Below are 72,089 nucleotides of genomic sequence, written 5' to 3' on the forward strand. Positions count from 1 at the left end.
GAAAAGCATAGCCAACAACTCCCGGGCATCTTCTTTCTTTGGAAACAATAGGAAATAAATATATCCCCCTATGCATCATGTGTTTCCCTATGGACAGTGGGAAAACTTTATTTTCAGGAAAGAAGCCCTAGAACCTGTTGTTAAAAAGTTGATGTGGACCTTAAGCAGTGAATTTCCTCCATTATGTCAAGAAATTTGATTCACTGTGACCAGGGGAAGCCAGAGGCTCTGTATGCAGTCCTTATGGCTGAAAAGGAAAGAAAATTAGTGTGGACTAGGAACCACTGCCAAACCCGGCAGATATCATGGAGAAGGCCCCTGCAACTCTACAGCAGGGTGGATACACTGTGCATGACTGATGTTTTCCCTTCACTGTTGGAGGCAGTATGACTCTGAATGGCAGTAGCTGGGAATCATGAGTGGGAGCTGGAGAATGGAAGGGGAGAGTTGGGGGAGAGTGGAGGCCTGGCAGTGGGGTTGGCAAGCAGAACCTAGGAATCACAAATGGGAAGAGTGCTGTTCTTATGGGCTTCCCATCGGCATCTGGTTGGCCACTGTGACAACAGAATACTAGCCTGATCCAGCAGGCTCTTCATGTGTTCTTATTTGGATTTCCTACCTGCCTTTCACCAACCCATGGTGTGTTGTTGTTGTTTAGTCGTTTAGTCGTGTCCGACTCTTTGTGACCCCATGGACCAGAGCACGCCAGGCACTTCTGTCTTCCACTGCCTCCCTCAGTTTGGTCAAAATGGTGTGTTACAACAATATAAAAATGGATAATTAAAATCTATTAAAATATAGGTTCTGTTCACACTGGACCTTTGAACTCATGAGGGTGGGCTTGGGGTCAGTGAACATGATTACTCTTCTTCATGCATTTATTGGGCACTTGAACAGCACTTCAGACTCAAAGAGATGCACTTTAGCCTCCTGTTGTAATATTGGAGGAGATCTTGGTGTAATCTACTTTAGGAGGGATGCTACCTTTTGGAATGGATGTCACCTTTTTAATATATTCTTTTAAATATTTTTTTCATATTCTGCAATGCAGACTGATTTGATTTTGTGGAGAGAAACGGGCCAATTCCACAAACCATAATCCACTAGAAAGAGAAAATTGAGTAACTAGCGACATTTACTGTAGAGCCATAAATATCACATAGAAAAAAAAGCCTAGCCAGCTGGCATCAGTGACTCTACTTTCTTTGGAAGCAAAAGCTTGAATATTTCCCCTTCTCTTTATGCCATGGGGATGGAATTTAAAGGAGAATGACTGTATGATACATACCAGTGGTTTTGTTATGAATTTTCTTTGTTATGAGTTTGCTCAATTGACTAAAGAAAGGGGGAACCCAAATGCTTTGTATCCGACCAGTATCAGCCTCTTCCTGCATTTTGAGGGTTCCCTAAATTGTAACTACCGGTAATCTTCAGCCATAGAGAGAACCTTAACCCAGCAAGGACAATCCATTAAGGGAAACATATTATTTCATTAACTGCACACTTTTGCTCTACCAGCCCTAATGGAAACCAATAACCACTGGACTGTATATTTAACATCACCTATTCTGATTCTCTTTTGATACAACGAATTATAAGTATTTCATAAACTGTTTATATATCTACAGTGCCACTGAAAAAACTGTTTCTTCTGGTCACTCAAGCAGTATATAGATTAGAATATTTTATTATGACAAATCCCTGGCAACTCTTACTGTTTGGCTGACAAGGTCACCTTGTTCTGCAAACAACTGTAAGTTCAGAAAAGTGCCACCATCTTACATACTTCTTAACCTTCTTTTGAGAACTTGCAAGCAGTGCCAGATTTATGCATAGGCTAAGTAGGCTGAAACCTAGGACGTCTAAATCTAGGGGGCCTCGCCAGCCCATTCGCTCCCCATCGGGCAGTCTCCCCTCTCCCAAAATTGCAAACCTAAGACTTTATGCAAGGGCAGGGCAACTTGGGCCCAGCAACTATGAGACTCAGGGCTAGCCGGTGGGGCCCAGTTTGAAACAGTTGATTTTTTTTTGTAGGGCCCCAGTTCACAACCAAAGTCTGCAAAATCTTATAGATATAAATAAAATCCATCTAGATTGCCCTGGTGCATGGGCCCCCTTAGGAGCGGCCCGCTGGGCCCAATTTGGCCCAGTTGCTCCAATTGCCTTAAGGTCAGCCCTGAGGAGACTGTGCAGGGGCTGGACTGACAAGCCCTGCACCTTCTAGGTCCCTGGTATCACTATTCAGAGTACAGACTCAAGGACTTGTTATGGAAATAAAGGGGGGCACTTATTGGAAGTCAGTTTGTCACCTCCTGCCCCCGCCAAACCCTGGGACAATGAGCCCAGCCAGCTTTTATTCACAGTCTCATAAGCACTACACTACAGCATGGCCATAAACCTGTATGTTCAACCACTGAAATATGTACCAATGGAGATTTATGTTACTGCTTTATGAATGAACACTGTGTTTTATGAATGGACTCTGTATTTTGATAATTACAAAGAGCCACCAATAGGGAGCTCTAGAATCTGACAGCTAAACAACTGGGTACCACCAAACAGCGACCCCTATTGCAGAAAGCAGGTAACCAGCTCAGCCTTTGCTTTTTTTAAAAAAATGATATTTTATTAGATTTTTAACAAGAAAAAAGAGTTACAAAACGATAAACACAAAAAGCACAAGAAAAATACAAAAACCAAAATTTAACATAACAAGAAAAGGAAAAAATAAAAATAAAAATCCCTCTCTTTAATTTCTTATCGTTCATTTACTTATTTTCCTGACTTCCTCACACCTCCCTTTTTTGTATTCCATTTAAAAATTGGTTCAGCAAATTCATACGTATTATATCCTCAAATTTTCGTCTAATATCAATCCATTCTTGCAAATTCTTATTTTACCTTGTTACTAAAACCACTTCATTTCATTTCAACATCATTAACATTCAGAAATTTTACATTTAAACCATATTTAAACTTAACTCCTTCAAACCTTTCTGCTAAAGCCAATTAGTTGCTTTCCAGCACATTCTAGTATTTCATTAGTGTTACACTAATTCCAAAAATAAAAAAATATATATAAGAAGAAATTCTCATTCTAATTTTATCCAACGTCCCTTCTTCCTGGTTTCGGGTAATGTCAGTTCTTTCACCATTATATCCTGTCCATCAATCTGGTGTTCTAATATCTGAGGCGCTCAAGTCCCTTCTATGCCCCCTCTGTGGGTTTTCTTGTTCCTGTTTGTACTTGCACACATCCTTGTCCCTTGTTGGGTTCTTACGTAGTTTCTTCCCTTTCTCCTTGGGGAAACCAGCTCAGCCTTTGCACTGTTGACTGAACAACCCCTGCTGTGCAGATAATAGAGAAAGCTCGTAAATTGTATCCCTTCTGGCATCCAGGCCAGGATGCACAAAGTGGCACTAATAAAGAAAAGTTCTAGGGTGGCAACAGAGAGCAAACTAAAAATGCTTTTGCAGTTAATCAGAACTATCCAGCAATCTCAAGTTATAGGAAAACTGGTGCTATTAACAGTAACCCTTCTAGTTGCCTAATTGATTTGGACATGTGATGCAAATCCCCCCCCCCAAGAGTTAAATGACAACTCATCGGAGGCAGCTACAGTGGCAAATGGCAACAAAATATCTGTGAAAGGAGGAGGAGGTTTGCTCAAGTGTGTTGCAGGTAGAAACACTGTTTGTAATGAAGTGAGAGCAGTAGTTTACTTGCTTGAATTAACAAATAAGACAGTTCTGAGAATTTACATGCTAGATTAAAATTGATTAATTCCTTGAGAAGGGGATTGTAAGAAAAACACTAGGGCCTAATATGAATAGTAGAGTCTCTGGTGGGCAATCTCATCCTGCAGACCAAATCACTCGTCAGGAGAGCTATGAGATTCAGGTGAGGGTCAGATGCCTTGTCAATCCCAGCAGGTATATAAGAGGACGACCCGGCCTGCAGAAGCCAAAATAGGTCTATTTGCGTAAGGCAAGCATGCTTGGGCTAAGTTAGAAAGGCAGGAGCCCTTTCCACTCAGTTTCCTCACTTCCTGAGTGCTCTCTTCAGTGGATAATTTTTCTAAAAGTAACACTCTGTACTCAAGGCAACTCTGGTTGCTTAATGACTATGAATCAATTCTCTTTTTTAAAAAACAAAACAAAACAACCCAAACACTTCAGATAATTGATTTAGTACATCTTCCAATACTTGATCAAGAAACAGCTCTTCACACCTCTTAAGTGTATTGGAGTGATGCTTATCTCATTTTAATAGTGTAGAACTGAAGTAATTGATGATAGACTTTTGTATCGATGTCTGCTGCTAAGTAAGGCAAAGAGTACAGGTCTTGCATTATGCTATTCTTTTATTAGCTCAAGACAGAAAGATGCTAAGTTTCTTATATAACAGAAGCCAAATATAGGTGAAAACATTTGAGTAGCTGAACAAAGATGTGGGAGGTTTATGTTAAAGGTACTGTTAGATGTGCCATTAATGAGTGATTTGCAACTTTGTTTATTTAAATCCCATTTGTAAATGGAAGAACCAGCACTATTGACTGCTATCCTCTTAGAGGGATGAAATATCACAGACAATTCTGTAACCATCATCATCTGCAACGGGAATAGCAAATGAGACTTTGACAGATGTCTTTCCTTTTGCACCTCAGTTTGCACTCCTCAGGCATGAGCTAGGGGCCAAATTAGACCTAATGATAATCTTGTTAACAAAAATGTGCATTATGTAAATAGCCACAAGGAAGCCTGAGCAAGATTTGGAATAATGGGAGGTAAGGAGTGGGGCTGATCTATTTTTTCCTCTATGCTGGGGTTCTGACAAAGGACAATAGTTCAGTAGAAGCAGAAGACTCCACAAGATCTCATGGGAAACCGCCATCATCGTGTGACCCAGGTAAGGCAGGCTTTGGCATGATTGCAATGGTGGATTGATTGTTTTGATACAGGTGGTGAAATGGGTCGGGTCGCTGCTGCACTTAGTATAGTCAGTATTAAGGCAGAAGAACTAATGATGTGAATTGATATGTTCCACATTTTGGAAAGTGCTGTTTGCATACCAAGGAAAGTTCCCATTCTGTTATATTGCTGTTATCATTGCTGTTATATTGCTGTTATCATTCTGTTATATTGCTGTTATATAACAGCAAAAAACTTGAGTCTATTTAAGGACAACTATGAGAAATGTTGGTCAGAAATTAAGAGAGATTTAGAAAGTTGGACAAGATTGAAACTTTCCTTGTTAGGCCGAATTGCTGCTATTAAGATGAATGTATTGCCAAAAATGCTGTTTTTGTTTCAAACATTACAGATTGTGGACAAAAGAGAGTGCTTTCGGAAGTGGCAGAGAGATATTTCCAAATTTGTCTGGCAGGGCAAAAAGCCCAGAATTAAGTTTAAGATATTAACTGATGCGAAAGAAAGAGGGGGCTTTGCCCTGCCAGACTTAAGGTTGTATTATGAATCAGCAGCTTTCTGCTGGTTAAAAGACTGGCTACTTCTTGAAGACACTGATGTATTGGATTTGGAAGGTTTTAACAATGCTTTTGGTTGGCATGCATATTTATGGTATGACAAGGTTAAGATTAACAAGGTTTTCAAGAACCATATTGTCAGAAAAGCAGTGTTTAACGTCTGGACAAAATATAAAGACTTACTGGAAAATAAAACTCCAAGGTGGCTTTCACCATTGGAAGCTAAGGCCCGAAAAAGACTCAATATGGAGGCCAATTGGCCAAAGTATTGGGAAATACTAGAAAAAGATGGAGATAATTGGAAATTGCAGAGTTTGGAGAAAATGAAAGATAAAGTGCGAGACTGGTTACATTACGCTCAGATTAAGGAAGTTTTTAAACTTGACAAAAAGTTAGGATTCCAGGTGGAAAAATCGAAGCTGGAAACGGAATTGTTAGTGCCTAAGACTAAGGTACTTTCAAGAATGTATAACTTGCTGTTAAAATGGAACACACAAGATGAAACTGTAAAATCGGCTATGATAAAGTGGGCACAGGACATTGGGTATAATATCATGTTTGAGGACTAGGAAATGTTGTGGACCACTGGGCTGAACTTCACTGCATGTAATGCTTTGAAAGAAAATGTTATGAAAATGATATATAGATGGTACATGACCCCAGTCAAACTTGCAAAAATATACCATCTGTATATAACAAATGTTGGAAATGTAAAGTAAGCGAAGGAACGTTCTTTCACCTCTGGTGGACCTGCCCTAGAGTGAAGGCTTTCTGGGAGATGATATACAATGAGCTGAAAAAGGTATTTAAGTATACCTTCCCTAAGAAACCAGAGGCCTTCCTCCTGGGTATTGTCGGCCAGAGGGTGTTAAAGAAGGACCGAACATTTTTAATGTATGCAACAAGGGCAGCAAGGATACTCATCGCCAAGCACTGGAAAACCCAAGATTTACCCACACTGGAAGAATGGCAGATGCAACTGATAGACTATATGGAACTGGCCGAGATGACCGGCAGAATCCGAGACCTGGGAGAGGAGTCGGTTGAAGAAGACTGGAAGAAATTCAAGATTTATCTATAAAAATATTGTAAATTGTATGAATGTTAAGAAGGATGTTAGATCATAAATAATTTGGCACCACTAAGTTAGATGGAGTTATGAAGATAAGTGAGCTCTAAGAAAAGATAAAATTTTTTTTGGATAATTACTAGGTTACAATTAAATTTTTAGGATTTGAACAAAGGATATCTAAAATTAGAGAAATAACATGGGAAAACTAGATAATAAGAATCGAAACAAGGTGATAAATTGCTGGCAAAATTTTATTGTGAGGAACGCAGGAGCGGGAGACGTGAGGGAGTCCAAAGAAGTTAAGAAATTATGTTAAGATACATGTTATATTGTTTCTTTTTTGTGTATTGTATTTAAAAATTGTTAATAAATATTTATTAAAAAAAAGGAAAGTTCCCATTCATACCAAGAATGCTTCTCTTTACATCAGTTATGGGAAATCTTTGGGCCTCCGGATGTTCCTGAATTGCAACTCCCATCAGTCCCAGCAAGCAAGGCCAGTGGCTAGGAATGATTAGAGTTGTAGTTCAGCAGCATTTGGAGAACCATAGACTTCCCAGCTCTGCTTTAACTACAAACAACTACTTTACAGAGGCGATTTTTGTTGGGACCATGGCGGGGGCGAGTAAACTTCCCATTTTCTACTTCCATAGTCCCAGACTGCTCAGGCTCCCCCATAGCTGCTATTTATGTTTTAAAACTCTCCATGTTAAAAAAAGAGATTGTCTCGTGCTATGTTATTGGTGCACTGCCCTGCCCCAGTGCTTGGGGAAGAGTTAAGGTAATGTGTGAGTATTATTAGTATGCCTGGAGATAAGACAATAATGCCATCAATGTCTTCTTGAAATGATTCCACAAGTGATTCAGTTCATTTAAAAGATTCTGCTGTTCCTGACTGCTAGCTGTACCCCTGAGAGTGCTTTGCTGATATCACTGCGGTTCTGAATTACATTTGAGAAGTGCATCTGGCATCATCAGCACCGGCAGCTACTCCAAGAGCATTGCCTGTAGGAAAAATAATGGGGCCAGATAAAATGAGATCATGGATTCTGTTCAAACCAAGTTTCTGATTCCACTGGGATTTGGTATAGCTCATTAAGCTGTATCACTTGAGCTTCAGAGGGCATCCTCACTCAAGTTAGAATGCTTCTATAGGGCTAAGACTTCCTCCCTGTAAAATGTATATAGGATTTTAACCTAAACTATGCCTGTAAATCACTGGAGACAGCAGTTGCTTCCAAATAGCTCAGGCTAGGGTACCATTTTCCAGACAGAAACAGAGGAAGGAGTAGATGACTAAATGCAAATGCATTGTAAACAATAGGAATCGGTGCCGCCATCAGATAGAAGAAGCATAGTCACCTGTCTTACAGGAACATCATTATCTTGTTGTTTATCCGTTATATGGCTACATGAACTCAGACTGAGGTCACTGGATCCTGAATAGCTATTACTGGGACCCTCTGCATACCCTGTGACTCATTTAGAATGGTCTATGAGGAACGCTATGTCTAAATAGGTCCAACAAGAATACCCTGAAAAGAAATTAACAGAATCCCTTCCACTGCTTATTATAGGAAGCTAGTGCTGTAGATCCAACTATTGATTATTGTATTTCATTGTAAAGTGCTTTGGGATGATAAGCAATCAGGTATGGTTAGCATATGGAGTATTGCATTCACGTGATAAAGTTCATAAATCTCAATTCTCAATAAATGATCAATTCTCAAGACCTACACAATAAGGGTTTATCAAAAGGGGTAACTTTAGAGTCCATGTTAAGAACTGATAGGATTACTAGACATTCAATACTGTATTTGTTGTTGTTATTTAGTCCGACTCTTTGTGACCCCATGGACCAGAGCACGCCAGGCACTCCTGTCTTCTACTGCCTCCCACAGTTTGGTCAAACTCATGTTGGTAGCTTCGAGAACACTGTCCAACCATCTCGTCCTCTGTCATCCCCTTCTCCTTGTGCCCTCCATCTTTCCCAACATCAGGGTCTTTTCCAGGGAGTCTTCTCTTCTCATGAGGTGGCCAAAGTATTGGAGCCTCAGCTTCAGGATTTGTCCTTCCAGTGAGCACTCAGGGCTGATTTCCTTAAGAATGGATAGGTTTGATCTTCTTGCAGTCCATGGGACCCTCAAGAGTCTCCTCCAGCACCAGAATTCAAAAGCATCAATTCTTTGGTGATCAGTCTTCTTTATGGTCCAGCTCTCACTTCCATACATCACTACTGGGAAAACCATGTCTTTAACTATACAGACCTTTGTTGGCAAGGTGATGTCTCTGCTTTTTAAGATGCTGTCTAGAATACTGTATTTACATCTGTATTTACAAAGCTTCTGTTTTTTATTTTATGCTATTCCATACAAAACATTTCCCTTGGACTTGTTATGTTTTGGATACACAGCTTAAGCACCAAGTTCCTTGCTGGTTTAAGTGACAAAATGGATTCATCTGTATTTCTATAAGTGTTTTCATCAGCATTTCCCTGACTCTTTAAAAACTGTAGATGTAAATATAGTTCTACTTATGAGTAATAGTTCTACTTAAATGTCTACTTTGAGAACCACATCTGTTGGTAATGTATGAACTGACAGCTGATTTCCATTTCCCTATATAAGAGCTCAGCGATGGCCTCAAATTGCAAGCAACAGCCTTATCTTAAACAACAAAAGCAGAGAATTGTCCGCTTTCAAAGTAGGAAATGTTACCTTTGGATCACAGGTTTGTATTTTTACACTATGCAAACTTTCTATGTCATGTTAGAAAGATTTATGATAACCAAATGGTCTCTTTACAAGACAGTCTTTGGGAGCAACAAATATATTGTGCTATAGGGCCAAGTGATTTAAAGTTTTATAGAACAATACCAGGTATTTAATCTGTAATGGTGTTTTATTCCTCCTTAAATTTTTGATTCTGCTCAAATTGAAGCATAAAAGACATTACAGTAGTATATTATGTTGGTGCAAGGAAGAATCTATATATAGAAAAAAGAATTCCCTTGATGACAAGATCCAGGTTTGGGGCAAGTATTCTTTAGTTAGAGAACTCCAGCAGATGTTTAAAATCATGGAACATGGAGCAAAGTGTGGAAATATAGACTGCTGGACCTTTATAATATGCCCTTCTGAGTTCCAAAACATCCTTCTTCCTCTATCATAGAAAAAGGCCAGGCATTTGGAAAGCTAAAAAATGGTTTACTTACAAACTCATGCCAAAGGTCAGATTCATGTTCCTTTCCATACAGTATTCAGAAAAATTGCGCAGGCAGTAAAACTCTGCTTAATTACAGTGGTGAAAGTTCCTAAATTATTGGTATAGGAACTCAAGAGTCGCGTGTTTGATCCATGTGGTTTGAAATGCAGCAACCTATTGAGGCCTCCTCCACATTGTGTTAAAACCAGATACTATAAGGGGATCTACAGTTGCTAAATGTGGGAAATTATCCAGCTTCGTTTCCGAGGAAATACGAAACAGCTTGCAATCCAGGAGATCGTGTCTATGTTCCTATACACATTCGTTGCTTTGGGGGGTTTCTGTGACATTGTTGTTTCTCACAGTCTTGGGCATCTTCTTTTGTTTTAGTGTTTTGTTTGAGCGTTGTTTTATTTCTCTGCTTTGTACAATATTTTATTGCACTGGTTTTTATATGGCTTGTGTCTTTATTACGGTATGGTTTTATTGTGTTTTCATCAGTATATGTTGCAAACAAAGTCCTTCCAACACATGTAGCTAACTTTTCAGCCAGAGGAATGCATTGACAGCTGGTCACCTTTCTTAGGGTCATGTGCCAGTAGTGAGTGTGACCCACATATGTGTGCATATATACACTCTTGAACACATGCAGAGATATGAGTGCACACAGCATTTTCCGCACCGGCCCTCCAGCCATCACTGTGGTTGGGAAGCTGTAAATGCTGCCTTTTAGTGCACCCAAACCATTGTACATTTGTAGGGGAACTTGATAGGGCCGCTGTTTTATAGCTTGCTGTTGTTACTTAAAATGCACCTTTGCTTTTATAATACCTCATTTTAAAAATCAATTTCATGCGACATGAATTTTTCTTTGGTATGTTCTGATAAAGCTTTAAAACATTCAATCAAACATTTAAGCAAATAATTTATTTGAGGACGGCCATGTTGTCTATAGCATTATTGCAGCAATATAAATTTGACTGCTGTGCCATTGGTTGGCCTTGAAAAAGGTGCTTTAAATGTTCGTATGGCACAAATCTGCCCATGGTTTCTCCTTTTAGCAGTTCATTTGGTGGATGCTTCCCAGTGGTGGTGTTGGGCGAGATTGAACAAATACAGGGTCATAATTGCTGCATTCACATGCTACACTATCTGCATGAATTGGAACAAGCACATTCGCCAGTTCTCCTCGCACTTAGCCAGGAGAAACTTACGAAGTGTTTTGCTTCATTTCTCCCTAATCCCAGTTTATCATTACACACAAACCTTAGGTGGTGGTTTATCACAAACTCTAGTCCATATCAAAACAAGCCGAGCAGATGCGAAGTTGGCTTGTTTAACTCCTTGTAGACATGAACTTTCAGTGTTGTGAGGCACAGATATTCTGCAGAAGGAAGTGCCTGCCTGCCTGCATTGGTTGTCATGAGCCCCATTCATACAATATGAACATGTGGACAGGCCACATAGGAGCTGTGTCGGCCCTTCTCACTCCTTATTCTTGGCAGCAGAGCCCACATGCATACAAGGACTTGCTGACAGCATGGCAGGGTGTCATCACTCACCTGACCTCTGGTCAGTCATGTCACAGCTGCTCTGATGCTCCCTCTGGTGTATTTGTTCCATGCTACCCTCACTGTCACTTCCTCTGTCCAGAAAGCAATGGGAATGCAACCAACTAGACATTAGATGGGAAGCAATGCCCCAGTTTGCCACTCACTTCTGCAAACCCCCCCCCCACAACAACCCACTTTCCAAAATCATAAAGAGAGATGCTATCTGCACACAACTTGTAAGCGTAAAGGTTGTGCATTCCCAATTTTATATAAAAGTGGGGCTGGTTGACTGGCATCCACAGCTCTAGACAGATTGTGTTAAGAACATTGCAGACAAATGAAAATGGTGCTCAAACACTAAAGCGCAGGATGCAGAGGAAAATGGAAATGCCTATATGCCCCAGGAGGCTTAGGTTTCTGTTTCTTGAGCAGCCTTCTCAGTGTTAGATGGCAAGCTATTTTTGAAACTGAAGTGACTTTCAACAGCAATTTTGCCAGTGAGGTAGTAGGGATTCGCTACTCAACAAAAGCAAGTCAAAAATTACGCTGAGCCCTTGGGCTCACTTAAAGTAGCTATTTGGATTCTGTCCCATGAAAATTGCTACTCCATTATGGTGAACTAAATGGGCTAGACCTATTATAAGTATGATGAGGGAACACAATGGAAAACATCCAAGATACATCAAAACTTCCATCTGGAGATAAGCAAATTAATATCAGCTTTTTAAATACAGATTGTAGACAGGGGTCACCTTCCTCTGTTGGGGAACTGCTGAAATTCTCATAGGAGTTCCCACTTTGCTCCTAATTTTGATTTCATTAGTGATACTTTTACTGACTGAAATTTTGAAGAGCAATCGTTATGAGTCCACTGATATAAATTTGCATTGTTTTATTATTATCATTATTTATTAAATTTCTATACTGCCATTCAACCGAGAATCACAGGGTGGCTTGCAATATAAAAAACACAAAAATACATAGCATATGGTAAACAAAAACAGTAAGCTCTACAGTTTAAAAGGCCATGATTGTCTCATTAGCCAAAGGCCTGGGAGAAGATGCTTCCTAAGGGGGAAGTGGCTTTGTGGATGGTGGCTGTTGAATGTGGATGGTGTCATTAGACTACACTTAGAGGGAGTTATGGTAATACTTAGTCAAACACCAGAGAGGAATAGGCTGGAGATTAAATGCAAGTTTCCTTTACATGGAGTGACACAATACACAAAGGCAACATATAAAATAGGCAAAGAAAATGAAAATTCAGAAACACTGGCATAGGGAGAGCAAAAGCTGGAGAAGTTAATTGTACATGAACATGCTGCTTTTATAGATAACCGAAATTGCAATCTTCAGCCTCCAAGAGATGATAAGGAAGCCCATTGCTCTTTAAGGCAAGTGTCCTATTTTTATGCTAGAGGTACTTGAAGCCTTTTACATCTCTAAAGCATCCTCAGTGTCAACGCTTTTAAGAAAAAATTGCAAGAAGAGATCAATGGTGCAGATAGGGCACTTGAGCAGCTTTTAACTACCAGTTCCACAGGGTTTATTTCTGATTGTTAGTATTCAAATCTGACTTGTATGTGGAAAGAAACTTTTTCAAGGCCAGCCAATGGCACAGCAGTCAAATTTATATTGCTGCAATAATGCTATTGACAAAAATGGTCGTCCTCAAAGAAATTATTTGCTTAAATGTTTGATTGACTGTTTTAAAGCTTTATCAGAACATACCAAAGAAAAATTCATGTCGCATGAAATTGATTTTTTAAATGAGGTATTATAAAAGCAAAGGTGCATTTTAAGTAACACAGCAAGCTATAAAACAGCGGCCCTATCAAGTTCCCCTACAAATGTACAATGGTTTGGGTGTACTAATTGGTTTGTGCATCCAAGCATGGCTCATTTTCTTAAAGCATTAAATGCTTCAGTGAATCATCTGTCCCAGTCTACATTCAGAGATAAAAGTAACCTTTGATGAACTAATGAAACAGAATAAGGCTGGAATTTCCTCACCCTTTTGGGATGTAGATGAAATGCTATTCGGGGTATATTTTAGTAGCGATGATAAAGTGTTTTGAAAACACAAGTGCCGTTATAAACGGAGCTTCAAGCAGTGGGTGTGGTTATGGGGTTATAGTTCTTTAGGGGTGTGTCAGAAAGGCATTGACAGTTTTGAGTTTAGAGACAGAGAATCATAGAAAAGTCCTGTTCATACTTGCATTTGCACACTCACTTTTCCATGCTAGTCATGGGACTTGGCTACACTTGTCATTTTATAACGTTATAACTGCATTATAAACATGTGACACCAGATGGCACTGTAGAGCAGCCAAAAATCGCCTATGAGATTTTACATTAGGAGGTTTTTTTCTTACAGCGATTTATGAATAGCATTGTTTTTTCCAGCCATGGTTTCACTTAGTGTTATGTGCAAATGAAGTCAGGCTTCAATGATTCCTGATTTCCATTCCAGATTCATGTAATTCTTATACAGGGTTTCCAGAGTTCCAGACTGATCAATTTCCCATTTATAATGGATTAAATACATTTGATTTATTAAGATTATTTTCACTCCACTTGGATGTTCACATTTAAGCATGGTTTGGGAGTTGGGGTGAGTGTGAATTGGGGCACTGGCAGTGCAATCCAATGCATGTCTACTCAGAAATGAAAATACATATAGGATTGCAACATGACATTAATTATCTCTTAACCCTGTGTACAAGAGCTAAAACTGTAAAATTTGATTTCCAGCTTAATTCCTAATTCTGAAAATGTCTTCATATATCAGCCCTTAAAATAACAGAATTGTTATTTTGTGGGCAGTGATCTGGAGATGCAAGAAAGATTTATAGCAATTGTCATCCTTCCATAAGTTGCATGATGGATTTCATGTCAACTGGGTGCCATGCTTAGCTTCCATAAAAGGACTTTGTTCACAAAAAAGCTTTTCTGTGAGAGGGTTATATTTTAAAATACAAGTGTGTGTTTGTGTGTGCGTGTGCGCACACACACAATCACATCACCATAAGATGAATGAGGTGTTTCAAAACTCCCAGATCTCTCTTAAATGATATATATCACCAGTCTACACTTTCATGCATTTGGTCAGGCCCTTTGAAAGACTCCAGAAGTGAAAAGCATCTGAGAAGAGTGGGAGGAAAAATTGTTCAAAGACAGTTTAAAACTGTGCTTAAGAACAAATTGCTATCAGGTGTCTATTGCGCACACAGTTCCCTGTTTCCCATCATTTATGTACTCCATGCAGACACACAGTTGTGCAGGATTTGCATGATATCAGCCTTTATTATTTAGGGAGTGGAACTGTGTTCATGAGGCATCAGAGTTACTGGGCATCATCTGTATGGTGGGCTCATATCTTCCACGAAGCTGTCATGGTTGATTCTAAGAGGAAATATATTTTACTTATAAAAATTCTTGCCCAGCCTTCACTAGAAGGCCCCAGGCTGTTGCATCCCATAGCATCACTTCCTGTAGAATATTCTTCACAGAGGCCATGTTTGCAGTGAGGTAGACTGCCAAATTCATTGAGAATGTCTGTGAGTGCTCAGGCTTCCAGCTCATGGGGGACAGCCTATGCTTATTCAGTAGACTACCTCGCCCATGGATAGGGCTGGGAGGGGGAGAGTGCTGGGCAAGATTGTAGGGTTGTTGCTTTTTGGTGTGTGTGTGTGTGTGTGGGTGGGTGTGTAACAAGTGCCATCAGAATCCCCACCCTTATGTGATTATCGCCACTTATTTCTGAATGCCTAAACAGAGCTACAGTCTCCAAATGCCTAGCATTCTAGTACCAGTGGATTGATATTGTATTCAGATAGACAGTTTATTGGGGGGCAGGGGGATTCAAATAAGCTCTTTTGCCATTTAATTGCCATATTTTAAAGCGGAGTTGTACATTCAAGGTTGCTACCTTTCATCCAACACACACTTATCTAAGAGTTAATGTGATTCAACCAAGCAAGACTTGCTTCTCAGTTGATGTGCATGAGATTGTTCTGTTATGCTTATGTTCAAATTTTAAATCATTTTTTTTTTAAAAACAACTTTTGGCTTGCATTGTCTATTGTCCATCCTAAATGGGTGCTTGGTTAGGGTAACCTGGTGGTTGGGAGTGGCACTAGCAATGGGATTATGAAATTTGAACCTAATATTTAGATGAAGTGGCCGGAACGAATTCCAAAGTATAAGGAAGGGGACTAGATTCAAAGTAGTAAAGAAGTAGGCAGAGAACTTTACATGATGTCATGCTTTTTACTCATTGGAAAAACTGGTTTGGGTGGTCTTTTTGGTCTGAGGTGGTAGATGTTGAGCTGTGGTGGAGACTGGATCATACAGATATGAATGTCAAGTACAATTTATTCTGTCTGTGGAATCCTGACCCTTGCATAATTGTTAGGGATGGCCAATGTTGTCAGTAATTGTTTCTCTCCATTTTTCATTTTTCCGAACTTTACTTCTCCATGTCAGTTTGCATTTTTTTTTATTAAAAAACTTCTCATGAAAATTCATCAGCATTGTAATTTCTCCCAACACACAATTTTTCATATGCAATATTGCAAAATAATTTAAGACTGCCACCCCATCTCAGGAATCACCATGCTTGAGTTGGGCAGTGATATCTTGAGAGGCAGCCAAACCTATATAGCACAGACAGACCACTTTCCAAAATATATAGTAACCCCAAAATGTATGCATTTTCTTTTTATTCTTCAGCTAAATTTTTTTTAATGAAGTTTATAATGAAAGTAACTTCTAAGGACTGTGAACTGAAATGACTAAGTATCAAAGAGAGCTTTCTTTTATCACCCTTGGCCTTCCTTTAAAAAAGATTAGCCCTTTAATTGGCCTTTCTCTTTCATTTAATGCTTTGAGAAATTGAGATTCAAGTACAGTCAAATAAAGTGATTTTCAATTTTAAATACTGACACATAATTGTTCATGACTAATATTATCCATGGTAGCAAATGACATTTAAGGATCTGGTAGTGTCATGTTTGATTTTCATTGTTCACAGCATATTTCAATTTACTCTAATACTGTGAGATCTTATATGGTAAACTGTCAACAGCATCAAGATGTATGACAGGCAATATGTTGAGATATGGGATCAGGGATACACACACACACACACACACACACACACACACACACACACACTATAAATAAGATTTATTTGTGATTTATAACCAGTTACTCTCAATAAATCTGACATATCCCAGCTGATGAGTATAAATATTTCCTTGTCCACTGAACTACTGTATACTGTTTACTCCTTTTGGTCAATGAGTTTCAAAATAAGATAGCTTAGCTCAGGGTTTTATTAGGATCTAATACAATCTGGAAATATTGGAGAATTTCTTAGTAGTGTGTGCTCCTTTGCCAGAAATGTCATTTCCCATTTTAGTAAACTGATTGCAGGGCAATTACGGTATTAATTTTTCATTCATTAAAATGTATATAGATATTGAAGATTATGAAATATTCGCTAACTTGTATTAATTGCAGATGAGACTGCCAAGGACTGGCGCAACCATGTAAAGTATTCTATACTAGAAATGCCAAAAGTTGCAGCCTTGATTCCTGGCAGCCTGAGCAGCTTCTGCATTTGGTGCTGGTGCAAGAGCATTGACCAAGCACCCTTGTTGTTCTGTGGTCTACATAAAAAAATCTTATGAAGCACCAGCAGGTAAGTCAATAATCCACAGCTGCCTCCTCCAGCTCCCAACATAGCCCAAGCTTTAGTTCAATAGCCCATAGTACAGAATTATTCTCCTCCTGTTTGTTGTGGGGGAGGAAGGGAAAGGAGAATGGTAGCCGCTTTGAGACTCCTTTTGTTGTTGTTTAGTCTTTGAGACTCCTTAGGGTAGTGATAAAGCAGGATATCAAAGGGCTGATGCCAGACTCTCAAAACCACAGACTGTAATCCTGATGATATACTTGGTGTGTTACTAAGGTTCTTATTGCCTCTTTGCAGGCCAGCTCTAAAATAAAAGTCCTGTGGTGGATCAGGAATTTATTAAGTTGCAGGAAGCATGGCGTGGAAATAAATTGACAGCTCTCTGGATAGAGGGAGGTAGAAGGTGGAGTCCACAAAGAATTGGTATTGTTGTCTGACTCTTCATGACCCCATGGACCAGAGCACACCAGGCACTTCTGTATTCCACTGCCTCCTGCAGTTTGGTCAAACTCATGCTAGTAGCTTCAAGAACACTGTCCAACCATCTCGTCCTCTGTCGTCCCCTTCTCCTTGTGCCCTCAATCTTTCCCAACATCAGGGTCTTTTCCAGGGAGTCTTCATCCTGGAGAAGAGTGACTAGTGGGGTGCCACAGGGTTCTGTCTTGGGCCCAGTCTTATTCAACATCTTTATCAACGACTTGGATGATGGACTCAAGGGCATCCTGATCAAATTTGCAGATGACAACAAACTGGGAGGGGTGGCTAACACCCCAGAGGACAGGATCACACTTCAAAACGACCTGGACAGATTAGAGAACTGGGCCAAAACAAACAAGATGAATTTTAACAGGGAGAAATGTAAAGTACTGCACTTGGGCAAAAAAAATGAGAGGCACAAATACAAGATGGGTGACACCTGGCTTGAGAGCAGTACATGTGAAAAGGATCTAGGAGTCTTGGTTGACCACAAACTTGACATGAGCCAACAGTGTGACGCGGCAGCTAAAAAAGCCAATGCAATTCTGGGCTGCATCAATAGGAGTATAGCATCTAGATCAAGGGAAGTAATAGTGCCACTGTATTCCGCTCTGGTCAGACCCCACCTGGAGTACTGTGTCCAATTCTGGGCACCACAGTTCAAGAAGGACACTGACAAACTGGAACGTGTCCAGAGGAGGGCAACCAAAATGGTCAAAGGCCTGGAAACGATGCCTTATGAGGGAGCTGGGCATGTTTAGCCTGGAGAAGAGGAGGTTAAAGGGTGATATGATAGCCATGTTCAAATATATAAAAGGATGTCACATAGAGGAGGGAGAAAGGTTGTTTTCTGCTGCTCCAGAGAAGTGGACACGGAGCAATGGTTCCAAACTACAAGAAAGAAGATTCCACCTAAACATTAGGAAGAACTTCCTGACGGTAAGAGCTGTTTGACAGTGGAATTTGCTGCCAAGGAGTGTGGTGGAGTCTCCTTCTTTGGAGGTCTTTAAGCAGAGGCTTGACAACCATATGTCAGGAGTGCTCTGATGGTGTTTCCTGCTTGGCAGGGAGTTGGACTCGATGGCCCTTGTGGTCTCTATGCTTCTATGATTCTCTTCTCATGAGGTGGCCATGTATTGGAGCCTCAGCTTCAGGATTTGTCCTTCCAGTGAGCACTCAGGGCTGATTTCCTTAAGAATGGATAGGTTTGATCTTCTTGCAGTCCATGGGACTCTCAAGAGTCTCCTCCAGCACCATAATTCAAAAGCATCAATTCTTGGGCGATCAGCCTTCTTTATGGTCCAGCTCTCACTTCCATACATCACTATTGGGAAAACCATAGCTTTCACTATACAGACTTTTGTTGGCAAGGTGATGTCTCTGCTTTTTAGAATTGGTATTAGGACCTGTAATAATGTGGCTTGATAGACCCCAAATGGCAATGCATTCCAAAAGTGTGGGGCCACTGCAGAAAAGGCCGCTCTCCCTAGTGCTCAACAATCTAACTGTTCTTATAGCTGAGAAGGCCTCTGTTGCTAAACTTAAAGTGTGGGCAGGCTGATATGGGGGAAGACCATGAAGTAATTTCTCCCAAGTATTCATTAAGAGTTAGTTCCATTGAACACAGGTGGACATACTGTTACTTCTGCATTAACATGCATAGAAGGATATTGCATAGGAAAATTTATCACATGTAGTTTGTCAGGCACTTTTTGTACTTTACATTTTAATATTTCCCATGAACATTTATTTGAAGCAGCTGGTATCACAGCAGCAGGTTTCCTGGATTCTGAAGCTTATTTTTACTTTTTTTATACAATCCTCAGTTTTATTTTTGAGATACGGTTGTGGTTTGCTTTTATCTAGTTTTAAGGATTTTTATTGAATGTTGCTGTTTGCATAAAAACTGTAAAAATCCAAACTGCTTAGAGATTCACTCCCCCCTGTATTAAGCAACTCCAGCAACTACACAATTATCTCTTATTAAAAGAAAGTATTAAATGTTCTAAAGACCACTAGCTTTCATTTCTTAGAACTCATGGTTCTGTTCATAATAAGAGGCTGTAAAAATTTAGAAGCCTTATTAAATATCGCCTTCATTTCACGCCATTAGTTTTTGTAGTAATTAGACTATGAAACTATTAAACATATTAAACTATGACTGTCAATACATGTGGATCAAAGTGCATTGCCGGATGTAGTATTAATAGCTCCAAAAGGGATCAGAAGGTACAAACCAATGAAGTCTGTAATTATAAGCAATTAGAAGCATTAGGGATAAAATATATTATAAGGAGGAGCAACAAACAAGTTGGATAATGAACTCCTATACTTTTGATTTATCGAGGATGTGTGTTTGTTAGAAGACACCCTGAAAGAGATTGGAAGCTCATATTTACTATGCATCATTCATTATGCAGTAGACCTCTTAATGGTGCCATTCCATGCTCAAATGATATGTTCATAGAAAACACAAGATGGATTCAAGCATCTCAGCACGGCCGGTAGCAGGAGCAGCAATTGTTCCTACTGAGACAACACTTTCCATCTGTTTCAGATGTGGCTATTCTATTATTTTTGTGCTAGTAAGCAAAAGGAGATTAGTGGATCTGACAATAATCTGAGTCATTGAAAGCCAAGGTTTGCAGTGAGACTGTTAAAGTATATCAACAGATCTGGACATAATTGAGTCTGTCTGATGCAACAGTCTCTTGACTTAAAAAATGTATGCAAATTAAACTGCCCTAAAGGTAGAATGTGGAATGTAAAACTTTGCTAAAGAAAAGAGGTGATTACAACATAAATGAGATAAATAATCAGTGTCTGTGAAACCACCAGAAGGCAAATATTTAATTAGTAGAATGCATTTGCCATTATATTTGCAATAAAAAGTAGATATGGACATTCAGTGGGACACCTCTCATTTCACCACCCACCCAACTTTTGGGTTTTAGGTGAAGACAGATTTATAGAATGTGGAAGTATATTGGAAGCAGGCTCTGTTTAATTCTAATTTCATCTTCGCTGAGGCGGCCCATTCTATTTTTGCAGAGTAAGCATTGGGAATGTAAAGAGAAGGCAGAACTCCTTGTCCAGTTTGCTTCTCCTATCCAAACTGCAGTGAATCATAAAAAGGGGTAGGAACAAATTTTATGCTTCACGGAAACGCTGGGGAAAGTATGCAATAATAGGCTAGGAGGAAGCAGTGTAAATATGACCTGGGCAAGATCGCTTCTCTCTTTCTCCCTCCTGCACATATGAATAACTCAAGTTGCACTGGTTATCTGCAGCTACGCTGTGCAGAAAACAAATTGGCATTCTTTTTTTCTACATAATGTGCCACATCCAACACTTGAAGATTGTGATTTCTAAATTGGCAGTGAAAGAGTAATAATCAGAACTTCTGTTAGCCTTTCTCCTCTTGAGCTTCAGCCTAAACTTGTTAAGGCAGCAGTCTCAGTGTCTTTGCTGTGAAGCTAAGGAGCTACTTTGCCATCATGGATCAATTCTGATTAAAGCTTTTTTGGGCCATTCAAGCTGGGAAGCTGATAGGAAGCTATGGTTAAGGACCTAGAGAGAATTGGTTTTTTAAGTAATACATCTCTCTTCACCCACAGATGCTTAGGTGTCTGAGAGATGATGCACTGATAAATAGAAAACCTTGGCACTGACTGATGAATCTTTCACAATATTAGCTGTCATATTTACACATTCATGCTCTATACTCCAACATAATAAGCTTGATGATTTAGAATACATTTTTTCTATTGGATGGGGGGGGGGGCTTTCCAGAGGAGTAGCTTCAGGCCCTTTTTTCAGCTGGAACTCTCTGGAACTCAGTTCTGGCACCTCTCAGGTGGGTTCCATTGCCATTATAAGAGAACAAGGGAGGTGTTTGTGGTGAGTTCTGGCACATCTTTTTCTATAAAAATAAGCACTGAGTAGCTATGTTAGATTTTTGCCACAAAAACAACCTTATGGCACCTTAAAGACTTAGGAGCAGTATCCACTTACTTGTGCCATCTGTGCAAGGATTTCTTTTTGCACAACAAAACTTTCCTCACTCTCCTCCTAATATGCACATTCACACCCTCCCCAGACCTGTTCTGGAACATTGGAGAAAAGCCCAGGGGACATTTTGGGGGTGTGCACAGGAAGGAGAAAGGGGTAAGGTCCTTTTCCACAAAAGGAAATCCTTGGACCAATCGGACGTTTACTTGGTGTTACATTGGATATAAGCTGAATATCTTTGTTATGCATATGTTCTGAGAAAAGTGATCTCAAATCCAGAGAAGCTCTGATTTCCCAAGCTCTGTTTGAAGCTCTTCTGTAGAGTTTCTGTGCTTCAGCCTGTATCATCCTTATTCACCACATTTCTCTTATTGTACCACTACAAACAGCCAAATTTCTGTGAACCGTCTTGAGACCTGTGGGTATAGAGCGGTATATAAATTCAAACAACAACAGCATACTGAAGTGTGCAGGATAGTGTGAGTTTTCTTCTAGCCCTTGCATAAGAGTACATTGAACAGCAGTGATGCTTTTTATCCTTCTGCCCATGGCTTTTCAGAACCATGCCATTCTGTGGTTGGTACAAAACATCTATATTATAAAGAAGTGTTATGTAAGTTTAAAGCATACAATCCAGCCAAAAAAACCACACTTTAATGTCCCATTACTACATTAGAGAGATATGCACATGAGTTTAACTCTACTGTTAAACACTACGAATAGGAATTCAAGTGCTTAAAAGTTTATTGGATCACATACTGTGTATTTATAGTTATTTGTTTTTCTAGTAGTCTCCTATTTTCTTCCATTTATTTTGTGCATTTGACAATTACTCACCCATTCCCACCACCCTTCTGAGTAATACCCCTCCCCACCTTCTCACTATATAGAAAGGTCCGGTGACTTCTGTTTCAGTGTATCTGAAGAAGTGTGCATGCACACGAAAGCTCATACCTAGAACTAACTCAGTTGGTCTTTAAGGTGCTACTGGAAGGAATTTTTTTATTTTGTTTCAATATTAAAATATACAGGGTCATCTATACAAGTAGGCAAAGTGCACTTCCAATGTATTTTTCTTTGTATGGAATCTTCAGGCATTTCTTTATGCTACATCCAGTCACCATGGGAAAGTATGTAAGCAGTGAAAGTCTTGCTTTAGGGAAATAGTAATGTCAGCCCTGCTCCATTTTTCCTTCTGACGTGCACCCCACCCGCTTGGTGCAGCTAAGCAGATCCCTTTTAAACAAGCATCTAGATTAACTTTTCTTTCTGCAGCTATCTGTAAATTTGGGACACTTGTCTAGCAAAGATTTGTAAAGGGAAAAAAAGGATACTTGAAAAGCTATGCAAATTGCTGTGCAGTGGTAGGTTAGTTTCTGACACTTGTCATTAGTGTCATCACAGCCATTATCCAGGGACACTTGCAGAGATACAATCTTCATGGCAATCACATTTGAAATTGCAGCACTATCTGGGGGAACAAATTCATTTCACAGCATCTGTATTGGCTCTCTTAATGCTAGGATAATGTGATATCTCTGCAACATAAGTGCTGCCTTTGGTGAAGATACTTGGATATTCCACAATGAATAAATGAATAAGTCATACATTTGTTCTGTGGACTGCCCTTAGACCTCCGGGTATAGTGAGGTATATAAAAAACACAAAAATACAGAGAAAGACCCTATTCTATGGTTTAGCGCAGGCTTCCTCAAACTCGGCCCTCCAGATGTTTTGAGACTACAGTTCCCATCATCCCTGACCACTGGTCCTGCTAGCTAGGGATCATGGGAGTTGTAGGCCAAAAACATCTGGACAGCTAAGTATGAGGAAGCCTGGTTTAGCATGTGCCTATTTATACATATTGAGTCATCAAGATTTGTGTTGGAATTTAATTAATTTGGGCTTGCATTTGTCTTTGCTTCACTGACTCTTTAGAACTAATTTAATTACCGTACTTGTGGCCTTTTGTTGTCAAGTGATTATTGTATATAAACTGTATTTGACATCAGACCAAGGTATTTAGTTTATTTGTGTGGGAAGCATCCTTAAGAAGGCCTCTTAATCTTTCCATAAAGGCAATAACATTATTTTTCTCCAGTAGATGCAATTAGTTTAATCTGCTCTCTTATATCACAACATCATTAGCTGAATGTGAAAAATGGTTCTTTAATTGTTAATCTCTGCTCTTCTCAACCCCATCCTTAAAGAGAGATGTCTTTGTTTAAGCCAAGAATGCATCATAGGATTGTCAGTTGGACTGGAAACAGGCTTGCTTTGTGTGTATTGTAAGGAATTTTATGATATAACCCAAGGAGCAGGGCTTTTCTTAGCTGGAACTTGCCGGAACTCAGTCTGGCACCTTACAGGTGGGCAACATTGCTATTCTAAGAGAATGAGGGAGGTGTTTATGGTGAGTTCTGGCACATCTTTTTCTAGAAAAATAGCACTGCCAAAGGTAAAAGGTAAAGGACCCCTGAATGGTTAAGTCCAGTCAAAGGTGAATATGGGGTGCAGTGCTCATCTCGCTTCAGGCTGAAGGAGCCAGTATCTGTCCACAGACAGCTTTCCGGGTCATGTGGCCAGCATGACTAAACCGCTTCTGGTGCGATGGGACACTGACAGAAACCAGAGCACACAGAAATACTGTTTACCTTCCTGCTGCAGCGGTACCTATTTATCAACTTGCAGTGGTAATAATAATAATAATAATAATAATAATAATAATAATAATAATAATAAATTTTTTATTTGTACCCCGCCCATCTGGCTGGGTTTCCCCAGCCACTCTGGGCGGCTTCCATAGAAACCAAAAATACACTAAAATATCACAGATTAAAAACTTCCCTGAAGTTCTATGCTTTCAAACTGCCTGGTTGGCGGAAGTTGGGACAGAGCAACAGGAGATCACCCCGTTGCACGGATTCGAACTGCTGACCTTCCGATCAGCAAGCCCAAGATGCTCATGGGTTTACACCATGGCTCCACCCACTCCCTGGACCTGTAAATGACTGAACTATTCACATGAACTAATATTTGAGGTAAAAAGGCTATGTTAACTCAAGTCCCAGTTATGTAACTTCACTTAGGAGCAGCCTCGAGTATACTATCTGATATTGCATGATGTGTGTGAAGAATGTGTGGATGACATTTCTGTGCCATGCTGCTATCAATAAATAGCAGGACGGCATCTTTACAGCATGGATAAAGGTGCCTGTGCATGGGAGGGAAAGCAAAGAAAGTGATTATTTGATTTGATATTTGCTTACCGCTTTTCCAACAAATGTTGAGCACAAAGCAGCTCACAATAATCACAATACCATTAAAAACAGTAATAGCAATCACTATGTAGTGAAGCACAGTAACGTATAAAGTAAACAATGACAACAATTTTACAAAAACAATTGATACGATTCAATAAAGTAATAGTAGCTCAAAATATCAGAAAGAGCTGCTGAGCCCTTGGCTGGATGGTATGCTCTCTCTGGGAAGGGTCGTCTTCTTCCCTCAGTGCAACAGGCAGCACATTCCCAGGCAGCAAGATCATTCATGGTTTTTAATCTTGACTTCTTTTTCACTATGTGTGGATCCACAGATATGCCTTCAGGTGGGAGTTCTTGGTATAGGTCTTGCTGCAGTCAGTGTAGGTGTGGGTGTCAGTCCATTTGTGGAACTATGAGTAATGGCCTCTGTTGGGCTTGGCTCCCAGTTGCTCCATTGGTGCGGAGGGCTGGATGAGGAGGTCTGACAGAGGAGACTCCCATCAAAGAAAGTGGAGGAGACACTCTGCTGGTAGGGGTGATAGTTGAGAGCCAGCGTGGTGTAGTGGTTAAGAGCGGTAGAGTCGTAATCTGGTGAACCGGGTTCGTGTCCCCGCTCCTCCACATGCAGCTGCTGGGTGACCTTGGGCTAGTCACACTTCTCTGAAGTCTCTCAGCCCCACTCACCTCACAGAGTGTTTGTTGTAGGGGAGGAAGGGAAAGGAGAATGTTAGCCACTTTGAGACTCCTTCGGGTAGTGATAAAGCGGGATATCAAATCCAAACTCCTCCTCCTCTTCTACTGGAGCAGGTGGGCAAAGGCTGGTTAGTAAGGCAACTGACACTAGTGGCAAGGGAGGGTGGCTTGGCACTGAGACGTAGCCAGAAGTTCATCAGAGTTGGGAGATCATATATTGTTGTCCATCACAAGATAGCTGGGGGTAGAAGCTTCAAGGTTGAGCCAACCTTGAGAAGGTGCTTAGCCAATCTTTTCAAAACTCAGTTGATTTAGATTTCATCTTCAATAGTGTGTCCACTTTCTTAGAAGAGATGTCACTTTAATGATTAACACATTTATTATGCCATAAATATTTGTAAGTGTAAGAAGGTATTCATTTTGTAATTTCAGGCTCATAGCCTGAAAAATATAAATGAGAAATGGCTCTCATTCATCTCAAGCTTTTGGTGAGGTGGATTATAAATCTAAATAAATGAATCTTAGCTCATCTGGCAGCTCGCAGGACCACTTCCATCTGGCCTGCTCGTTCCCCCCCAATAGACTGAGATCAAGGGAGCTAGAGGTAATAAAATGTGACTGCCAAGTCATAAGGAAAAGGTAGGATGCAATGGATTATGTAATGATGTGACCCCAAATGGGTTGAGAATCATCCAGAAAAGGTGATAAATCGTATAGAAGTAGCTTGTGTATGTGTGAGGAAATGCCCCACTAGATCAGACCAGAAATGTGCCACTAAAAGTCACATTCAGTTTATATTATAGCTAAAGAAATACCTGTACATCCTCGTGTATCTCTAAAAGGATAAGTAGTATTTGTCAAGGACAAACAAAGAAGTTGAATGACCCTTACAAAGCAAAGCAGCACACCCAGTTTTATAACTCTTCAGACCAGAAAGCCACAGTTTGTCTACAAGGTTGAACACAAGCTTGAAAGGCAGCAAATGAATTGGAGTGTTTCTAGAGGCGGGCTTAATACTGCAAAGATGTCATTTAAAAAAGGCAAACGTCATAATTAGCAGTAGGTATATACTAATATTCTTTCCTGCCGAAAAGGTGGATCTGGAATAAATGGGAAAAATATGAGCTGGCATTTTGATGAAGACAATATTGTATGGATGCTATTTAAAAATCTGCATGCATGAATTTCACCAATCTCATAATAAACACCTGTCTGGAAACACCTATGATTCCACTGAATTAAATGGCAATTTATATGAGCTACACACATGATCTAATGATTTCTAAATGATTCTCACATGCCTACTTTGCATTCAAGCACTTGGATTAAAAATAATAATCCCTCAACTCCCTTAACTACTCCAGAACTGCAGGTGAAACAAAATTCCACGTATTTTCATTCTTCTGTCCTTATAGGAACAATGTATATCTACAAACATAACAGCTTATTTCATTAGCTTTTGTGTGGTTTCCTTGAGCTAATTAAGATCAATAATTTATTTCTGTTACCTTGTGTTTTAATTCTTTCTTTTATTAAAATAGTTCATGTGTTAATGTTGAATTCCAAAAATTCTGCGTCCTAAATATGGTGGGCACATAGATATTTGGAATGGGCTTTGCTAGGCTTTCTTCTAATGCATTGCACTGAATATAATTGTTTCATACCTATATTCCTGCATTGCGGAGGGTTGGACTAGATCACGGGTGTCAAACACAAGGCCCGCGGGCCGAATCCGGCCCGCCAGACCTCATCATGTGGCCCGTGTAGCCGCCGCCGGCCGCCAGCCTTCACCTTTTATTTTCGCTTTTTTTTTTTGACACAAGAAAGCCGCCTCTTCAGCGCATGTGCGGCAGCCTACAAGCCAGAGAATGTCTGCCCTCTAGCGGCGCCGGCCGTTCTACACAGGAAACCTCCACTTTACATGCATTCAGGAAACCTCCACTTGTTTTTATATTGAGCGCATGCCATCCTGTGATGTGACAGATCCAACGGCTGCCTGAACAACCGGCCCTTTGAGGGTGACCAAACTGCTGATGCGGCCCCCCGATGAATTTGAGTTTGACACCCCTGGACTAGATGATCCTTCCAACGCTACAATTCTATGAATGTGAATTCCTTAAGGAATGGATATTCTGTTTCAGTAGCGATTAAACTGTGAGCTTAAACAAATCTTCCTGAATAGGCACCAGGGAAGCCTTAATTCTTTGTTGTGAGAATTAATCACATTAATGAAGTTTGTGATAGCCTACAGGTTCAGTTTGTAGTGGAAGAATCATGCTGGTGCACATTGGGACTGATGGGGCAGAGGGCAGGGAAGGCAATGGTAGAGGTGGAGTAAACTAATTTTCGTTTTGTCCCTATCCTTTTTTCCCTCTTGAGGTCTTTGAGGGCACAAAGAAGGCAAAGGCAGAAGAAGCTGACAGCCAGCACTTACTCCTGGGTTAGTTGTAACAAGGCAGGTAGGCAGGAACTAGCTGAGGACAGATTGTGGTTGGTGGGACAGTGGCCCATTGACCAGCCTCCACTGAAAAGGATAGACTTATTCAATTTAACTACTGAGCTGCCACAGGAAGCACCTAACCATTGCAAGCAAAGTAGAGTTGCCTTCTGACTGGGGGGGGGGGGGCGGGAATCTAATTTGCTTCTGTTTGGAATCAGCAGGTGAAGCTTTGCACAGCACAGGGATGGACATCTTCCAAAATTGTATACCAAGCATCTATATAGCTACAGAGGCCAGCTGAATAGTTGACAACTCTAGAGCAGAGAGAGTGTGAGTCAAGAGCTGGACCTTATCTTATGATGCACTTCTTAAAGTCAAAGCTCAAACCAGGCACATGTTAGATAAAAAAGCACAGAAGTCCTTCTGCTGAGCCATTACTATATGTGTCAGGTATCTTTGGAATTTGAACCATAAATCAGTTTTACCCTTACCAGTATTTGCTTGCTGATGCACACCCACTCAATTCCCATTATACATTTGTGTATATTCCCGCTCTCAATTTCTCAGAAGTTGGAAGGAGCCATTGGTTTGTTTTTACACAGAAGTTTTTGTTGGAAAGCATTTGGAAAGCACACTGTCATAAAAGCTATGCCACTACATCTTGTGCCCTGTACTGGATTAAATCAGTTACATCCTTGCATGGGGCAGCTGCAAATTTCTGCATTGCAAGGGGTTGGACTAGATGATCCTCAGTATCCCTTCCAACTCTCTGCTTCCATGAATATCCCATAGCCCAAGCACATGAGGCGATATCTTCTGGTAGATCAGTGTGGGTGTCAAGTGGAAGGCAGGCTTACACTAGCAGTAGCCAACTGGTCCAATGCACTTGTTTGCTGTCAGATGAATGGTACTTAAACACTGGTGATGGGATAGCATCTTCCGTGGTACCTGAGGGCAGTAGGCAATGGGTTTTTTGGGTGGTGGGTTGAAGGCTATGTATCAAAAAACAAAACAACCCAGCCCTGTCCTCCAACAGTGGGAAATGGCTGGGGTGCTTACAAAGAATAGACAGATGGTTCCTGTTCCACCCCATCTATCATCTGAGGCTGTTGCCTCGCCTTGCCCACCCTAAGTGTTTGAGGTTTTCAGCCTTAGTGTCTCCTCTTCTCTTGGACTCCCCCACCATGAAGGTGACACCAGATCTCTCCCAAGTGAAGTCTGTTTCATCCCTCGTGGCTTGACGTAGCTTAGCCTCGTGAAGATGTCAGGGGCTAAGCATTTTTATATGGAAACCTCAGAGCGAGTGCCAGACCGAGGGAACAATCCGCTCCTCAGCTCTGAGGATATTTGGGGTTAAAGCGCTTCCAAGGGAAGCACATCTGCGCCGTTCCGCGGAGATCGAAGCTCATCTCGTTAAATCTTCGGAAAGCGCGGGGAGTGGGTCTGTTTATTGTCACTTGTGTGGTGGAAAAACTGTCTCTCTCGTCTCCCTGGCCCGCTCCTTCCCGCCAGGTGTATGTTGCTTGGCCTCGGGCAGCGTCTGCCTGACTGGAAAAGAGACAGCGGAGAGAACTCTTCCCCCGCCTCACAGGAGAGTTGGAGGGCTCGTCTTAGGGCGCGCGGGAGCGAGCCGACAACAAGCGTGACGCTCGCGCCCGCCGAAGGGGGCGGGAATGTGGGCGAGCCTAGGGGTCAAGGCAGCCCGAGCTGCCGCCTCAGTCCGCCCGCTTCGCGGGATGAGCGGGAAGCAGCTGGCGAAGCAGCCTGGGGGCGGCGGCTGCCATGAACGGACCAGGCGAGACACGGCAGACGGGAGCGGAGGAAGGAGCTGAGGTAAACAGCCTTCCCGCGCCTGGCAAACTTCGGTTTCAAGGGCGGCAGCAGCCGAGTGGTCCGGGCGGGAAGAAGCCCACCGTCGGGAAAGAGTTCTCCCCGTGTTACTCGGAAGTCTCCCGTGTTCCTTGGGGGCTTGTTCCCGAGTCAGTGTGTTAAGGGGAGGCTTCCCGCCCCGGTCTTTGAGGGCTGCAGGTGAGCACACGGCTTGGCTCCTCTTGCTCCCAGGTAGCGGGACCCAGCCTGGCTTGACTGCAGCCCGGATAGCTCCCTCGGTTAGAGGCGGGCGCTGAGAATGCCGAGGTGGCCAGTTCCATCCCGGTGTGGGGCAGCTGCGTGTTCCTGCATTGCAGGGGGTTGGGCTGGATGATCCTCGGGGTCCCTTCCAACGCGATGGTTCTACGACGCTCAACTTTGCACGAGCGCGTGTGTGAATGTAAGGATGAATGGAGGAGGCCACCGGATTGCAGCCTCTTATCTGAGACTAAGCTCCAGTAGTGCTGAGAGTTAGCTCAGTGGCAGAGCGATCCCATCCTGGGATAGCTGCGGGCAAGATCCCTGCATTGCAGAGGGCTGGGCTGGATGACCCTCGGGGTCCTTTTCAGCTCTGCCATTCTGTGATCTGCTTTGCATGCATGGGGAGCTTGCCAGTCAGTGCAGGCAACACTAGATGGATCAATGGTCCGGCTCGGTAAAGGCTGCTTTGTGAGAGATGCGGAACACTGTCTCTGCACATTAGTGTTTGCCACTTCTCCAGTTTCTTGTCCCCACCTGCAAACCCAGTTAATTTCTCTCTGCCCCCTCCAGCTTCCTTTCCCCATAACTTATTGCCATCTGTTCTTCGATAACGTCCTACGTTTCTCAACAGCATGACCTTTCCATGGTTAATCGCTTTCTCATCAACCCTATTCCTTCCCCACTGTTCATCTCACTTCTCCATTACTTAGCCTTTTCCCCAAGTTCTCCATAACTTCTGTATAGTTACACCTTTCTTAGCAGGACACAACCACAGGATTGCCGCAATACGATTCAGCTAGTGGATTCCGAATTCCTTACTCCCATCTCCTCAGAATTATGCCCCCCTTTCCTTCTTTCCCCTTTCTTCTTATCCTCCCTTTCACCTCTCCGTACTAAATGATTCCTATTGATCCTTCACTCCCTCATCAGTAACTGCCCATCGCTTTAGCCTTCAGTTATACCTATTATCTTGTGGTATGTATTAGTTTTTGAAATATTCTGAGTCCTGTAAATTGAGTTGGTACTGGAGCATGTCATCCATCCATCCGCATCAGATTTCTTTCTTGAGGCTGCAATCCTGAGCCCCCTTACCTGGGAGTAAGCTCCATTGGTTACATTGGGATTTACTTATGAGAAAACTTTCACATGATTGCTCTTTTCTGGCCACATCAGTTTGGCTGGGATTGGTGCATACCTTCTAGGTAACCTGTCTGGTTGGTGGTATAGCAGCTTAGAATATTGCTAAGAATATTGCTAGCATGTGTTATGTGCAGTTATTTTTTTTCTGGGGACATTCAAGGGTACGCACCCCCCCGCAAATGTTAAAAGTGTGGCACTCAATGTAACAACTTCATGGTGAGTACTGGCACATTTCTTTTTTCCTTTAAAACACTGGTTATGTGCAATTCAGTGGTGCTGTGTCCAGAAATAAGAATGTCTGTTGAATGGCAAACCTTGGAGCTCCTTAAAATAACGGGTGTCTTGCAACCTGATTGTGTATGTGTATGGCAAATGACACAAAACAAAGGGTGTCTTTGAAAATGACAATAGAAGCTTTTGAAGCTCCTATATAGCCACATCAAATGAGAAACAACCTACATTATAAGAAAGGTAACCTATGTAACTCATCCACAGACTTCACAAGTGATATGTTTTATAGAGAAGGAATCCCTGCATAATGACTATTTTCATGTTGCTGCTTTACTTGCCTTTAATTGTTTAAGGTTGCATGCTTGCATACTTCAACTTATGCTCCCCCATAAGTTGAAATGCTAGAAACAAAACATTTTCTCTCTCCTTATCAGTCAACTGTGGGCTGTAAGTTCTCTGTGCTAGGAAGCGCACCACTGCGTTCAGGACAGTGCCTGATATGTTCCTGGAGAGAAATAAATGCTTAGTACTAAGTGTGTTTGTATCAGAACTCTCCCACTACTGAATTGGCAAACTTGCACCTGAATTATATAATTTCCATTGACGTTGCACTCCTAATCAAAGCATGTTGAGGCTTGCATATTATAGTGATTATCTCCTGGAAGTCCTACTCTTAAACTGACCCTAATCAAAGCGGAATCATGTATATTGTAATCATTATGGCCCAGAAGGGGAGCTAATTAGTCAGAATCTACTCAGCTGATTGATCTTATTATTTAAATACAGATAGTATCAGCTCTTCACCAGCAATTTATAGCTTAAAATTCAGAAAGTTGAATAATATTGCTGTATTTTGCAAGGAATTATCAGGGAGTGCATTGAATATGTAGGCTGAGAAATGAGGAAGGAATGATCATGCAAATGGTCAGTCAACTCATCAATGAGATTCTCCTGGTAAAATTGATATATGTGCGTGTATATCTTACCGCTGATTTCATTTTTTTAAAAAAATCAATAAATCAAGAATATTCCATATAGTACAGTTACCTCAAGGGGAATTTGAGAAGCAAGTTTTATAAATAAATAAGTAAATAAATTTGGCATCATTCTCTCCGTTTTCCTACAACTGTAAAGCATCGTGTTTCTCCTGCATTTATATATGCTTTTGAAAATGTATATTTTGCAGTACCTACTCAGACCCCTAAATAGGCTCTAGGAGATAAATTTGGTCTACTGTGCTTTTACTTCAGTTCCCCAGAAGTTTTATTGATGAATGAGGAGCACGGTGTTGTGGTGGATGGCTTCTTTTTTAAGCAAATTATTTTCCTGTGGGAATGGTTGCTGTGATAGTGTTCTAATCCCCTTCATCTCCCAAGGCAGTGTATAATGTTATAGGTATTGGGTGCCAGAGTTTGTGGGTGCAAGGCACCCATGCTCCCTAGATTTAGTTAGAATTTAACAAGAGAAGGTCACAGATGTTTGATATAGCAGTGCTAAAAGACAGGCTAAATGAGTTTTTTTCCTGATCAGGAGATAACTTGGCAGTAGAGCCATCATGTAAAACAGAAGGAAGATAATGGGTGATTAACAAAGCAGTTACTCTCTGCCAAAGAGGGGTGGAAACCTTTCTTCAACTTTGTGTTAGCGGGCAGAGAAAGGAAAGGTTTTAGGATTTCAGTTTGCTTGATGTAGGCTGGGGAGAAACCCTTTCAGTCTGATAGCTGCAACAAGGAAGAGGAAGGAGGGCAAAGAGCACCATGTGGACTGACAAGGACAGGCTTTAATCAAGAGAGAGAGAGAGAGCGAGAGCGAGCGCATGGCTGATTTCCCTGTTCTTGGACCCAAGCCTGCTGTGCCTATGGGGGAAGCAAGAGACCCTCCTGGAATGTGAATGCTGTGCACTCCCTCCTTCTAAACTCAGGTTGTATATATGTGTAAATAAACCATGTATCATAAAGACACCACAGTCTCCACTGTGCCCCATAGTCCAAAAGGAAACACAAACCCTGGATAAAGTGTGCCTGCAACCCCTGGAATCTCACACCACTCGTGGAGATTGGGGTGATGTGTAACAATATAGTATGATACCTCTTGCATCCTATGAAGGGACTGTGTAAATACAACTGTATGTATGTTATGTAGTCTACTGGAAAGGTAATGCACATGCATAAATGCAAATCATGTATATTCTCTCATTTGTTCACACCCTCATGTGTAGGATGCACACTAAGCACTGCATAAACCATGTTAAGTGTCTCCCGAGGTTGTGTTAACGTTTAAGGTGCCCCAAGGCTCGTTGAATGTTTTGCTGCAAAAGACTAACAAACTTATTGTAGCATAAGCTTTCATGGACTTAAGCCCACCTCGTGCATCTGATGAAGTGGGCTTAGGTCCACAACAACTTATGCCATAATAAATATGTTAGTCTTTAAGGAGCCACAAGACTCATTGATTGATCTGTGTGGTGGGAGAGACAGCATGGCACATTTTGTTCAGTTGCATTCACAGGAAACCGGATGAATAGAATACCTCTACTCAATTGATATGTCGTATATGATTTTGCCATGGGTAAGCAGGTTAATTAATTTTTAGGAGTTTTGAACAATGTGAATTATTCTGAAAGATTCAATAAAAAAATGTGTTCAGTATTTCAAAACATTTACTCAGCCAATAGGGTCGCCATTATGGTCTAGTTTCAGCTCCTAGATTAGCTGAATTATTTAGACCTGCGATTTTACTGCATATATTAAACAATCCACTTATGCCTCAGCCGATGTATGATAGTATTTCAATGTATTGTTTAAGGTAAGATTAAGTCCTGGTTTTATACCCCGAGAGATCATACATATAAATATAAACAAGAAATACATCAGTTTCTTGGGAGCCAATCAATCAAAGCAGAACATGCTCACATATGCTGACTCTTCAAGGAACCCTTGGCTATTCAAGATGTGTACTACAAATGCAGTAGAATGCATTGATTTGGTCACTCCAATATATCAGCACACCATTATTTATATGAAAATTGTTTTTTATTCTATTTCCCCTTTCTCTATGTTCTCAGTATATGTAGGTGTTTGAGCAGCATGAGCAGCCCAAAGTTTCCCAAATACTGATTTCTGCCAACTAATAATAGATTTATTTTTCTTAAAAAGTCTCATCCAGCTAATTTCCATGAAGACACAGTCTTGTTGAACACACATTAACTGTTGAACCCATTTAGTCATAATACAAGCTGGGTTCAACCATCACTATGAATAATTCAAGTATAGTTTTGAGGATCATGGTAATTTTTTGCAAGATGAAAAGTGTGGTGAAATTCTTCTAATTATATAGGAGAATTGTATCCCACCTTTACAGTATTTTAGATTGTTTTCAATTTACATTTTCAAACCCTTATGATTTACTTAACATAAGCTTGCAAACATGGTTACGCAGGGATGGATCCAGACTTGCCCTTTGAGTGCAAGGGCTTCTTCTGTTCATTGGAAAGGATGCTCAAGCTCCCGGTGGATGAAAGAGAGGTTTATGTCAATTTTGGCAACTTTCCACCTGCAGCTCTGCTCATCACTTCCCACCCTGCCCCCAAACTTCCGGAACAGATTTTTGGGAATTGCAGGGGATGCAAAGAGGAGGAAGAACTAGAACATGACTTCCCTGCTTCCTCTAACAAGTAGTGTCTTGTGGGTTGGGGATTAAACCCAAAGTCTAAGTATGATAATATTGCTAACCAGTTCCCTGACTAGTAGTAAGTCCAAGGATAATGCTACAGAGTTTAGTTTTGCCTGGATGAAAGAGAACACTGTAGACTTAGGTTATCTTTGTATTACTTATTTTATTTACAAAGGTGAACAGGTCATAGTAAAAGTAAATAAAATCATTCAGCTACTGATCTTGCATCACAATCCCAAAGGCAGCAGTGTTTTGCCCACTTACCCGCTTCCCTCAAAAACTACTGCTAGTCCAGCTAAGCTCACAGTTAAAAACCTCACATATCTTCCTTTGCATTCAGAGTCATACAGCAAAGACTCCTATTGGCCTCCCTGTCACTTTCCAAATTTGGAAGGATTCCCAAGACTGGAAACAAATTCCAGCCACGAAACTTCTCATTTGTGCCTGACTGATGTGTGACCAGTCGTGTGAGACAAAACCATCAGACAGATGTATTCACAACGAGACAGTTAAACATATGGAAAACTAAGATACAGTTATGTATCTATCTTCTCCATATGTTCTCGATTTTGACTTCTATTACATGATTGCTCATTTAAATAGTGTTTTGTGAGTTGTTTTTTAAAAAATGTCACAGATTAGGTTCAGGATAGTTTTTTCTTTTTAAAGCAAGCTAAAGGTTTACTTGTATAATCAGACTCTCTGCATTAGTGAAATGTGAATATTGGGGAAAATGAAATTTACATTAGCTAACATGCAAGTGTGACCTGCAACAAAATGCTGCTGTCCAGGATTCTAGCCACTCCACTCTATTCCACCTGCCTCTGGTTTTTTGTTTTCTCTTCCAAAAGTAAGTATTTCATGGTCACTGTCCACACTTGGTCATCAGTGAATTGGTTTTAGGACGTTCCACCTATAGATTTTTACCTTAGAGAGGATGAAGATGACAACAATGATGATTAGCAAACTTTGAGTACTTCTTTATTGTGTATGTGGATAGGGCCCTTTTGGCCACACAAGCAACATCAACCACAGCTTGAATATCAGCAGTAGAAAGAATGATTGGCAAAAACAGAATGGAAGATACAGAAACTAGGTACTCATTTTCAAGGTGTGGAAATCCCACTGCAGAAGAATAGCTCATGGAGGCTTACTTATATGGGCTAAATTATTTAGTTGAAAGATGAGAGCTTTCAGATATATTGCTGTATACTTTTTGGGGAAAAAGAAATGCCCTTTAGTAGTAAATTCTGTTCCTACTTAAGTATTTCTCAACTTTGGTTTCAAGATTTCAAATGTGACACATGCTTTGTTTACATGTGTCTCAGTTGCTGCCTCCACCCTTGCTCAGTCCTGTCTTTTTTCCACTGTTTCGTGGGCACTAGGGCCTATCTATGCATGAACACCTAAATGTATATAATACTCCATATGTGTGACCCATGTAATTCCAAATTATGCACAGCCTCCACTGCAAATGACCAAGTGAATATGTAGAGGACAGGGCTAGTGAATACAATTTGACTTTCCTTTTTGTGCATCCCCCACCCCCCGACTGTCTGAACAGTGGGATTTACTTCAAGGTAAGTATGCATGGGCTTGTAGCCATAATTAGTTAGTTAGCTGCTCTGAAATACTGTGCCACATCACACCTCAAAAGAGTTGTGCAGATGCAATGACTATTACATAAATGTTGGAGTTTCTGCAGTGTATGTCAGCTGAGTTGAGCAATATATTGCCATTTCTTACATTTTAATTAGTTTTTTTAAAAATTTAATGTCTTACAGATGCCTGGTGTTTTCCTGATATGTTTTGAATGCTGAGCTTGCCTTTCTAACAATGAACAGTTCAAAACCATCAGCGTTGCTTGGAACTGGTGTATTCTCCAATACTACCTGTCCCACGGAAAAGAAGATCTCTGTGTTTTTTTCCGTCATCTTCATGACAGTGGGGATTTTATCCAACAGCCTTGCAATAGCAATTCTCATGAAGGCGTACCAAAGGTTCAGACAGAAATCAAAAGCATCTTTTTTGCTTTTTGCTAGTGGCTTGGTTATCACAGACCTGTTGGGCCACCTCATCAATGGAACCATTGCAGTATTTGTATATGCCTCTGACAAAGACTGGATTCGATTTAACCAGTCAAATGTTCTCTGCAGCGTTTTTGGCATCTGTATGGTGTTCTTTGGACTATGTCCCCTTTTTCTGGGCAGTGTGATGGCTGTTGAACGCTGCATTGGAGTCACCAAGCCGATATTTCATTCAACAAAAATGACTTCTAAACATGTAAAGATTATGTTGACTATGGTATGTCTCTTTGCCATTTTCATAGCTTTACTGCCTATACTTCAGCTAAGACCTTATCAAATCCAGGCGTCAAGGACCTGGTGTTTCTATAAAACTGAGCACATTGAAGACTGGGAAGACAGATTTTACCTCTTACTTTTTTCATGCTTGGGTTTACTGGCCCTTGGTATTTCATTTTTGTGCAATGCTGTCACAGGGATTACACTTCTAAGAGTCAAATTTAAAAGTCAACATAGACAAGGCAGATCTCACCATTTTGAAATGATCATTCAGCTCTTGGCTATAATGTGTGTCTCTTGCATTTGCTGGAGTCCATTCCTGGTAAGAGGTTAATTATTTTGCCAGTTTTTTAAATGCATGTTTAATGTATGGTGTTTCTCATTTTTAGCCACACGTTTTATGAAAATGCATAATGGACAACAGAAATGGATGCTCCTGATATTAGAACTCACATTATTGTTTTCAGTAGCATAGTCCTAGTGGAACGCAGGTCTTTGTATTTGTAAATACCATACAGGTTTCACTATGAACCCGATCTAGCCCAAATTAACGATTTTTAGATCCCATTGTATGTGGTGTAAAAGTTCTTCTTTGACTAGATTGCATTTGCTATATATGTCTTTGAGATCAGTTTGTGCAATGCCTTAGGACAGGCATAAGCAAACTCTGGCCCTCCAGATGTTTTGGAACTACAATTCCCATCATCCCTAGCTAACAGGACCAGTGGTCAGGGATGATGGGAATTGTAGTCTCAAAAACATCTGGAGGGCCGGAGTTTGCCTATGCCTGCCTTAGGATCTTTGATAATGTCCTTTTCCACTTATGGTAGGGTTGCCATATTTCAAAAAGTGAAAATCAGGATACAAAAGTTGTTGATCTATTTTGGCAAAATCGCAAGAAATTGATGATTTTGAGCTATTTTAAAGGAAAAGTATCAAAAACGACATTGCCGACATGGATTGCCATATGTACAGATTTCCAGATTTCCCCATACATTTTTGCTGGTTTATGCCTGGACACTTCTTCCGACTGCAGTATTCCGGGTATGTCTGCGAAATTCCAGACATATGGCAACCCTAACTTACGGTGTCTATGGTGAGTAAACATGTATAATGGGGTTCAGGGGAATGGAATGGGATTGCACACATTGTCTCTGGCCAAACCTACTCATGCTCATTTGAATAGTGGGAGAAGCCATCATCATGCAGCTGTACTTGTGTTAGGCTTCCCTTCACCTTGCTTTTTCAGTTGTATTCCAAGAGGCTGTACTACGAACTTCAAATGAATATAGGTCGGGTGTGGGTTCTGCTGCCACAGTCTCATCCCACTGCAGTGTGTTCTCTCAAAGCAGGCAATGTCTCAAAAGGGTGTTAAAGACTAAATGTCAAACAGCTGCACAAGTCTGTGGATTGCATGCCTGCTTTATTACCGCTGAGGTTTTTGGCAGAAGGAAAACTGGTAAAATACATAGGTACAACAGAAACAGTCAGTGCACATTAAATTCAACAACTTGGTTATAGGACCTCATCATTGGGTAGACTAGCATCAGATCAGCAATATTTTTTTCAGATGAAAATACTGTATTTAAAGGGATCCAAGAAACAAAAGTAGCTGCGGAATGCACGAAAACATAAAGACTGATATTGCAGCAATGCAGTAAGTTAAAGTTGTGTGAATAGTTTGGTAATCCATATCACTATGACTAAGGCAGAATGGTATGTGAATGCATAATGGGACTGATTTACTGGTATTTATAGAGTGCCTTCATGTACTTTTTCTTTGTATACGTGTGAGTGATAGACAGATATAGGTTGCATTATACTCTTTTTTTATATGTGTGAAATTTGCAAAATAATTCCAATACTTTAGTGCTTCCTGGTTGTTGCAGAAATAAAGTTTTTACTAATTCATATCACATTTAGCTGTGCTTTACAGTGCTAGAGTGTCAGCAAGAGCAAGACAACCAAAGTCAAATCTAACTTACAAATATTCATGTTGTGTACCTGACTTGGGAATGATATAAGCAGGATTGACACGGATGCAAAAATTAAACTGATATGAAAAAGGCCCCCTCTTATTATAGTTCAAAGCAGAAACATTTCATTAATTACAGTGTATATTCAACAAGAGAAGCTAAGGCTGGGAACAAAACAATGAATGTGATGTAATAGAAGCCTGTTTTTCATTTAGCTATGCGTATATCTCCTGGAATGCTATGGTCTGAGTTAATATGCACTAGTCACCTCTTCTTTGTCTCTTTTTTTCTTGAGCTGATTCCAATTTTTCTGAACTGATTCTAAAAAGAGACAGTAGATACTCTTAAGGATCAGAGTTTAACCATTATATGAGACTTTTTTTTTAAATTAAAGTGCAATTTAGCATAATAGGATGGAGTCTGTTCAAGCAACTTCTTACACATTGGCTTTGAGTAAGGCTTCTGTGCCTCCTTTTATACGCAAAATGAGAATAGCTATAATATATCACACAGGTTATACAGAAATAAAGCAGCTAGCTTAATTTAATGGGACTTGTTTCTTTTTTTAAAAAAAGTTTTATTCGATTTTATAAAGAGAGATACAAAGATTATTCTGAAATACATTTTTTTGTCCAAACTAAAACATTACTCTTGATAAAATAAGAACATAGATCAAGAGGAGGAAAGGAAGAGAAAAAGAAGGAAAAAAGAGAGAGAGAGAGAGAAGCATTAAAAGAAAAAAAAGTTAAGAAACTAAAGAACTTCCGATTCTTTGTCAGTTATATATAAGCATTATCCAACTCATCCACTCCAGTATAACATCCAGCATGACAACCTTCTATAATCCAACATTATCTTCAGCCTTCAAACCCAAATGTCATTATTTCATTTTATTTTTCACACAAAAAGTCTATGAGAGGTTTCCAATCTTTAGTAAATGTTAACAATGACGAATTTTCTGAGATGGTTTGTATAGGAGTGCACTGCATGGCTCTTAGTGTATATTGGCTGCAATCCTATACCCACTTTCCTGGGTATAGGATTGAAGTCAATATTTACTTCAGGGCTTGTGTAAGATCATGCTGTTTGCTACTATTATGAACCCTGTTGGCATTTTAGTACACAATCAGAAATATATTTCTAAAACTTCATAACTTAATATGAGATGGGGTGAGATTGTTATAAAAGCATAAGTAAGCAGGATGTAGTCTGTAGGTAAAGGCTTAAAGAAATTGAGATGGCGTTTCCAAGTATCTGGTTACTTTTTACCTTACTTTGTTAAAATACATTACTTTGTTAAAATTGTCTTAGAATACAAGTCCCCAATTCCCACCCCCAGGTGCTCTATGAATTACCATGAATTATCATTTTGCTGTTGCCTCTTGCCTTAGCATGGCAATGTGCTTGGTTTTCATGACTCTGTGGGGATTATTAAGAACTGGGGTGGCCAACCTCTGACACTCCAGATGTTGTTGACTCCTTCTCGAATTGGCCACAACTGATTGTGAGATTTTGGTCCAGCAACATTTGGAAAGCCAGAAGCTGGCCACCCCAATTTAGAAAGTGCTGACAAATGCCTGTACATTTTCCAAAAAGCACTTTCATTTTGACAACAATGTTAATTTGCTTGACTTCATGTTTATTTTGATTTACCTTCAGTGCATAGGTTGAATGCCTGGATGCATCCGCTGGAAAGAAAGAAGTATACAATTTTTAGTATCAGCTGCCAGTGACACTGGTTGTTACAAGGGTTTGTACCAGCCAATCTCTTTAAATTTTAGATTTCTTCTGGAAGGTGGATTAACATTAACCAGAGGTGTTAATGGGATGGGGTCAAACTAATTTCCTCATGACATATTTTCACTTTCCAAGCTATCAGTGAACTGGAATCATGAAACTGGGAATGTAAAAAGCAAACTTCAGTGCTGGGCTAAAGTTTTCGGTCCAGACATTTTCATTACATTTGAGGCAGGGTTAAACAACACCCAAAGTTTGTTTGTACCTATTGGTTTGTTGTCCCTGGCACGTTGTAAGACTTAACTGGAATGAGCCAGCTGGGATTAACCACAGTTTAGAGTTCAGACAACATGCTAAATCTATTTTAAGAAGAAATAGAGGCTTCCTAATCTCTTCATTGTAGCTGCACCAGAGGGGGAGGTGGGAAGGGGGAAATGTGTGAGACTGAAATTTAGTGATATATCCAAACACAGCCAATGCCAGAAATTACAATATTTTATCAGTGTTACAGGGGCACATTGCTATCTTCCTGCAGAAACCTGAGTACAAATATTTAGGGTAAGAATTACTAATTACATTATATTTACAATGCCAAATTGTTTTAGACAGACTGTAAGTGGGATGCTATAGATTGAGGCATCTGGAAAAACACCTTGCTTTAAAAAGACAAGCTGGAGATTAAAATTTATGACACTGTTAAATTGAAATACAATGGGCCCAAGAGGGATTCTGGAACATCTACAGAATGGATGTATCCAATACTCTGTCTGCCGTACATAACTGGCACACAGCTTTAAAAGCTTCTATTAAATTTAACTGGACTTCCACGTAAATGAGATGAAAGCTATGAAACCTGTTGTATACAGTTCAGTATTGTTTATCTTTTCCTTCTACTCACCCCAAAAGTGAAGGCAACTGGCAACTGCATTCTTCCTTTCCCAAAAGAAATTACCATAATATTTTAGTTCCCTGTGTGTCACAACCAAAGAGGCAAGACTCAAAAAGTTTAAATGAGCTGGGCTATGTTTGTTCATATATTAAACTTAAAATAGATGTAGGCAGAGAAACCAAGATGTGGGGTCTAACTAATAACAAAATCTTGCCTAGGCCAAGGGTAGTTCTTCCTCTATTGCCTCCCCCCTTTCAGGTGAGGTCCCTCAACTCCAAGCATGGATTACAGGTTTACACAAATGTGCTCCAGGTCCCACAGCTTTGAATGTGGTTCTTGAGACCACAGCCTTCCTCTGTAATGGTGCCTAAGAGTGCTCACCAAACCTTAACTAGATCATAATTTCCTGTATCTACCTGCCAGTGTGGCCAATTAACTTATTTAATGACTCCCCCCGCTCTCCACTAAGTACACCCACCACATCAGTACAGAGTAGATGAAGAGAAGCCCACCAGCTCAGCCAATGAGCTGATGAACAAAGAAAATCCTTCTTGGTTCCACAAAAGGTGACCAGCAAAAGCAAGCACTGCCTGTTGTGTGGCAGGGTGAGCAGTCTGCTGAACTGGAGGGCAGGGGTTAAATAGCCCTCACATCAATCCTGCCCCTTCCCCAGCATTGCTGCAGTGTTGATCTGTATACTAAAGCTGCTTGCCAGTCCCCTTCATTTCCTGAGCAGCTGCAAAAGCTGCTCAGGGCCACAACTGCTTAGGGTCACGGCAGGATGGGATTCTTCCAACCCAAGTATGAAATCACCCTAACCATTTGATTCTCCAGGGTCAAAGAGAACCAAGAGAGCAATGAACCAAATTTCAGTGACCTATGGTGCTAGAATTTTGTGGAATTGTGTACAGCTTAAGCAGCTGCAGTTTTTCTTTTGGAAGCTGTTCGTATATCACGTTTTGCAAATAGTCCTTTCTGTATATATTTTAAATTAGAAGAACTGGCAGATCTGCCTTTCTATGAAATTGGGCTGGTTATTTTTCAAGGCCTGTCCTCATGTATTCACAATTAATAAATTATGTTTACTGTGCATGGAGTGATGATGACTCTTCAGTCTGCAAGGTTTATTGTGTGAACTGGTTCTTAATTTCAATTCAATTTATTGTGATGGTGATGGACTTTAGTAATGCATGTACTCAAGCAGCTTTCTATTTGATGCTAGAATGCTTAACATTTGGGCTAGGGTGGCAGCTGTCGTCTTTACTTACTTATGGCTACAAACTACAAATCACTGCAACTGGCTTCATCCTATTGATTTCAAAGGGGATTAAACCTATTAAGGACAAATTCTCATTTTAAGCAGTTTGAAATTCATAGTCTTTATCCTCCATGGATGGCTATGACAGGCTTATTTTGAGCACATGAAAATGATAATCTAGATTTATGCCCATAATTATTTTCACAGAAGTGAGTGGGAATACTTGTGAATGCAGACTCACACCCACCTGCATAAATCTACAGAGGATTGTGATCCTATTTGTATTTTTCTTTTGGAAGTTATTATCTTGAATTGTGAGTCACATTTGCTTTATTTCAAACAACTCAAAAGGCACCACACCATTTCACATTGCTGTGTTACTTTAGTTGGAGAGTAATGAGGTGTGTGTAGACAATGAAAATAAAAACACTGTCAAAAGTTATTGAGAATTCAGCATTGCTGAACCGAAGGAGACTAGACCATATCAGAAATAGGAACTTTTGTGCTGGATGATAACACACCGTAACTTCAAATAATCTTCTGTCAGGAAAATAGAATTGGTGAGAGGCAAATAATTCAGTGTTTAGGAAGCAAGAACAAAGGAGCCCAAGAGGAAAGAATGTCCTCTAAGTCTTTTTACAATTCCAACCATGCACTATTGTTAGTTTTCTCTATGGGTATGACTGCATTCAGGAATATTTTGGTGATATGCAAATTGCTTGAGTAACAAGGTTCGTTTAGGTTCTTTCCTACTTCTAAGTACGCAGTTGCTTTGCAAGTTGCTCCACCTAGGGTGGGATTTGCTGACTTCTCTTGATGGGTTCATGAGCAAAGTAGCTGATACATTTACTGAGTCTAGGTGCAGGGAGATCTGCAGAAATAACCATTATTCAGTTTTCCTGTATTGAACTTTTTTAACATGTACGGTATGTGGAGCTCATTGGAAATAAGCATCAGCACAGTTGGTGGGATGTAGTGTGTATGGAAAGGGGAGTAGTGAAATTAGTAGTGCTTGGTCCACTCTCATTAAAAAGCAGTCCATGCACCTGCTGTCTTAAGTGGATTGGTTTGGAGCCATATTTTTCAGAAGTTGAATTTTGGGGAAGTTTGGGGAAGTTGAATTTACAGCTTGATAGGAGTTGTTTGAGCGGTGTGTGTGTGTGTGCGCGCGCCACGTGGACGACACTACTTAAAAGGGAAACACAAACACACAGTAAACCCAGGTGTAGACAAACCCTTAGAGGCTTCACATAGGAACACAGGATGCTAGTACTAGCTCAGTGCTGTTAACATTGACAGGCAGCAGTTCTTCAGGCTTCACAGAGTTTACCAAGCTTAGATAGAAATAGGGTCACTTAAGAGCTATCTATAAAAAGGAATTGTACCATTAACCAAACCACTTAAAAGGAACAGGAACCTCTTTGACAACTCTGAGTCTGTTGATACACAAAAGGGACTTGTATTAAATGATACGTTTTTTTTTTACCCCCTTGGAACCTGGTTTGTTCTACTTATTTTCTCTCACCTTCCTTATATAGGTACCTTTTCTTGACAACATGACACACATGGGTTGAACTCATGAACATAGCCTTTTTCCTACCCTGGGAGAATGGGTGCAGTAAGGCCAAGCAGGATTGCAATCTTGCCTTTAGCACACATTGGTTGGTGGTTTCGTACAATGAAGGTTATTGAATCAAACTAACTTCTATAATAAATAATGTAATCTCCAATGATAAGAAATAGAACCTGGTGAAGCTTGCGCATTACAATATCAGACAAGTCAGAAAGATCTGGGTTCTATATTTGTTTTTGCTTTTCTGTTAATGTTGGCATGCTAATGTGACAATAACGCCAATGCTTATAAAACTTTTTTTTGAAAGGGGAATCAAGATTTAAAGCTGAAAGTGAATATGCTTACTTTTGGGGTCTTCTGCCGCTGGCCAGCTTATTAGGGGTGCATAGCAGAATTGAAAATGTACCTAGCAGTGGTCTTCAGCTGCTTAGAATGAGCACAGCAGTGATGTTTTCAATACTTTCTCCTTAACTACAAGGGTGTTAGAAATTCATTATGATTTTCAAATGGTTTCAGCTGAAGGATTCATTTAAAGTAGAGGTCCTAAGCAAGTCTTATTTGGATGTTTTGTTGAAATCAGAAGGTCTCCCCAGTAAATGTGTGTTAGGTATATTTTATGTTGATTCATTTCCAGTTATGGGATTGTAGTATTTGTCTATGTAAACCATCCTGCAATCACTGCTGGCCATCAATTGAAGGAAATGTAGTGACATACCCACTCAAAGAGGTCCATTAATTGGGATTTGTGCATGTGTTTGGTGGCTTAGTGCTTGGAACTGGACTTCATATCTTGTCATGTAATTCTGAAAGGTTCTCTTCCAGATTTCATATGTGAGCTGATTTATTTTCTTGTGTTATTTTGAAATGTCACATGCAGAATTCCATAATGTTTATTATAGTACTGTTTTGTTATCTAAACAGCCCTGTTCCTATTTTATTTCTCTTTCCCACTGATCAACAGATATGGTTCCATCTGACTCATTTTTGGGGGGAACTAATACCTCCATTTGTAGGAAGACTGGAGAGCTCGTTGACTAATACTTTAGTGTTTTGGTGTTTTTTCATGGGAGATATTCCAGTAACAAAGTTAAGAGAATGAAAATGCCCCAAAGTCACAAGTAATGGAGATTTCTATTTCTTTTGAATTCTGTGTAGAAAATATAATCAGAAGAAGAAGAAACCTTCTCATTACAAGTCTTTTCTTACTTTGTTATTTTGAAGTGTCCCAAGAGCTCTTGTGCATCAGCAGTTATTTAGTTGGGATTGCAGAGAGAGAAAGAGAGAGAGACAGAATAATATGGTGGTGGAATGGAAAAGAATGCATTTGAGGAAAGATCTTATTCAACTATTCAACATTGCTCTTTTGTGAGAGGACCTATTTTTAAAAAGGGAAAAACCTATTAATTTGAGATGAGAAAACCCCAAAAGTAATTACTACTATCATTTCTACTATGTGGTTTAGATTAATATTTCTAACAAAATCCTAATTATGTGCTATCTATTAGGAAATGAACTTTATTTCTGACCAAAAGAGGGAATCTTTTATGTCAAAACTCTGCAGGGTCTGACACTTTCTACTTGTGGTTTTCAAAGATTACTATCGCTCATGTTCTCTTATTACTTTTTCACGCCTTGTTTCTTCCCAACTTTTTAGAAAAAGAGAAATGGTCCCATTTGTTGTTATTAATAACTCCTAGTCTCATTGGAAAGTGAAGATAAATTGTACTTGGAATACATTTCACCAAAATGACTTTAAATTATGAAGACTAGGGTAGTCAGATTTTGCTTTACTGTTCCAGTTGTGCTTTCTTGTAATTTATTTTCCTGGTTAATTGAAGGCTTCCAGGCTTTGTTATAGTGCTCTCTGAAGAGAAGAGGGAAGGGGCTGTGTCGATGCAGGCACAAGGTTGCTCATATTTTGGATGATACTACTTAGTATCAAACAGTGTAGAAAAACACTAAGGCTACTTAGTGTTTTTCTGTACAATTTGTGTCTATTCTTGTGCCAATAAGCTACACTGTAATAAGCTACTGGACCCAGGAGTAAAGAAGTAAGATGAAAGGGATGAGTTGAAATGCAGTGGTACCTTGTGTTATGTACTTAATCTGTTCCGGAGGTCCGTTCATAACCGGAAACCGCCCATAACCATTCACTAATGGTGCCTCCTGTTGCTGCTACGCAGCTGGAGTGTGACTTCCGCTCTCATCCCAGGGCAAAGTTCGCAACAAGGGGCATCTACTTCTGGGTTAGTGGAGCGCATGACCCGAAGCATTTGTAAAGGGGATGGTACATAACACAAGGTACCACTGTATGGTGTAGGAGTTAGTGTCCAATTAGAACTTGGGAGACTAGGGTTCAACTATGCACTCAGCCATGAAGCTCACTGCCCCTCAGACCTATCTGAGAGTTTTATCCCTACAGAGTTGTTGTGGGAATTAAATGGGATTTGGGAGAACCATGTACTGTATTTCACCTTGAGCTCCTTGGAGAAAAAGGCGTGATATAAATACAGCCATGCCTTGGTTCTCGAACAGAATGCATTCCGGGAGTCTGCTCGACTCCCGGAACTGTTCGAAAACCAAGGTGCAGCTTCTGATTGGTTGCAGGAGCGTCCTGCAGCCAATCAGAAGCTGAGGAAATCACATTGGATGTTTGGCTTCCGTAAATTGTTCGAAAACCAGAACACTCACTTACAGGTTTCGATCAAGGCATTTGAGATCCGACTGTACAAAGAATAGGTAGGGCTACATTTTATTTAAACTACATCTGCAGCAGAAATGAGAGGTCCGGCGGGTGACAACATGAGATTGGGCCTTTTCTGTAGTGGCTCCCCATCTGCGGTATGCTCTTCCCAGGGAGGTTTGGTTGGTGTCTTCATTATATATCTTCAGGTGCCAGGTGAAAATGTTTCTGTATAACCAGGTCTTGTCTGATTAACATTCAAAGTCATTTTAAATGTGTTTTTGAAAGGGTGTGGGAGCTATTGGTTTGTTTTTTGTCTTTTGTTACGTATTTATGTTCTCATTTTGTATTTTTATGTTGTGATCTTCAAATGAAGGGCAGTATACAGATTTAATAAATAAACAAAGAGAAGATTAGGAACCTAACTTAATTGGTGAGCCAAGCTGTGCCCTTCCAAGAGGTATGATATAGCATAGACCCAAAGCCTTATGGTGAGTAGGGAGGCCTTCCTGTCCCACCCCCTCCTGGATCCCACAACTCTGGGCAGGTGTGCCAGATTAGTCTCAATAACTTTCCATATCCAGGCTAAGGGCCTTAAAACCCAGAGCACCTTGTGTCTGAAAATGCCCTTCACTTTCAAAGGTGCATAAGGGTGGTCACATGCCACACCTCACCACAGCCTTTCCTGCATCTGCCTGCCAACCATGCGACCAACTTAACCATGAAACCAACTTAATGAAATCAACCTATTGGGTTGGGGCAACTGGCTAAAATATTTTAACATGTTTTAAATGGTTTTAATTTTGGTTCCTCTGTTTTGTTTTCGTTGGGTTGGGGTTGGTTAAATGTTTAGTTGGGGTTGGCGGTTATTTTAATTTGGGTATAACTGTAAACTTCTCCTCCTCCTCTATTAATTTATTGGGTTATTTTTAATCTGTGTAGAACATTCTGGTTTTTTTAATGTTTGATGTTTTAATATGCTTTTATATATGCTGTAAGCCATATATAAAACAGATAGGTGCGATATAAATTTATTATTATTGTTAATCAACCTAAACACCAACCCCCTCTGAACTCAATACAGACTAGGTGAAAAGACCTGCTTACCTGTGGAGGGATGCAAAACACTCCTACTCAGCTAAAAAGTGACTGGCTATCTTCAGTGCTATTTTTCTAGAAAAAGAGGTGCTGGAACTCACCACGAACACCTCCTTTGTTCTCTTAGAATGGCAATGGCGCCCACCTGAGAGGTTCTGGTTCAAAATAAAGCACTGGTTATCCTATATTAGAAAAGAGGATGGGTTGGGTAAGACAAATGTCCCAAAGAGGCAATTTAGGGGCCTGGTCAAAGCTTATAAAGCCAATGACCCCCCCCCCAAGATGATAGCCTCTCCATCCACAAAAATGCTCCCAGACACAAGAGTTTCACAGCTGGCAGGAGTGGACTTAGGTAATAACATACTATCTGTATGGCTGTGGCAGAAAACATGAGCTGATCCATAAGAACATGCATATGGATTCATTGCACAGAGAAAAATAATGGTTTGGATGTGATGCCTATTCAAAGCTACTCTCAAGTATGGGGCAACACATACTGACTTCTGAACTTTCATGACTAAACAGGATGTGGCCATAGACGTGTGCATACTCTAAGGAATGAATTGTAGTTTGCCCTGCAGTCTTTTTGGAAATCTCAACTTTGCACTTTCACAAATCTGGCAGTCAGCTCAGAGCCATCACGTCAAACTGATTCACTGCGCTAGCATCTTGATGAAACTTGCACACAGATTTGCCAGCTATTTTCCCTTGGTCTCAACCAGTCTTTAGTGCATAAGACTAAACATAAATATTTTTCTCAGATGCAATGCTTCAGTGATTTAAGCAGTTATTCCCTAATGAAATTATAACTCTGACTCTAAAGGCCCTGCTATTTCGTTGCATTTAGTAGAAGTAATGGGATTTCAAAGCCAATAGCCTGTGTTTATCTGTTTGTCTTTTTTCAAACTGATTTTGATCTGATGTGATCAAAGCTGGTGTGTGGCTAATCTAACTGTTCTGCATGGACTGTAGCTGAAGTTAGTCATGATGAGCTGCTTTTAAAACTAATGGAATAAGCTAATCATGATTAATGGGATACTAGATGGATTGGGCTAATTTAAGTGCCCAGAAAGGTTATCCAAAGCAGGCTTTCAATTTTCAAATAGTTATATGGATTTTAATTTGAACCCCATCTCCTTATTCTTTTGAAATCCATCTGGATAGATCTCTACATCACTTCATTGTGTTCCAAGGATTTGAGTTACTCAGCCATGAACTATAAATGTGTTCTGACTCATTATCTTTTTGTGCCACTGCAGGCATTGGTTATGGGAAAATATATTGCTGATGGGGGACTTTGCAAACATAGCCTTGTTTTCCTTTCTCTCTAAGCACCTTCTTGAACATTCTTACATTGGTAGGAGAGAATATTAAATGGCTTCACCACATGAGAAGAGTTGATTTAAGAGAGTTTTGCATTTGTCAATGGCTAGGAAAAAAAATCATCGCTTTTGTAATTTACTTTGGGAATTACTTTCTAATGCTATGAATTTATTGAATGTAGTCAACCCATTTTCTGTTCCCACTTAAATGCATTGGTCCTCAGCAACTAATTTATTTTTTTGAAAGATGTGGCATCAACACCTGGCACCATGGCAAGGTCCCCTGGAATTGATAGGTGTCTTGGGACGTCTGTGCTCAGTGACAAACACAGAACACCCAATGTAGGTGTCACTGAGGGGAATTTAATGTGGCAACTTGGCACTACCCACAATTGTTGCCAGATAAAACCATGGCAATGGAGCTCATCATTTGAGAAGAACTAATAATAATAATAATAATAATTTATTATTTGTACCCCGCCCATCTGGCTGGGTTTCCCCAGCCACTCTAGGCGGCTTCCAACAAAGATTAAAAATACATTAAAATGTCACACATTAAAAACTTCCCTGAACAGGGCTGCCTTCAGATGTCTTCTAAATGTTAGGTAGTTGTTTATCTCTTTGACATCTGATGGGAGGGCATTCCACAGGGCGGGCACCACTACTGAGAAGGCCCTCTGCCTGGTTCCCTGTAGCTTTGCTTCTTGCAATGAGCGAACTGCCAGAAGACCCCCAGTGCTGGACCTCAGCGTCTCAGTGCTGGACCTCAACGATGGGGGTGGAGACGCTCTTTCAGGTATACTGGGCTGAGGCCATTTACGGCATATATTAATATGCCTTTTCTAATAATCATAGGATGCGAATTAGTACAAATCTATTTTCTTCAGCACTGATGGAATGGAAACGTGATTCAATTAAAAGAGACTATTATTACTGATGTAATTGTAATTTAAAATTCTTGGATTTCAGGGCAAAAACATGTTGCTTTTTAAGATAACCAGAACATACCTGAACCCATGTCCAAGAGAATCATTAAACATGATATATTGAATTCCAATTAATTCTAAATGGTTGAACACATAAGATTCCTCACTTTGATGGAAACAGATGAATTTTAAGATTAGTTGAATAAACAAGGAGTTGAGTGGTTCACGGGAAGGTTATAAATCTTTATGCAATAAATAAATCAGCTTCTGCTTCTTTATGTGACATCTCAAATTACAAATCTTCATCTGGAGCCATATTAGGATGTTACAGATTCTCATGTACACAGATGGTTATACATAGAATGGAATGCCTAGCCATTCCTATATTACGCTGGCAATATCTGTTCAGGATATCATTTCAAATGATATCATTTTTGAATTGTATACAAATTTTAACTCTTAGTAAGAGTAATTAGGTTTTGCAAGATTAAGTACTAATTGGTAAAATGAGGTTTGTAGCATGGAATTTTGAGTAAATAAAATGGGAAATGCTCCACTAAGAAAGGTAGCATGCAGAAATCAAAGGAGTTAGCGAATTTTAGGTGGGTCAAAGAAGGTACCTAGTAGATCCAGGTTTGGAGGAAAGCAGGTTTGGGGAAACTGGGAAAGCTGTTTATGCTAGCACACAGCTTGGTCATTTCTCTGATGCCAGTACCCAGCCAACCTTCTCCCATTCTGCCTAATTCTCTGGCCTATTTCTGTTTGCCTCAAAATTCATTGGTCTGTGATTATTCACTCCTTTAACATCATGCTTTTCCATTCCTCCACTAACTTCCAGGAAGATCTAGTGAGTTTATTTATTTTGTTTCGACCTGTTTGTATTCCACCTAACTCATTAGTTTTCAAATATTCAGCAGTTTTCATTATTCTGAAAGCAAATTATAACAAAGTCTTTAGAATGAAAGATGATTAATATGGCTATATTAGATGATGTGTTCTGATATCTAATAGAATTTATTTCCTTTTGCAGGTGACCATGGCCAATATTGGAATAAATGAAAATCATTCCCAGGAATCCTGTGAAACAATCCTATTCGCTCTCCGAATGGCAACGTGGAATCAAATTTTAGATCCATGGGTATACATTCTCCTGAGAAAAGCTGTTCTTAAAAAACTCTACAAGATTGCCAGGAGATTTTGTGGTGTGCATTTTATTAACTTGCATACATGGGAACTTAGCTCCATTAAAAATTCTTTGAAAGTTGCTGCAGTTTCTGATTCACCAAGCAGTTCCAAGAAAACGAATCAGCAGCTACTCAGTTCAGCAGTGCAATAAAATGAAGCATGTAGAACGATGAAATGAATGGGTAATAGTAGTTAAGCTGCTCAAAAATTGGTACAGTGGAATGGGCTGGGTTTTTTTCACCTCTTCAAAACAGGAATGCTGGCCCATTTCTGGAAATGTAACAATATGGAGCTGCTGGTTACCTTCCAAAGACTGCTATTTATGTGACTGGCCCATCAAACCTGGGGCTGAAGACTTGTGACTCTATAACATAACAGAAAGGCATATATGTTCTGTTAAAAACAGAACGTTAAGCATATAAGATGCTGGCAGCTTTGGAAATACTTTTGAATGAAAGAATATTGTTCAATGTTCTTAGGAAAAAGAAAAGAAGCAAACAAATACCTTACTGTTGAAAGTGGCAATGAATTTGTTTGTTAAGCGTAACTTTGAAGATGCACCTTGCCTTGCAAGTATAACTGTTCCACATTTTCTTGAAAATGTAGCACTCATATCTGAAAAGCATGCATTGTAGAAGGTCAGTTTCTTGGGGAAGGGACTCAAGACCTTGCAAGCTGAACTTCTCACAACTTAAAAAAAGAAGTCCACAGATAAAAGAAGCTAGAAACAAACCTATAAGAGTCAATACACTTATTTAACTGTTACAATCCAGGAAATCTACCATGCTACGTTAAAGGCTAATAATTCACCAGATATTACAGCACATTTACTTTTCAATTATAACCATGTGATTATGAAAACCACTTGTTAAGTATGGTGAAACTTCAAAAATGCATTTACATATTAAAAAAAACACCACTTGTGACATATGTGCCAAATGTTAATTTTGATCATTCAAACTGAGGTCAGAATCAAGTATGTAGCAATATTCAGGTGTGGGTTGTTGTTTCTTAAAAAAACAAAAAGTGGTTGATACAAATATGAGAATTGCAACACACTTGGGTTGAGCTAAAATAATAATAATAATTGTAGCACAGAATTATGTAGATTGAATTTAAAAGAAAATAGTGGTGCAGAGCATACTGAGCTTGGCAAATCCTTTGATTAGCCAATGTTTCAGCAAGAGGTTGGAAGAGAAACTAGTTAGGATGAAGGGAGTGTGGTTTCCATTCCATAAGCCAAGTATTTTACAGAGACTTGGGAAAGCTTTTATTAAGAATGTAATAACCTGTCTGCTTAATAATCAGCCTTAAATTTCTGAGATCTAGTATCATATTGTTTAAGATACCAGGCCCACGCAGTACTGCATAAATATTTCAAGCCCCATAACATTCCTAGGATCTCAGGCAACTAAGTGCCTAAGATTTTTCCTGCCTTGTATATGCTTTCACAGGTTGGTTGGTTTTTTAATGGAAAAAGAGTAGTGATGGGTAAAGCAGAGATGTTAAATCTTCCCCACCATTTGTCTGCAAGCGAAAGTAATTTGTGAGTAGAATACTCAGAAACATTTGTGGGTATTCTTACAGAGGTCACAAGCCAGGCCTGTCATAGTTTCTCTCTCTCTTTTTTGTAAAAGAAAAAGAAAAAGAAAATATGCCTGAAATAGTACCACTTGATGCTACTGCTGCTATCGCTATTACTCCTCCTGCTCTTGAACCTTGCACAGTGCTGTACAGAAATAGCATCCTGCAAAAGGCTTATAGACTACACTAGACAAACGAAAGAGAGTTTTGCAGAGCTTAGGGCCAAACAATTTAAGACTTGTAATATCAAATGGAGCCCACCCACCATTTATTGTGTCCTTGTCAGGTGACTTCCTGTTTTTGTATCCAAACAGGCAGCTTTTGGATGTGACCAGGAGCTTTAATCACCTTTTATCTCTGAATGCTGGTGGGCTGTATTTGCTCTGGTTAGACACCTGCCTTGGTGACTCCTACAGGTTGTACAGGCGTAGTAAAGATGGAGTGACAGGGTTAATAGAAGGTGGAGAAAATAGCATTTTGTAAAAAAACACCCATTGAATTGTCATATGAAGGGGTCATTAGCACTTCTATCACAGGCCCTGGGACACACTAGGCTTTATTTTTTGATAGATTACAATAGGGCCTTAATACCAAATCAATGCTATCACTCTCTGTGGTGCCACTAAAATAGCTCGGTGAGTCAAATGTAAAATTGCACATTTTATTGTACAGGTCACAATGTCGGCATTTAATAACTTCCTTCAGTTTTTCATCCTTCTGGGCAAGAAGTTTGCTTCAATGACAGCAGACTGATGTTCAACCATACAATTGTGGAAATGCTTGACGAGCAAAAAAAAAAAAAAAAAAAGCATTAAAAGCATTATTTTGTCATGTGAATAAATGTTATGTAGATATTTTTCTTTGTGGCTAATGGTTTTTTTAAAAATGTATGTATATTTGTTTTCTTCTATGTATTGATACAGAATGAATGAATGTAAGATGCAGTGCCTCATTTAAACTTATTGCCATGTGACTAGAGCAATGATTCTTTTGGAGTGGTTCTCAAGTGCTGAGAAAAGTCTGTGCTGTGAAAGTCATAAGTATTAGAAACAGTCTGGGTAGCTTGTACGGTTTACAGATTTAAAGTTGTTCACTATGTGCTTGTAAATAAAGTTTGCTTCTTTTGAAGCTTTGTCCTAGGACAAAAAAAAAAGAGAGAGTAGTATTTCATTTATGTACGGTTTCACATTTCAAGAGAACTCTCTAAGCATTCTACAAAATCACTATAAGAAATACAATACAGCTTTCACATTCAAAACCACACTACTACCAGCCATCATCATCATTTTACATTTTCAGTAACATAACTAAATGCCTTTAAGCACACCATTCTCCTGCTTTTTCCTATGTATCTAGGTAGAATGCTATCTCATCTGTCACTGAAATTTGTTTCTGTATCTTCCTAGTCTATGTATACAATCCTGTATTCTGAAGAAATTTGTCTTCCTGGGCATTGATAGGAAATACCGTGCTTGGAATACATCACCTCAGACTGCTTGTGGAATCTTACAGTGCTCTTTTATGCAACTAATTCTCATATAGGAAACTTAGCATACTAGAGCCTAGCATTTCCCCATGATCTACTAGTTTCCTGTGCACAGGAATGTATTTCATATGGAGGACCATTTGATGCTGTGAAGCACCACTTGCTTTAGTGGAAACTTGGCATAGTTATGCACAGTAACCTCTCTTGCTTTCAGTTTTTTCTTCTTTAGCAATCACTGGTAGTCAAATAAGATTGTCTTCCATGAACATGGTCTTACCAGTGAGTCCATATGTGACTGTGGATGCCAATTCTGAATCCACACATCCTTCCACAGTGGGGACATAGGTTTCTGGGTGGGAATAGATCACAGAGAGGGTTTGCCAAACATGCCTTCCTCTTAGCTCGTTTCTCCTTTTCGCCCTGAGTTCTGCTTCTTCACAGTCCATTGATGCCTTTTGTAAAGGCTATTCTCCAACTGGCATACTCTCAGGCCAATGTTTATCAGTTATCAGCGCTTATGTTACATTTTTAAAGATTTGCCTTGAGAGCATCTTTAAACCTCATTTGTTGTCCATTGGTATTTCCATTCTTGAGTTGGGAATAGAATAGTTGCTTTGGAAGATGATAATCAGGCATCTGAGCAACATTACCAGCCCAACGGAGTTGATGTTGAAGAATGATTGCTTCGACACTGGTGATCTTTGCTTCTTCCAGTACACTGACATTAGTTCACCTGTCTTCCCAAGTGATGTGCTTTCAGTTTATGGGTCAAATGAAATGACATGCAGGTTTTCTGAAGTTACAGCTTTGCAGCACAATCAAAGCTCAAGATCTATGAAAAAGTTTGGATTCAGTGGGTCTTGGGCTCTCCCCACTGTACACCCACCTCCCTAAATTTAAATCAGTGTGAGACTGGTTTAGAGTCTCCCATTGACTCCACTGCCACTATTTCATGTGCATTTTGTGCAAGCAGTATGTATGTGTTTGTCATCTTTCTGTCAGAGAGGCAACTCTGTTAGCCTATTGCAGCAAAACCAACAAGCACTTTAAAGATGCACAAATGCATTATGACTTAACCTGTCATTGATTAGAGCCTATTTCAATAGCTGCAGAGTGGCTAGAAGCATCTCTCTGGCAGAGTTATTTCCTATCACCAGCCAACCGATGCTTTTAACTGGAAATGCTAGTGCTTAAACCTGGGACTTTCTGCATGGATATGTACTGTGACAGGACACTGCTAAACTACAGGTGCACATCAAGCTAAAGAAAAAGGTCACTAGTTGAAAGCGAAACAACTTGCTTCATTTTAGCACAGTGAATGATAGCTGTTCGCATAACAAACTGTAGTCGAGACTCATGTTTGCCATATGAAACTGATGCGTAATCATTTCATGGTGACTTGTCTACAGCCAAAAACAACCAGTGAATCTGCTATAAATCTCATCAAAAGAAAGAAAGTAAGAAAACACATGTGTAGAAAAATATTCTCTGTAGTAGTTCCATGAAAGATTGAGTAACTATAATCAAGTGTTTTATACACACTTCCGTATATCACGCAGGGCCAAATTAGCTGAGATGCCATCGACAGAATTAGCTATTGTGTGAGAGGCTTTTTGAAAGTAACAGCAAGTGTATGGGGGCCTGCTCCAGATTGGGACCCTGGCAGGACCCAGATCTGTATCTGGACCCCTACACTTGGTTTGCAATTGGAAGAAAATTTCCCATTCATTCTTATGGACCTTTTTCTGATGCAAATAGGAAGCCCAGTATGGATCAGTACCACTGCAGAGGGGAACTCTACCTCCCTGCAAGGAGCCCAATCTGCATATTCAGTGTGTATTCAGAGAGAACCATATCCCACTTCTTGTTGTGTTTCTTGTGACTGAATCATCCACTCCTCAGAGCTCCCTACCAAAGGTGTATCCTTGGTACACAACACCATGTTGTCCCTCAAGAGGTTCTTTCTCATGAAGTATTCTTTTCCTTAAAGGGATGCTGTCCTTCCCTGAGATCCTCATTCTCCATGGCATCCTCATTCTCCCATCACCCTGGGAGTAGGATGCTGCTATGACTGTTTGAAGGCCTTGTAAGAAACGTCTCAGCTTCTCCAAGTCCTTGGTGTTAAGATTACCTGAGAGCCAGGAACCCATTTAACTGAATACACATCTATGATTTTGTCTGGCTGGCAGATAGTCATACATATGACAGTAGAATACACTGGCTAAGCCTCACATCTTTGCTGGCTCCCTACCTTCATAACAGTTTTATTATTCAGAAATCTTTACTTGCAAAGCTAAGTTATGAAGACCAAGGGTAGGAAGTTTCACAGTTGCTGAACTTATTTCTTGCTCTGTTGCTGAACTCACACAGGTGCTTAATGTGCCTGCCTGCCTAACTGTTTACCTCAACATTTTGTTATTGCAACTAAGATGCTTCAACATCTGAGGTTCCCCTCATGGACGTGGAACTTGACAATGATAATACAGCATGTCTGGCTTGACTGCATATGAGAGAAGTTCTTGAAACCAAAATCACAAAACATCTGGGTGGGGGGAGGGGAGGGGAGCTGGATTTGATGAAAACTGGCTAATAGCAAAAGCTCTTCTCTCTGACAAATCTCATCCGTGTGGAGTGAAACCAGATGGGGGAATGGTAGAGAGCCAACAATGTATTCTTTATGGATTTAAAAAGATATTTGACTGATTCCAGTGTTGGAGACAAATCACACTGATGAGGCTCAGATTGTCCTTGGTAACATAAGAAATCTGTAAGGTAATTATAATACTATTATCTGCATTAGAACAAGATCAGGTTAATGAATAATAATAAAAAAGATAATAGTAACAAGAACAGCTGATCTTAAGTACTTAGCCATCCTTGAATTATTTTACTGGAACACCTAATCATCATTTCTGCTCTTCCATCCCCCTGTGTACATCTACCTTTGTCACGTTTCCAAACAAGGAAGACTCAAGAAAGATTGTGCTTGGTACAATCCTTCATTCAGTGTACTGGACCTTGAGTAGAAGTTTTTAAATTTCCCAGTAGTCCCATTCTCATAACTGATCTAATAGCGTTCCAGGGAAGGTATCATTCATACAACTACACAAAGTTAACTTTTACAGTAAGCCCCAGTGACCATTGACAACTGGCTTTTAAAAAACACAACCACATGACCTGAATATCAGAAGGTGGTGAAATCACCAGGGCAGTTTCTGGGAACAATGAGCCTCAGTTTTAAAAAAGGAAGCGAAATTGCTTAATTTATTAACGGGGGAATCATATAATGTGTTTTACCCAATGTCTCAATTGTGGCAGATTTCATTTATTTCTCTTAGGAATGGTTTCAAGTGGTGATGGCCTCTCTGTGGGTTGGAAAGGTGACAGAAGTTCAAGAAAATGTGCACTTGGTGGATTCCTCTAGTTTTTGCACTGTACACAGCTCAGCTACCATGTTTGGGGTCAAGACAAAACTCCCAGCTTTTATTTATCTTGGTGTACAGCAAGGGTAGGAAATCACAGCAGATTAATTACCTCCTCCACAAATATAATCTTGTGAATTATAGGGAACGTTGCTATACTTCCAATATGAATCAGATGAAGGCTTTTGCTGTAATCTCTCAAAGGAAATTTACTCAGGTTACCCAATTATTTCTCATATGTGTGTTGGGATATGCTCGATGATTTTGCAGATCTTGCTTCTAAATGTCCCTGTGAACCACAACTATCCAGGAATCCATCTTCCATTTGAATTGAACACGTAAGCTGCAATCACTTCACAGTCAACCTGAGGTGTGCACGTTTGACACAACCATTGCTCATGGACAGATGACAGCATCTTGAATCAGAGTTGGGGATGCTGCACGTGCATGGAAACCAAACAGGTAATGGGTGAAGACATCCCTCCTTTGATGTGTACAGTAACATGACCTGAAACCCAGTGGAGACGAAGGTAGAGGGACGTAGAGCTGCACTTTAAGCCACTAATGTTTGCATAGCTTTGAGCTAGCTTCATAAATGTTTTTATGATTTCTTTCACTTCTCCTGTTGGACAGATTGTTTCTGTATTCTTTAAAGAGTCCGTGGTCAGTCTGAAAAAAACACAACACAACACAACACAACACAACACAACACAACACAACACAACACAACACAACACAACACAACACAACACAACACAACACAACAACACAGTGATTTCCCTGGCACCAGCTTCATTGCCTTGTAGTTGGCAGATGTAAACAGTTTCATTTGCTCATGCTTTTAATGAACAGTGATAATGATTTTTATTGTCTCCGCTGAAATTTACTGTTGTATTGTTTCATTGCTGCAATATTATTTTGCCTTTTACTGATTTTCTGCTCTTTTAGTGGCGTTCTGTAATACTTATGCTTATTTTATTGCTTTATAATTAATTCATAAGTGCAGATTAAAAATAAAAATAGGGATGTAACTGTCTCCATTCTCTCTCTTTATGAGAGAGAGAGACTTTCTCCCCCTGTCTAACTTTGTCCAACCTGTCAATTTCCTGTTTCTTCCTGCACACACCTTTCATCATGCTCCAATTGTGTTGCTTCCTCCAAGCTCTGATGGCTTTCCAATGGAGAGGAATTTCTAACTATGTCCTAATTAGCTCCCATTTAGAAAGCATTAAACGGCCATCCTAGACTATTAATATCAAATGAATGGTAACGCAGGAGCCCATACACTCAGTTAATATCTGTTTCCCACAATGAAATGGAAGTAATATGAAACAACAGTGCTTAAGGTTGTAGTCAACTAACTTTTACTCTGAAATTAATGACTATAACAAACGTAGGTCCATTAATTTCATTGGATCTACTCTGAGTAAAACCCAGTTGATTAGAACCCTATATCTGCTACAAAAATGAAGTGAATGAATTATATAATTTGCCTAAAGAGCTTTCAACAAGGAAAAAAAGAAAATAAAAGAAACCCCCAATGACACATGCTACTCTTTAGAAACTAATAGGAGAAAACTGCCAGTTTTCAATTTCTTAAAATATTATATTTTTATTTGGGGTTATGGTTTGGAAGGAAGGCTCCGAGGGTGATTGGTAGAACTTACCTTCCTCTAATTCTGTAATATGCTGAAATTTATTTGTATCTTTGCACTATGATCCTCCACAGTTGTTTATTGTTTATATTTTGTAAAAATCAATAAAATAAAATAAAAATATTTTTAAAGACTGAACTGATGTAGGCAAAACAAGGAATCGAAAGAAAATATGGCTATAAAGCACTTACAAATTTTAATAGCTTTGGAAACAACTTGGTTAGAAGCTGGCTAGTTCCAAGCAGATCTGCCCCCGATTTAGTCAATTTACTGAGAACACAGACTCCCAGTTCTGAGGCCATATAAATATGACAGCAATGCATAATTCAGTGCTGTGTGATTTATTGAAGCTTCATGAAGGTTCTCACACACCAAGGATTAGAAGAATGGAATCCCAGTGCTTAAAGTTACCAGAAGGTTATCACATCTGTTTGCTTATCTCACTGTAGGCCCAAGCTTCCTGCACACCAACAGTTTAACCTGCTTGTCCCTGGCCACAGATGCATTGCAGACAGGGAGTTGGAATAAACAAGCACGGCAGGCCACAGTGTTTGAAGAGCAAATAATTTCAGATGACTCAGGCAAATAAATACCCTGAGGCACACACTAAAGGGTAAGGTAAGCAGCTGGTCTGATCCAACACTGGCACAACACATAGAGAGCAATCCAAACACAAGGCTGCTGAGATAAATGGGTTAGGATTCAGCAGATCACTGGCTCAGCCAGCGGGTTCCTAGTATAGTCCCACCTCCTGGTTCCTTTAGGAACTAAGACCAGTGGATCTTACACCCATGTAAGCCTTGAAAAATTCAAGGAGCACATTTTCACAGTGCTGGTTGTGACCATCAACAATTTGATTTTCCTTTACGGAAAATATTCAGCTTTCTGCTGCTGCTGCTGCTGAATAGTCACATGTTTTCTGAAACACAGCCCTCCCTAAATTGCATTCCTGAATTTACAACTTGCTGGAGAAGGCAAGCAGCTCTGTCACAAAGCCATGCTCTTCTCAGGTGATAGCTATGTTCATTCCACGATCAAAAAGTGCGCACACCTTCAGTACTGGAGGTGGAATTTGGGTAGGAAGGTTGTGAGAATTTCTTCTGAGATGCCATGGCATCATCCAGTGATCACTATTCATTTCAAAACCTATGGCGCAAATTTTCAAGTTCAGCTCATGCTGCCTTTTAGCAGCCCTTTTTAAAGCTATCTGCAGAAATCTCTTTATTTGGATAATGAACTTGCCACTTTTATTTTTTCATCCCAGAATATGGGTGTGATCCACAAAAGTGCATTACTAGGAGGAAGCTATTATGAGCCCAGGTAAACCTACAGGCCATGCAACTACCAATGGAACTGTCTGTTTCCTGAAAAGGCATTTTCCTGATACTCACAAAACCTCCTGGGTAACAGTCATAGGAAGAGAAAAAGTGAAATAGCTTTTCTCTTTTACTAGCAATGTTTTCCTGTATAGGGCCTTTGAATGAAATATAGAAATGCTCCCCAAATTAAAATTTAATTTTTCTGGAATAGCCAAAACAGCTTTTACAGCACAATCCTATACATTTGTACTCAAACTCAATGACATATACTTCCAGGTAGATAAATACTGGATGGAGCCCTTAATTTTTTTAAAAAAACATTCAGTCACTTCTCTTTTTAAATGCAGCAAGAATATATGAAGAGGAGCTGTGCTGGATCAGACCAAAGGCCCATCCAGCCTAGCATTCTGTTCTCACAATGGCCAAACAGATGCCTATGGAAAACCCGCAAACAGAACTTTCCCCACTCGTGATTTTCAGCAAATCACATAATTCTGTGGTGTTCACTATCATAGCATACCAACTTTCAATCCTGTTTATTTTCTCCTGTGTAGCTGCTGGAGATCTGTGCACATACAATAGAAAATGCAACTCCATACATGTCAGATGTGGAGAATCCTCTCCTCCCTCAATAGCATCAAAGGCAAGAAGAACAAGCAAGTTCATATTTATGGGTTTTATTCAGTCATCTGGTTGCAAGACAGAGAATCCATGTCTCCACGCAAGGGAGACGTTGCCTACTCTGAGTCCCTCCTCTTCTGCCCCCAACAACATCCTGAGTTCCTATGGAAAGTCCCAGGAGTCACACGCCTTTGTATTCTCTGTTCTTGAATGCAAAGTGATTGAGGAGTCCTTGGAGAAACAGGCTCTCCCAGACTCTCCAATGAGGTCTCTCCTGCTTGCTCTGTCACTTCCGCCTCCTCCTCCACTATCTCGTAACTTGGCAGTTTCATTCAGTTGTAATTCAACCCTGTCTCCTTCTCCTCTTGAAACTGCTGGAGACAAGGGAGGGGGGCAAATCTTCCTACTCCCCTTCCTCTTTCGAGAGGAGCTGAGGACACAGAGGGGAATCTTCCCAGCCTTCCTGTTCAGTCCAGCCCCTGACAATACAACACCCTCACATTCATAAACTGGACATCTGCAATCTGTGCTTGGTTTGACTGGGCAAAGTTACATTGCAGGGACTGTGGATGCACTACATCAGCTTCTTCATATCTAACAAGCTTTGGCAGAGAGCACTCAACTGGAGTGTTTGTTAGTCATTTACGGTATATTCGCTTGACATTAGGACTGTACTATCGTGGATGATGGTAAAGAGTCAGCAATTGGTTGGTACATTGTAGCCTTTGGAAACAACTCTGTTGAGCTTTCTTTAATAGCTTCTGTCATTAGAAAACCATAGGGCCAAACTACACTTTGGCTTAGATTCAGAGATGACTTGTAGAAGGCAAGGCAGCACTGCCAAATTCTTCTAATTTACCCATCCTATGGCAGTCCCCTGTCACCCATTGCACATCATCCAGAGAGTCCCTCAAGCCTATTAAAATCTAGCAATCGAATTCAGGAAGCATGAAATACAGCGTTTGAAAGAAAAAAGTACACACATTCAGTTCATTCAAGGGATTCCAAATAAATAGGTTTATTATTAGCTTTTTGCAGTCTTTTTCAAAAGCTTCTCCTCTCCCAAAGGCACAATCGGTTTCCTTTCAATGCCACTTAAAATGATCAGTTTCAGTTCAAAGAAATGTACATTACAGCAAATACTGTTAAATGATGAAATGAAGCACAGATGCGTGATACGATCACTCAACCAAGGTGCTTTCGGAAAGCAAAACAACTGATATGAAAAATCTGTGCTAACTTTTTAATCCTTTTCAGTGAAATGAATTTGTAAATGGTCATCTTGCAACTTATTTTCCAGCTGGTAATGTTTTTTTCCCCTGTCAGTTATCGCTAAAGATATACATTCATTAGGACTGTGGGCATATGCAATCATTTAGGCTCTGATCTTTTACACACTTGTTTGGAAGTAAGATCTTACTGAAATCAATGGAACTCGCTTGCAAATGCCATTAAGCACTTCCCTCCTACTGCCATTTTTCTGCTTTTAATTTTACGGAGTCATTCGTAAAGCGAAGCATGCCTGGGCCAAGTTACTTTGGCTCCCTCATTTTAAGTAACTGCTGTGTTTCTTGGAATGAAAACACTCTGAGGGAAAATGGCATCGAATATTGCTAACACTGACGTCATGAAAGCAATTACTAATTAACCAGCAATTCATAGAATCATAGAATCATAGAGTTGGAAGAGACCACAAGGGCCATCAAATCCAACCCCCTGCCAAGCAGGAAACACCATCAGAGCACTCCTGACATATGGTTGTCAAGCCTCTGCTTAAAGACCTCCAAAGAAGGAGACTCCACCACACTCCTTGGCAGCAAATTCCACTGTCGAACAGCTCTTACTGTCAGGAAGTTCTTCCTAATGTTTAGGTGGAATCTTTTTTCTTGTAGTTTGGATCCATTGCTCAGTGTCTGCTTCTCTGGAGCAGCAGAAAACAACCTTTCTCCCTCCTCTATGTGACATCCTTTTATATATTTGAACATGGCTATCACATCACCCTTTAACCTCCTCTTCTCCAGGCTAAACATGCCCAGCTCCCTCATAAGGCATCGTTTCCAGGCCTTTGACCATTTTGGTTGCCCTCCTCTGGACACGTTCCAGTTTGTCCTTCTTGAACTGTGGTGCCCAGAACTGGACACAGTACTCCAGGTGGGGTCTGACCAGAGCAGAATACAGTGGCACTATTACTTCCCTTGATCTAGATGCTATACTCCTATTGATGCAGCCCAGAATTGCATTGGCTTTTTTAGCTGCCGCGTCACACTGTTGGCTCATGTCAAGTTTGTGGTCAACCAAGACTCCTAGATCCTTTTCACATGTACTGCTCTCAAGCCAGGTGTCACCCATCTTGTATTTGTGCCTCTCATTTTTTTTGCCCAAGTGCAATACTTTACATTTCTCCCTGTTAAAATTCATCTTGTTTGTTTTGGCCCAGTTCTCTAATCTGTCAAGGTCGTTTTGAAGTGTGATCCTGTCCTCTGGGGTGTTAGTTTGGTTCATCACAGTGCATTTAGTGACCAAGAGGTGTTCCCTTATACCTGCTTGAAGACACTGTACAGAGGAACAGAAAATAGCTGTCTGAAGAAAACACAGCACCCAAAATTAATAAAGAGACTTTTCAGCCAGTCCACTTATTTATTTATTCCTTCAGGTTGTGTGTGGGTGGGGGAGCAGAACTGCAGCTGCTCTCCAGTTCCCCAAATTCCACGTGTTCATCTGAAGGTTTAAAAGAGTCTACACACACAGAGTTTCTCAACATGATCTGAAACCCTGAAAAGTCAGTCCAATCTTCTGGCTGAACACTATTATGCTCCCCTCCCATAATTCTATCTCATGGATTCACTGAGTGTGTGTGATGCTTGTGTTGTATTTAGGCACAATAAATGAAAAGGCACAGTCCGCAGAATCACCCTTGAACAAAAATAAACCCTTTAACAAGCCTGTATTTTAGAGCCCCCCCCCTCTCTCTGCATGGGCACAATAAGCAATTACAGTTCAAATCAACTGTCATATGAACATGGGCTTCTGAGATATACAAAACTGTTTCAGTTGTACCCTGGCCAGACATGTTTCATAAAGGGAGAGAAGCTCACTCTGTGTTATATGTATTTTATAGCCTTTTCCATCCCATCCCCAGCTATGAGTGTATTTAGGGAGTCATCAGATTAATACAAACTTAATTAAATACAAACTAGGATTTTGTGAAAACAAAACAAATTCCTTCCAGTAGCACCTTAAAGACCAACTAAGTCAGTTCTTGGTATGAGCTTTCGTGTGCATGCACACTTCTTCAGATACACAGAAAGCTCATACCAAGCTCATACCGCATGCACACGAAAGCTCATACCAAGAACTGACTTAGTTGGTCTTTAAGGTGCTACTGGAAGGAATTTGTTTTGTTTTGACTATGGCAGACCAACACGGCTACCTATCTGTAACTAGGATTTTGTGCATCATCATAATTTTTCCTGAGAAGAGCTGAGTAATAGCTTGCACAAAACAGCAATTTGAGTTCATGAAAAAGTAAGAAAACCCATGCACCACATGCAGGGTGTTATCCTGAAAATACATAGAATGAACATGGCAATCGATTATGACTTCCTCAGAAGTCCATGCAAACTATTTGCAGGAAATACAATTAGGATAGGATTGGCAAAAATGTAGCAGACAATGTTATTTTTTCACTATAGCACCTAATAAATATTAGTGTAATTTGCATTACTTAATTTGCAGGATCAAAGTTCAAGAAGTCTGTTATTTTAATCCAAGAGGCATGGACTCTGTTTAAAAAAATCATTCTTAGCTTATTGATTTAAGCATGAAGAATACAGAGGCTAGCCTATTTTAGGATTTAATAACACTAATAATTGCCTGGTCTTTCATGTCGTTCAAAATCTGTGATTCATTGTGGGCTAAAGGACACATGTATTCGGTTTAAGCAGTACATTTTGTTTATATAATTAATTGAGATATTCTGATGCCACTCTTCAGTCAAACTTTCAGGGCTGTTTTTAACAAAGGAATGAAACTTTGAAAATATAACAATAATAAACGAAAAGCTCAAGTCAAAAGCGGGGATTAAAAACAGCAGAGCAGATAAAATAAAACCCACAATTACTAGAACAGCAGATAATAATAATATAAACCCTGAGAAAGAGGAGAAGGCTTTTTCCTGGTGCTGAAAAGGCATCACAGATAGTGTCAGAAGAGGTCGTTTCATGCACTGATCACTACTGAGAAGGTCATTCCATTACCATTACCTGCCTAACTTCATATGGTGAGCTGATGCACTGCTAAGGATAACTGTTGGACTTGTGAGGTAGAATGTGATCTTTCCGGCCCTTGGGTGTTTGAGGCTTTATTAACAACCACCAACTAATCAAATTGCTGGGTTTATGAGATGTTCAAAGCACATGATGGCAAGGAAGAATGTATGCTAGCCCTTCAGGTTATGGGTAATTGGGCAACACCACTTTGAAAGTTTTAAAGGAAAAAATTAAGTTGATATAGATGGGATTGTGTTTGATTCATCTATGTTATATGTCTGAAGGCTTTCTGCCAGCTGTGTGGTCACAAACTTGGGAGCATATTGTTGGGAAGGATTGCAACTCACAGACCCCCATCACCTGGTGTTTCCTTCACACTAGATACCAGTACAGAAGCATTGGTTCTATTTACCATCACAGCTAGCTCACATTTATGTTCCGAGCAGCTTTAGTTTAACAGAAGTCAAATAAAAGTTCAAAAATATGTCATGCAAGTTGGCTTTTGACCTCTAGAAAACAGGTAATACAGATTAAAACTCATTTGCTTCTTCATGTATGATAATGTACTGAAAACATTCTCCACAGTGTATCAGGATACCTTAAAAGGAGTGCTGGATGCCTAGGCAATCTCCAGGAAGCAGAATGGAAACCAGGACTCAAAATGATACATTCATTTCTAGGCTCCAGAAGTGGCCAGCTAACATTTTATAATAACCCCTGGGTTTTCAAGAGCTGTGTGGCAGAAATAGGTTTGGCAGCTATGGCCTTCTTCTGTCATTACAAGGCTAAGAAGGAAGAGGTGGTTTATTAGTTTTCTGTGCCACTTATCTGAAAAAACAATCACTCCAAATGGCTTAGAGCATTTCAAGAACTCATTTGCCATAAATCAATTACCCGAATGTAGTAGCATTACCCAAATATGAAAAAATATAATGCAAAATAGTGAACTACCTTGCCAATGATAAAAGGACACTGACCCCAAATCATAATAGAACTTGAGAAACCTTCCTAATAAGGAAGGAAGTGGCAGCTTGAGACTGCTGCAACCATTATCCTTTCCCAGAGTGCCTGAGGGAATGATACTAGTGTGCTCATGCATACTAGCCCTATTCCTGGAAGAAAGGTGATGGCAGCAGCCAGGACTGTGCTGCTGCTGCATCACCACCAAATTCATTGTCAAAGCCAGCAGCTTTAAAAAGTCTTAAAATGAAAAAAACCAAACCAAATTCCAAACCATTTTAAATAAAAGAAGAAAGGAAGTGTAACGCAAGACTCTGTCTGCCAACATAAGTAAGCCCCTCACCTTTACCTGAATCACTCGGCCCTTCCTTTTGTTCCATTTCTAGAGTTCACCTGAAATATCCCCTCAAATCTGGCCAAACTTCCTGTGAAGAAACTATACAGTCAAACCTTGGTTCTTAAACACCTCTGTTTTGGAACATTCTGGCTCCCGAACGCCAATAAGTGTTCCATTTTTCGAATGTTTTTCAGAAGCTGAATCTCCAATGAGGCTTGAGTGCAGGAAGCTCCTACAGCCAACCGGAAGCCCTGCCTCAGTTGTCGGACATTTTGGAAGCCGAATGGGCTTCTGGAATGGATTATGTTCGACAACCAAGGTTTGACTGTGTCTTTACTTAAGGCTAAAAGGACTACTAGCTTAGAGCGACGAATATAGTATGAGTAAGTTACACACTGTGCTATAATAAAACACCTGGGCTTGAAATGGTGCATGAGGTAAAACTGTATTTGACTTGGCCTCAGCCCTCTGCGAGAGAGATAATGAAACAGGGGGCTGACTTCCAACAAGAGCGATGTTAGGCTTGCTAAGGAGAGAGACACAGTTGGCAGTTAGCTGCACCAAAAGAAAATATTTTGGGTCTTTTATACAGTTGAGGATCGGGTGGTCATGAACCCTATTTTACAGAGGATTCTGCTATCTGAAGGTGTCCTGTATGTGAACAGCTGCCAGGTCCAAGTCCAATTCAAAGATAAAGAACCATAGGGAGGGAAAGCAAGGAGGCATATTGTCTTTATATGGAAATGTAAAATGGTTAGGTGCTTGACTCTGATGGCCAGCCAAACAATTTTATAATTTGATTCTGTGCGTGTCTATAGTATCAGTTTTCCCATCACAGCCATGTTTTTAAATTGAGCTAACAAGCTAAGGGATGTGAGATTGGACAGTGCACTAATGATAATATGCTATGTAATTAACTTGGCTGTGATGCAAGCTGCCGAAATCTTCTTGCACACTGTTGAAAGCTGGTAGATCCTTTGGACAAGCATGAGGATATCATGGCTCAGGGGAGACATGAAATCTAGTCCAGTTGCCATAGAGAAAACAATTGTAAATCCCCTTCGGAAGTGTGACTATTTCTTGGCATTTAAATGTCACATGGAACGGGTTTTAATGGAGCCTTTTGCTATGATGAATCTTGTGCAATGGAGAATATTATTGAGGAATAGGCTCTATTAAACATAGCTGGACTTTGAGTAATACATACAGGGATAGTTAGCTGGGTCAGGCCAAAGCAATCTTTTCAGTTCTCCAAGACCCACTAATTTTTGTAGTGGCAGGAAAAAAATTAAATAAAGTAGGCATGGCTCTGTGCCCTGATGAGGATGCATATCATCCCTCACCACTCATCAGATTGATTTGGAATCTGATTGGAACTTTGGAAGGCAGTGATTTGCATACCCATAAGCTGGATAAATGTTATTGCATCGTTCCTTAATCTTATTAATGGGAAAGGCACAGCTTGCATTCCTGTTTCAGTGCTGGACTGAGCAGAGTTCTGTTTTTGTGTTGTGTGCTTGTGCATGTGGAATTTTCATACGTGAGGGGATGCAGGCCTCAGAAGTTGAAAAATGGTGGATGTGGCCACGAGGTCAAAAAGCATTGGCTACTTTATATGGGATCAGGATGGCAGTTACCGGTAACCTGAGGGTTTAAAATGGCAATTAAGAATGCTGAGCTATACACATTACATGTAAGTAAGTCCCAATGAACTTAGTGGGACTCGCATCTGAGTAGACACTCATAGGATTGCATTGTTAAGGAGTCTTGGAAAGAAACTGTCTTGCTGTAAATGATATTTGCCATCTCCCAAACCAGCTGTTGCCTAATAAAATATGTAAAAAAATGTTTTAAAATATGGAGCTAAAATAAGAGGGGGATTGGATATGCATGCTGCTTTTAAAGTGTTTTGATGGAGAAGGTGTTAAGCATCCTGGGACTTGGTATCAAAAGGATTCAAAATGAATTCAGTCTGGTATTGGCAGCCTTGGTTGAATGAGTAGCATGCCATTTGGCCAGCAGCTGACTTTCCTTTGCAGTGTAGTTTTCGGTTTGCTGTAATGGTATACTGGAAAGACCTTGGACTTACTGAGTCAGTGTGGTTAAAAAATATATCCACAGGCATTTTTTTTCAGTGGAAACCATGTTTGTAGAATAAGTTTCTGTTAACATTCTCCTACTTTTTTGTTTGCAAATTCTCTTTCCCCTGCTTTTGGTATTTTACTGGAAAGTGAATTCTGTGGTTTAGAACTGTTATGAACTCTCTTCTCTTTAGAAGGACTGGCCATAATTTTCTGCATTCACTGAACTACTTGTTCAAGCCACTCAGTTTGAAGGTGAGGTGGGGAATGGGTGAATCAGTTCCTCATTTTTCTTGTCCAGTTCTTCACATCAGTTTGTAAATTCCATTTTTTAAAAAAACAAATGAACAGAGTGATCCCCCCCCCAAAAAAATATACACATTTTTGTGTGTGCATGTTTGCCTAATGATACATCTTAGCAAGTGATTTCCCCCAATGCATTTTGGGACAAAATCTTGGCACAAAAACTGGAAAACTGGAAGCTAATGCTGATGCTCCATAATCAGTAATGATGTTGTGCAATGACACACATTGTGCTTGCTTATACAAACCCACACTTTTCCTTGGTCTTTCAGGTCCAAAACTGCATAGGGAGGATGAAGTGCCTGGGACCAGAGAAATTGCCCCACATTGTCTGGGTCCTGTATTGCCTTATGAAGCATCTAATTATCACTGTGTTGCTACAGGAATCCTCTTGTGAGTTGGCCTATGCATTTGCTACTTACATCAGCACCAACATAAACCAATCAAAATACTTTAAGGCTACAATCTTATAAGTCCCACTAAGCTCAGCTTCTGAAGTGTAAGACCTCCAACAGACTTTATTACAGAAGATAGACTCCCAACACACATTTAATGCACATGGGAATCTTGGGGAGAAGTAATGAGCTTTAAGTGTGCATTGGATATGCTCTAAAATGTATGGCTTGGATCTACCCAATATTTGTTTCAAAAATGTGCACCAGTATGAAGGTTCATTATTAATAGTTTTCAATTTATCTTTTATTGAATTCTGAAATGATTATTACTCTTAATTCACTGTTTTAAGATTTAGTGGCTGCAGTAACACATTTTAAAGATTCCCTCGCTTTGCTTCTCTTCCCTTCTTTGTTTTATTTGAGTGATTGAATTGTCACTAGTCATTTATTTAATTATATTTGTATATCCCTTGATCACAGATTTCTCAGTGCTGTTTAGAGGACATAAAACATATCCAGATCAGCCATGTCAAATAGGAGTTTGGATTAAAATTTTAAACCAAGAGTTAACAAAAAGGCTTTAGCCTGGGTTTACGTGTCTTTGACATTCCTTGTCCACTAAAATAAAAGAAATAAAAGAAGAAGAAGTGAAGACAGCCATGTTGGCTTTGGTTCATAAATCAGCTCATATTTCCATTTACAATTAGTTACATAAACCTTTAAACTAAGTATCTTTTGTTGAATGTTCAGCATTGTTAAGAATAATTTGATTGCATTGTTTTCCCTGAATTACTGTAAACTTGAAGATGACTCCAAAGGCTATGATGTACAAACAAGTAATCACAATGGTATGTAACTCCTTCTTACGACATTTTGAATTGTTTGTACTGTGGAAACCACAATAACTTGGAAGGTCAGGTTTGCTTTGCCTTTACCATTCTAACTGATTCCATCCCACTAGTCCAATTTGTACCAATTTCCTACATGAGCCATGGGGGTATATAATGAAGAACATGGGGTAGACTACAACATGCTATATTTCCCTTGAAATAGAAGTGATAGGCACTGAGATGCTTTCTTTCTATGAAACTGATGCTATCAGTAACATCCCCAAGTCAACCATTTGTGAAGGTTAAACCATGCATTTTTTCTGCTTCACTGTATCAAACACAGCCCACTGGAAGCAAAACAACATACAAGTAATCAAGCAGAAATAAAACCAATTGTTAAATCCTGTTGCAGTGCTGTGGGTCTTTTGAACTGCTGGACTTTATATGCTTAGCAAGGAACTTAAGACAGGAAATAAACTTCAAGTCCTGACTAAATACAGTGATCAATGAGAAGAAACGCCACGGTGCAGCAGCACAACAGGATGCCTTCATCTGCCCCAACTGCAACAAAACATGACTATCCTGTGCTGGTCTCTACAGCCACAGCAGGCGCTGTAACTCTCAAATGCTCTCAAAGGCACACCTCTCCATTGTCTCCCAAAACAGAGGATGCCAACAATGAGACCTTGGTCACATCCACACTATACTTTTTCAGCACTATGTTACCACTTTAAACAGTCATGGCTTCCGCCAAAGAATTCTGGAACTGCAGTTTGTTTGGGGTGCTGAGTATTGTTAGAAGACCCATAGTTACCTCACAGAGCTACAATTTCCAGAGTTCCCTGTGAAGAAGGAATGATTATGAAAC

At 40.0% G+C, this 72,089-nt stretch overlaps 1 protein-coding gene across 2 annotated transcripts; it reads left to right on the forward strand.

The window, feature by feature from the left end:
- The first annotated feature begins 29,233 nt into the window (after window positions 1–29,233).
- PTGFR (prostaglandin F receptor) lies at window positions 29,234–54,707 on the forward strand. Of its 2 annotated transcripts, none has more exons than XM_081868355.1 (3): window positions 29,234–29,730; window positions 36,795–37,635; window positions 51,806–54,707. In XM_081868355.1, the coding sequence occupies exons 2-3, from the start codon at window positions 36,847–36,849 to the stop codon at window positions 52,109–52,111; spliced, it is 1,095 nt and encodes a 364-aa protein (XP_081724481.1). In that variant the 5' UTR covers window positions 29,234–29,730; window positions 36,795–36,846; the 3' UTR covers window positions 52,112–54,707. The 2 variants fall into 2 exon arrangements, with proteins under 2 accessions (XP_081724481.1, XP_081724482.1); XM_081868356.1 differs by lacking the exon at window positions 29,234–29,730 and adding an exon at window positions 29,770–29,925.
- The last annotated feature ends 17,382 nt before the right edge of the window (window positions 54,708–72,089 follow it).

The sequence above is a fragment of the Podarcis erhardii genome, assembly GCF_964252035.2.
Source record: "Podarcis erhardii genome assembly, chromosome: 6".
NCBI lineage: Eukaryota > Metazoa > Chordata > Lepidosauria > Squamata > Lacertidae > Podarcis > Podarcis erhardii.

Bases quoted from the DNA above. Each gene is read 5' to 3' on its own strand.
- PTGFR (XM_081868355.1), top strand. From the start codon at position 36,847: ATGAACAGTTCAAAACCATCAGCGTTGCTTGGAACTGGTGTATTCTCC. The intron at 37,636-51,805 runs GTAAGAGGTTAA...TTCCTTTTGCAG, and splicing joins TTTGCTGGAGTCCATTCCTG to GTGACCATGGCCAATATTGG.